At 37.9% G+C, this 72089-nt stretch overlaps 2 protein-coding genes across 2 annotated transcripts; one reads left to right on the plus strand and one right to left on the minus strand.

Annotated features, from left to right (window-relative positions):
- Positions 1–15745: 15745 nt before the first annotated feature.
- Positions 15746–37261, minus strand: LOC132555585 (protein zer-1 homolog). Its single transcript, XM_060219929.1, has 17 exons — positions 37208–37261; positions 34612–35410; positions 33909–34094; positions 33002–33119; positions 32539–32682; positions 32032–32090; positions 29279–29341; positions 28264–28318; positions 27313–27366; positions 26646–26807; positions 25883–25973; positions 25358–25428; positions 22900–22947; positions 22190–22257; positions 21342–21530; positions 21124–21221; positions 15746–20910 (listed from the first exon to the last, which is right to left on the minus strand). The coding sequence occupies exons 2-17, from the start codon at positions 35385–35387 to the stop codon at positions 20678–20680; spliced, it is 2415 nt and encodes an 804-aa protein (XP_060075912.1). The 5' UTR covers positions 35388–35410; positions 37208–37261; the 3' UTR covers positions 15746–20677.
- A 7634-nt stretch (positions 37262–44895) lies between these two features.
- LOC132555616 (mucin-2-like) lies at positions 44896–55174 on the plus strand. Its single transcript, XM_060219964.1, is given in 3 exon segments — positions 44896–53681; positions 53736–53816; positions 53818–55174. Coding segments are annotated over 3 exon segments (10224 nt in total).
- Positions 55175–72089: the final 16915 nt, after the last annotated feature.

Genomic DNA, 72089 nt, shown 5'->3' on the forward strand with positions numbered 1-72089 from the left:
TGATTTTTCGATGAAAAACCATATTTCTCTTACTGATGAGAGCTATTGCGTTCATACGATGATGAATAAGTGTTACATTTAAGAAACAGGAATGAAAATAGTTATATTTCATGTGTTACCAACAATACTCCATTTCGTTATTATAACAATTACAATTTACAATATTATGTTAATAAATGAAATAGTGTTTCAGCTAATTAAAATATTTGATAGGAATGATATTCTAATGCAGCATGCGGTGTAGTATTTATTCCTACAGAAATCAACGAAATTCATTTTCGAAATGATATGAATTTTCAGGCTTTATTCAATCTATGGACAAATAAACGTGGGCTAATTGTTGTTAGTCTCATATTTATGGGTTTCATTTTTGGCACTTTTTTTCAACATATTCCCCTTCAGTATCTATACACGTTTGCCAGCGATGGTCCTCGATGTCACTTCTTGACAGTTCAGAAAGTCTGTCACTGCATGTATGACATCATCATCGGACCAAAGTGGGTACCGGAAATGGCCTTTTCAAATTCTGGAAATAGATGAAAGTCTGATAGAGAGAGATCAGGTGAATAAGACTGATGCTCAGTCAATTCAAAGCCACAATCGTTAATGGCAGCCTTGACATTGACAGACTTGTGAACAGGGGCATTGTCCTGCCGGAACAACACACCTTTACTGAGTTTTCCGGGCGCTTTACTTTAATGTTTTCTCTTAATTACCCCCGAAGAAGCGATGCATAATATGTGCCATTGATTGATTGTCCCCTTTCCAGATAATCTAACGTCAGATAATACAAGCATTCCAGAAAACCGAGGTCATAACCTTTCCAGCTGATGCAGTCTTTGCTTTCTTTGGCGGGAGGAGCCCGGGTGCTTCCATTGTTTAGACTGATGTTTGGCCTCTGGGTTGAAATGATGGACCCACGTTGCATCCAGCCACAAACCTCTGAAGAACGTTTAAGAGATCTGCCTCTAAAAGAGTCAGATGAACACGCGACAAAATCCGCTTGCTTCTGTTCCAATGTTGGTATCCAAGGAGCTGAGAGCTTTCTAATTGCAAGATCTTTCGTAAGAATCGAATGTACTCTTTCCTGTGAAATCTCAACTGTACTGGATATATATCTAACTTACCTGTCAGTCATAACAATATCATGGACTTCATCAATATTTCTGAGGTTACAACAGTGACAGGCTTTCAAGGACGGCGCCATCACCAAGGCACTGCTTGCCACGCTTAAATTCTGCCATCCACCTTTTAACTGTGGCATATGAAAGGGTGCCATTCCCTAGTGTTGCTACCATATCAGTATGGATATCCTTAGGTGCTAGACCTTTCTTATGCAAATATTGAATCACTGCTCTTACGGCGATTTTGTCCATTTGGCAAAAGTCACTTGGCTTGTTTACTTTAGAGTGCTACCTCTTCAACATATAATTACCAAATGACACCAGTTCTCGGGTACAAAGACTTAAATTGTCAGGAAATAGTAGAGCTGAAAAAGAACATCCCTGTTTAACTTATTCAATACAAGGCTCACAACTCATCAATCAGCCCTCGTATGTTATATTCATCTGATAATAAATACGAATTACATTTCCTCAATAAAAGAACAGATTTTATGTATATGGTGATGAACAAACGAAGTCATATTCATCAAACAATGAATTATGTTGGAAATGCGGAAATTCCTCACTCGTTAAAGCCAGTAAACCGTCTATGACCAAGCCTTAGTGTAGAATGTCGCTTGTGTTAAACAGAGGCTATCACATGTCGCGAACGCAAAGCGCAAAATAGATTTAATAATTGATAGCGAATCTCAAAAAATGTTTAATGGAATGTACCAAGATCAGTTTCCGTTTTAATTCAAGCTCGTGTATCGATGTATGTTCCGCGGTCATCTAAAGCCAAGCATGCTTGTTTGTTGATAAGTGGAAAATAAACACCCACACAACAAGCACGCGAGCGTTCACTATTTACAACGCTTAATTGTCAGCATCCAATAAATTAAGCACGATAAATCGTCGACATGATCTTTGGTTATTTACAGTAATGTAAAATTTGTTAACAATAATAGAACACAGAATACGTCACATAGCGTTTTAAAGATTCTATCTTAAATGCTATGGCTTTTTAAGCATCTGTTATATCCGTATTGATCCAAAAAAGTTTATTTCATCGTCTCCCAATTCTATTTCAGAGAACAGAAAAAATATTGGTGTTAAACAAACTTACACAGATTACTACATTGGAGAACTTATTTTGTAATTTTTCATAATTGAAGAATGGACTATATAGGATTTATAAAATTCACTCAATCAAATATGAAATTCAAGATTCCTCGTGCGTCAAAGAGATTGAAAATAAATATATGATTTATGGATAATGAATCCAAAATGGTCGACCGTGGATGTTGCCATTTCAATATTTTAGATGGTGAACTCCACCAATTTTCCACTTCCTTAACCATCACAGATTCGTTTTAATGAACTTTTATAACTAGGTTCAACGTTCTCTTCGTTCAACTACCGTTGAAATATTTTAGACTAAGTTTGCATCAATGGCCTTTGCAAGAGAAACTGGCCATGTCTTGATCCAACACTTATTAAAACAGGTTAGAATGCAGAGAATACATATACACATCAACAGTTTTCCTATGCAAGAATACGAATTAAAGTAATCATCGCTATTGAGTTTAATATTCTTCGAGGAAAATAATCAAACTTTTTCACTTTAGTAGAGTCCATGAATTACCTTTTAAACATGTACAAATGACATTTCCGGTTACATCTGCGTGTCTTATAATAAGAATTCATCAGAACTCCACGTGGGAGCGGTATAAGCGTTTTACGATTTCCTCGAAATAAATTACTTGCACCATTATAGTCTCTAAACAACCACAACGGAAAGAAAGTTATACTCTCTAAAGTAACTGCTCACGTGATACTCATCCCTTTTCACAAGTCTGTCAGTCTGACGTCTTGTACACACTGTAGAGAACAGGGGGATCTGCGGTGCACTATACTAAAATACGTCCAAAAATACATCGAAAGGACAATATATTTTAATGAAGGCTGATACTCACTTGTAAACCTTCGGTGATGTCATCTTCGAAAGATATTGATACGGCAAATTAATGGGTCGAGGGGGCGTAAGCGGCCACAGACTCTTCTCGTTTAAATGATTCCCAAATCGGTTTTTAAATTACATTCAGGTACTAAAAGTGGCAAATGATCTGCCAAACGAATTGGATTTTTTAATTACAAAAATACTATGGTTAATGTTTTTTTGTAGGTGTACAAATAAGTGCATACCCCTTGGGTATTTATATATTCCTGCCAATATGTTTCGGCTGACAGGCATACACCACAGCAGGTCGCGACACAAGGCGATGTCTCCCATCGGAAAATTATACATAGTAAAGGAAAATGTGTTCTATTGTGCATTTCATACATGATAGCTATAATTTCACTGCTTTCAACCTTCACAATATTATAACATTCTGTCCATTTTCGTCGAGGTTGTTCTGTCTTTGTTAAGATTTTAGACATAGTTTTATATCGGGTTGATCGCTTCCTGACTGACATAAAGGAGGTGTGTGAGTATTTGATCTAGTGTTGGTAAAACTCACATCACAGGGCAGAGCAGGAGGAGGAAGATTAGAAACAATCTTTAAAACAGAAAAAGTTTAAAGAAATTATGATAACTCAATAAAGACATTATAATATTCAATTGACATTACGTACTTGGATTTCCAGTATTTACATGATGGATGTCCTCAATGAAGTAGAAGACATTCTGGTACATATGATCTTATCATCCTTGTTCTTTGTCAGAGGTTTCCGTGTTGCCTTTGTTCATATATGTGGCCATCATTTTACGATTATGAGTTTGAATTGTGATTCAGTTGATATTTTATTTATGTTCAAGTTCTGTTGGAGTGTACGACATCGAATGAATTATATAATATATTTACTATCTGTAACACAACTCTTCATTAATGTTTAATGTGAGAATAATCACCGTCTATCATACCTTATAGACAAGCATAAGATTAAGCACCGATTAGAAGGGATGGTCAGGTATTAATTAAACAGGCTAAGAGGAGATGGATGGTTCTGCCATTATTGTTTTCTGACTGATTAGGGTAACGTTTGCATGTTTTTATGATAAATGTGTGGAAATTGAAAATGTTTACAAATTAAAAGAAATACAAGTGTCGAAGCACGCGCGTCGGATCTTCATCTGAGGTTTCGTAAACATAAATATGAAACTTTAGTTAATTTGCAACAATTGCGAAACAAGTTTTAAGTGTTTATTAAACGCTATTGTTGGCCCGTATGGTCGTACGCGAGGGGTCTTACTGTGGGAGGAATTGGGAGTACCCGGGGAAAACCCACGTGATCCGGCAGGTGACCCCATACCTCTACACGTTCCGGGAATCGAACCCCAGATCACTAGGTGACCTACAGAATAGTAATTCAAGCATTAAAGTAGAAATAAAAGCATATCAAAGGGTTAAAAAATGAGATAGACTTGACATCATCTTGTATCAATAAAATGAAACTCGAAATGCAAAAACTTGTCCGTGAAAGAAGACTCAACCAATCAGGATGAAATCAGCCGTGATTTTCTGTTGATCTAATTTCCGGTTAAAAGCACAAGATGTATTAAAACGAATCGATACGACACACGGGACAAAATGCAGAAAAGTTATATTAAGGCTGGTAATCCAGTCCATATATGGAGCTATCATCGCTAGCGCTTGAAAGCATTACAGTGTGTCTAGCATTTAATGTGGCATCAACGTGATAAATACCGACCGATCGACTGATGTCTTTGGTTCGAGAACATAACACAGCATGGTTCACCTGTGTGTCATTTTATGACACAATGACCTTTGAACTGAAAGTGCATATTTCATATTAGTTACAACAGTTATTTTCTGTAAATTCGTTGAACATACATCGATTATCGATTCTTCTGATAAGACTCAAGGGATTGTAAGTGCACACAACATACTGACAAATGTATTTCTATCTTCGGTCACGAGAGCAACATAAGGAGGCAGAATCCAAATTAAAACGTTACACTCAAGTTAGTTAGACATAAAAAGACCACTTCCGGTTATTTTCTCCCATGTGATCTTTTGATGCAGTATTACGGCGGGACCCTTTAAAGCTCTGCCAATCCATTTATCAAAACTGAATGTAATGCTTTCTAAGCTATTCACATATTGGCGATTTTACACTTGAACAACAGAACAATACAGTTCATATACATGAATGCTCGTGCATAGCGAATTTGGACATCCGGGTTATCACTTTGACTGTTTTATTTATAGACTGAAGTTACGTATCAAATTTTGATTTCTGATTAAACCACAGGATGTGCATTCATCTGTTTAGTTTAGACATGTTAATTTTTTCTCTCAAACGAGTTCTTCCCTCGCCTGTTAAGGAAGGGCACAGTAAATCGAAAAAATGACAGTTGAAATTGATGTTACTTTCCCTCTATTGTTTAGACTTGTTATAGTATAGAGAACAGGCGAGTAATTCTATTCCAGTCAGTTGTGTTTTGTGTTCATTCAGGCATCTATTTGGCTAAGCTTTGTAGAAGTACGAGTAGAAAATATTTAAACGAATCTTTGTATAGACAATCTAATTTCAGATAAAAACTATTTGCTAAGCGATTTTATCCAAAAGATAAAAAAAGACAAAATATTTTAAGCATGTCTATCCTTATTTCAAATAAATTCAGTAGTTCAATATCGTTTAATACAATCCACTGGGTGTACTAAAACACTTTCATGACTTAGATTTGTGACACGAACTGTGCACTCGACGAGACAGCTAAATCGTGTCGGAGATTGATACAGGTTGTGATCTTGTCTGATTCAAACATGCCGGAAGATCAGATATATTACAACAATGCTTATGGTGCAATGAAACAACCAGCTCCATTTTGATAAAATGTTACGGTGAACCCGTCTTTGATACAAGCAGGCCCTACAGGTGACACTTCACTTTTTTAAAATGCCTATAACTCGTGTGCAATTGGTTAAAACTTAACATCATAATATCCTTTATTAGAAATAAAATGTTATCATTTTTTTAAATCTGAAAATAAATTATATGTAAGAACAATAAATGTAGGTTTTTAATTTCCGTTAGAAATAAAACCATGTTCTCAATATGCTACGACATACATCGGTAATGTCTGTTATCAGCGAGATCAAATAATGGGCGTGTTTGTTGTATCGGTGCGACAGGACTAGGAATTCTGCTGTAGGATCTAAAGCGTTAATAACTGATTCCATAGAGTGCAACAACCGATTTTTTTTTTTTTCGAATCTAAAGCCAATCTTTTCTGAGAATGACTCATCGCGCGCATGCCTAGCTCCTTTCATTATTGTGAAAATAGATTCATGAAGCTCCGTCAACTTCGAATTTCCACGATTCTGTTTTGTCTGCTTGGCATTGATAGATAAAATGACTGTCGTTACTTTTTAGCAAGTACCAAGCGCAGTCTAGTGTTGCCGCAACTTAATAATGTTACAAAAAAAAACCTTTTAATATGATACAGTTTTAAAAGTCACAATCACGCGACAACCTAATAAAATGAAATTTCTTTAAAAGTTAATCGACTGCCGTATGATAACCGTTCATATAAAGTATAGAAAATTTAAAGATGTACAATCAAATATCTGAATACATTTGTGAATTTAACCTTATGGTGTTTGCCTGTATAAGATTGCCTGAATATCCTTCAATAACCAAATGGTGTCAGGTACTCTACAACAGGAAACTATAACACCGTATATAACTTCTTCAAATACTCTGTGCTAAGTAATAGTACATGTTTTCCAACTCTGTCAATTTGAAATGGTTAACATGCTTTTGGCTTATCCCCCTTTTCGAACTCTTTTCAAAACATAAAACGTATCAGGTAGCATATTTCTATAATCTATCCGAAAGTAAAATATGTTTTTCTATTACATATATATATTTCATCATTAATTCTATTTAATAGACTCAGTCGTTTCTCGATTACATGTAGTTCCCTTCGCAGGAGACACATCATCTTTTAATTTCTAGAAAGTAGCAAGTCCACTCCATTAAAGAGTAAACCCAAGATTAGCAGTATGCAGAAACTTAAAAAAAACACACTTGATAGGAATTCTCTAGAAACAACTTATTTCGCTTTCATCAGACCTATTTTGGAATATTCTGACGTAGTTTGGGAAGAATAGTTACAGATGCTACTAAATTGTCGAGTGTTAATTTATTGTACAAAGATGTGGATTGGGAAAAACTTTCTAAACGACTGGAAAATCATAAAATTTTACAGTTTCATAAATTGTATCATAAAAAACTATTTATCTGTCAGATCTAATTCCAAGTAATGTATCCGCTACCCATAGGGATAATACTAGTAATACAAATAACTTACTTTTAATTAATTGCATTTTATAAAACATCATTTTAAAATTCTTCAGTTCATTTATGGAATTCGTTACCAATCGATATTCGCGAAAATCCGTCTGTCAGGATAATTAAAGGCTTTTTACAAAAAGGCAATGTAGTGATCCCTCAATATTTTAATATTGGAAGTAGAAACCTTCAAATTTTACATACAAGATTGAGGCTCAAATGTGGTCATCTTAAACAACATTTATACCTAAGAAATCTGGAGGAAAGTCCATTATGTTTATGCGGGTTTGTAGAAAGTACCCACCATTTCTTATTGTCTTGTGCTAATTATAACATAATTCGACAAAGTATTTAATTTCAGCTAGATATTACATTAACCGAAAAAAACTCTACTAAGGTGGAACGACACTTACTCAAAACAGATGTTTGAACATATATTCTTGACAGTAAAAATTATATCAAGCTTAGTAAAAGTTTTAGCTAATATTCTTGCACCTGTTGTTCTATTTATCAAATTGTACATCATGTATTGTAACATAGATTAGAAAGTAGCTCTAAAAGGTAACCTTTTTTTTACAGACCAGTAAGTTAAGGCGTCAATACTTATGATAGAAATTGCATGTTGTTATTCTATTCACCACATGTGCGTTTGTTTATAGATGTTATTGTTATGTATAAATATTACTTTTTCTTTCAATGTTGATGTCAGGTGTTCCAGATCCGAAGATTTATATTTGCCTTTGTATGTACATGGGAAAGGAATAAATATAAGCTCTAAGCTTGTTTTCCCACCCCCATGGAATTATCCGTATCTGTCAAACTGCTGATTATTGAATAAAATGTTGTTTAAACGTAGATTAGCAATGCCACTTTTTTTACGTGTGACGTATGACGTACAAACACTATGAAGCTACCCCTATGCCACGATAATACGCTACATAACTTACATCTGATATGATATTAACTCTCTCAGACCATCTCCATTCAATTAACTAAAAAAACAAAAAAGAACGAACCGTGCTTTTCACCATGTCACTTCCGGTTCATTCGACTCAACCAGACACGGATGTACTCAACGTTTCAATTTCCGATAGTTTCAGCGTTAATAATGATGTAGCCATGGAGGTTTCGGGAATCTTATTCTATTTAAGTATCACCGTATATGCCGGAAGGACTCCCAATCAGCAATTAATACAGGGAACTATCAGATAACAAACTAACAGGGGATAAATCAGCAGGTTTGTCCTCAGTAACCATGGAAACACCGATAAATAACTGGAGATAGTGACGTCAATTTCGTGGAGGGGAGAAATATCCTATTAATTCTTAAGCATGATTGACCAATCAGATACTGGCGCTGAATTTTCTTACGTTATTTTTGTTATTGCCGTCAATTTGAGATAATTCTAATAGCTTTTAGCAAATCCAGCTGATCGTTGTGGGTGTGTTGCGTAAACTGAATGCATGAAATGTCAGACAATTAAGGGTTCAACCAATTAATTAAAGGTACTAAATTGTTACATTTCGTTACTTTTTCCAATACGTTTGATTTCGGGCAAAAATTGTAACACTTAAATTCAGACTCTTCACAAAATCATAACACTCTCTAAGAGAAATTGATAAAGATTATCAGCTTCAAATTAACGCTAGCTGTTGTGTCTACCACCCATCTCTGTTTTGATCGGAGATAGCCAAGTTTATCACGTGACCTTTCGGAGCTCCGTTTAACCCGCCGTTTTGATGATTTCCTACTATGTATAATTATGTAATTAGCCAAAACATAATTTGCCAGCCATGTTTCAATTCTTTTGTTTTCAATTTCTTTGAAATATGACCTCTTGTTTCACGTTATTCAAGTGGCAGGGCGATATAAATAAATTTGAATTAATCTGAATCCAAAACTGCATGCGCAGACATTGTTTACTCCTTCCGAACGATAATAATATGAATAATAGTGGGTCGCTATTTTATTTGGACTTTTTGACGTTATTTACAAAATGTTAATACGACTTTAAAATTTCATAATGAACATAAAGTGCAACATTTGAACAGATATTTTAATGTTTTTATCAGTTAAAAAAAGAATATCTAACCATTTAGTGCCATTAAGGATTGAACAAAGACTGATTACGACAGTGCACTTTGAGAAGCAACGAATGAGAATAGTTAACAGTTGATTGCTTTCTACATCAATAGCGTAACTTTTAGTTATTTACATACTTATCTCATCATTTGTATCTGAATTAATTTTAAGGCCGGGTAAATATGAAAACTTGTGTCGTAGAAAATAGTTTTTATTCGCAGCGACAATGATATTGTTTTGAATTATATTTGGGAATTGCAAAGCTGTATGTACATGTACAATGCCGTAGTCTATCTGTTATCTTCACTCGGAATTTTGAGACCTACATATAGGAAAGCATGTTTTAAGCCGATATTGGTTCTATTCTAGAATATAATATGAGCATTTTGAATCATAGCTCAACTTATAATTTACATTATGGGGAACCTGAAACGTATTCTTTGTAACGGAACAAGCACATGATGAGACAATTAATTTTAACAATCATGCATTACAATCATAGACAGTAACTTAGTCTTTAAGTTAAAGAGGAAACAAAATCACCTCTACCATTTCTCTACAAAGCTACCTGGATTATACAAGGCCTTTTCTATAGAATATTCTTAAGGGTGAAAAAAAACTATGGTCCTCGCCCTCACTTTATCCGCATAGTGCACAGGAAATAAGAAAAACATCTTAAAGTTGAGAAAAAAGTACAGACACACCACAAGGTAAACAGGAAAAGAGGAACAAAAGCAAAAATGTTTCAATCATATCACACGTATATTCTGGGTGAATTAATGGAACCTAAACGCTTACAAAACTCTAATGTGAAAATGTAGGGAATTAGATTTCCAATCAAATCAAAGGTAAACCATCTCAACATTGTTCAGGACCCAACCAGTCATGACTTAGCGACAGACTTACTGCTATCGCCAATGGAAAGGCTGACAATGAATCCAATATCTCTGTTAGTATCATATTGCAAATAGGAAAAAGTGAGTGCCTCCAAAACCGTGACAAAGATACAAATATTGACAGTATGGAGTGTGAAATAGGATTTGGACAATTTCACTACTGTGACGGTTTCGGTCTAATAGTATTTAACAATCAAACCAAGGACCACACCCTTTCCAACCATTGTTCCCGTAGTGCTGATCTGAATTGTCTACTGTGTGTTGATCGCAGCTAATGGTACTGAAGAGACTGAACTCCAATGCCACATCACTAAAAATCGTCGAGTAGGTCACCAATATATCTGGGATGCTTATTACCCCGAAAGATAGCGAGATTAGATGTAGCAGCATCTGGGAGATGCGGGAGGCCATATGTCCCTACAAGCCCCGACCAGAATGCAAATAAAGAAGGAAAACAGGCCAAAACTGCACTTACACAGAGCAACCTCGAGAAACAGTTATCAGTATGTCAGTTCGTTAAACTCGACGACAGAAACAAAGGACAGGAATCTACATTAGGTACTTGATACAAACCAGAGAGAGACTAAAGACAATCACCATCACAATGATCCAACACCTCATACAGATGACTTTGACACTCAAAGGCCACATAGGGAATCGTTCAAATTTCTCACAGACTGAAACTAAACTAAGGAAATCCTTGACCCGAAGAAGGAAATCCAGAACCATTTTTTAATGAATGGGGCACACATACTTTGTAGGAATGCTATCACATCAGCCGACTCCTGGTTCCATCTCCACCAAAATCTCCGACCAGCTTCAGGGTGCCAAGTAATCCTTAATCAGACCCAAGTCCCATCTCAAAATGTTCGAAACATCCTAGCAACAAACATCAGTCAGCCCCTGATATGATCCAAGCTGCCCCTACAAGCATGCGCATTTATTAACAAGCACAATTAATTAAATATGTCCCAAACACTACCTCCACACTAAAAGCGTAGATGACAACAATCCTGTACCTCCTACGGAAAAAGAAAAGTAAGTGGTGGTATTGCTTTCGTGTGGAATAAAACAATCGACCATGTTGTGATGATCCTTCCGAGCGGTAGATTACAACCGATCTCCAACCCTAAATATATGTGATATGCCATAAAGTAACATACCTACCGATATCATACAAGGAATCAGACAAGGGACGAATTGATCAACTACTCTATACAAGCTCTATGCCAAGGACACGACATCCTCCTAGAAATATCACCAAGGACTTACATAGGCAACATAAACGTAGGCGCACTATCACTCGGCGACGACACTGCTCTCCTGACAAACAAGGACAACACTTCATCAACATGAGGCCAAGCAGTCTTCATGGTCACCTGAGATCAGCAATATTTAATATAAAGCTTAAAGGGTAGGCATCAAGTGTCATGAAACAGAAATTGTGACACTGATGATAGTAAGCCCGTGTCAATACATGCATACCATCAAAACTGTCATCCTATACTTATAAATCTTACAAAGTTTTTTCAAGTGGGAAATAATGTTATGCTCAAAAATGCAATTCTTCTATAAAAAATATAATAAAGTTAACCTCCTTACAAGGAAGAAATGTGAGAGCCATTTTGGTCATTAAAACACTTTAGGACGCTTATATCCTAGAAGAGCATTTGATTCGACCATACTTGGGTGTTGAGAACATTTTTTGAAATCTAAGTCAATTTGAAGTCCGTTTTTTGTCCTGCCTAACAACCCCCGTGGGTAAGTCAGCATCAATCTATTCATACCATCTAGCCGTCATCCTTCATTCATAATTCAAACCAACTTGGAAATATTTCCAATGGAAGTTTAACAAATCATACTCAAAAATCTATTTTCCTATATAAACTATCGTAAACTTTACCCCCTCCCCATTTTGATACCCTGGCGCCATGAAATTCACAAATTGGTAAACCACCTTAAGATGTTTCCATCCATGAAAAGCATTTGGTTCTGCCTTATCTGTGTGTTGTTAAGATTTTTTTTAATTTGAGTAAATTTGACCCGTTTGGCTCCGCCCCTTAGGCCCACAAGGGATGAGGAGAACATAATTCACTATTTTGTTTTATCTTAGACCAGTGAAGGTTTCTGAAGATTCATTTCTGAGAAGTAGTCGAAAATATTACATTTTCTACGGACGCACGACGCCGGATGAAGGTGATCGCAATAGGTCATCATGAGACTTTGTCTCAGGTGACCTAAAATCAGAGAACTGTTCTATTATATTGCAACAAAATAACCAGCCTATCGTTGGTAACTAGGCGAAATTATCAAAGATGAATCCAACAAAACAACTAATGCATGAATAAGACATAAATCCAACATCCAGGACAAAATACAACAAAGGCAGAAATCTTCCCTACTTTAAATAGATCTCCATGGGCGTAATTGGGTGAGGTCAACCGTATCACATCTAGGATGCTATAAATATATGGCCTAGAAGTCCTATAGCTATTCCAGTAATATATCATTGCCTTTTTAGGATTGTGAGTTAAAATCCGTGAAGATAATGTAGTTTCTACCAGATAGATGACTATCTACAGCAGTGTACACACTTGAAGGTGCACATGCTCTCCCAACTATAGACAAACACTCTAATAGTATTTGGTAACATGATCCGTTTGTATAGGAAAACTTGTTATGAAAACAGCACAGAGCGCCAGCAACTTCCATCGTCATTTGACCTGATCGATAAACCGCCAAACAATGAAGTCTTGGAAAGAGGAGTGGACAAAGCTATAACACAAATCTGGAAATAAATATCTGGACAGGGGAGATAAAGCACCATCCAGTCATCGACATCCCCATGACAAATTGGCAGGAAGGCCACACCTGGTATGGAGTTACGTCCAAGACAGATCACGTGATGTAAGAGAAGTCAAAGTGAAAACTCAACGGGTACTTAGATACTTCACAGAAACAAAATTATATTAAACCAACATTTAGTCTTGCCAAGTTGAAGAAAACACTTTTCATTACATCGCATTCTATTCAGTCCACTAGATAGAACTATTTAATATGCATTAAGCTTTTCATACAAAGCAGTTACCCTGATCTACTGACACAGCGCATATTCGACTGTTCCCCTGAAACTGCAGCACCATTACCAATCTTAAATATCATGTGTTCTAGTATTCCAGCTGCATACCAAAAGAACTGATCTACTCAGTTTCAAATGACGCTCCAATCCGAGCATCAGGGATGCTGCAGTGTGTTCCTTTCCATTCTTAACTCGTCGCAGGTAAGGAGACGGTGTATTTGCTTAGAAACTTGTTGTAATGTTGTAGAATATTGTGATGTAGTGTGCACCAATCAACACTAATCACTTCATCACGAAAATCAGTTAATCTTATCCCAGTCACCGGGGTGCTCAGATTAGGTAACAGAGGCAATTTAAAGAGGAAGAATAGCCGTCAAAAAATCATGAATACTACACAGGTCCAATTTGCTGAAAGTACCATCTGTGATAATAGACACATTACTTGAACTAATTTGTGAAAATCCTGTGACTACAGTATACAGGTTTTGGTTTCGGAAACACTGAATTGACGTGCTTTTAAGATGGTTGCCATCGGATTTCAGTAAGGTCTATATGCGGACCAAACATAAGCAGAAGTAAAGTAGTAATAAGAAACTTTATAACCTTGTAATGATAACGAGGTATTGTTTACAAATCGCCCTATACAAGGAGTATCCATGAAAACATCAAACTATATAAAATCTCAGCAATTACGAGTGAGGATTTGCTACGAAGACAGGAAACGGACTACATATAACAATTGCAAGGGCAAACACCACGGCAGCATTGCTGTTCGACATGGTCACGAAACTCCGTCAGGACGGCTACCAGTGAAATGCAAGTTTAGGACTATTACCTGTGAAATGCAGGTACGGTATTTTAAGTGCAAAATGCTTAAAGGTTAGAGTTTGGCGTCTTCGAATCAGTTCTGATCATTTGGTGACTGTCGAGACGTATTATGGTGAAAGCTTTGCCTGCACTTTGAGAGTAGCTTGAAAGTGGTGTCTTTTTCGATCATCGTCAAAAAACAATTCACGTCATGACTCGGTAACAGCATAAAATAAATTCAGTAATTGCAACCGATACGACATTCTAAATACGTCATCATGATGACGAGGATTTGATTTCTTAATGTCTGTATTTAAAGCAATTCTTTGAACACATTTTGCTGCATGCCATAACGACTTTCCGTAAAAGTCGATGCACATGAATTTATTCCAAGAGAAGTCATCTGGTATCATTTCGTCCTCATCATGTTTACATTGTCTCTGTTATTGCCTTAAGACATATTTTTTAAGAAATAAGCTCCAATACATCTAACTTCGTATTGCAGAATGAAATATGTTTGCCAATGAAATCGTGACGGCGGTGATTTCTCGTGAAGGAACGGGGGAAACAAGGAACAAGGGCTATCCGTATCTTATTGAAGGTTGTAAGAGACATCTAATTATGCAGAACCAGGGCGGGGTGTTATTGATTCTTAATTTCATCCTCAGTATGTTTTCCCAAGATTGTTTTAAGACCACTTGTATGGTTCTAGGGCTTACAGAAACGTTTCTATCTTTTCCCTATTACTATGTATCTACCCCACTATAAAACAATTTTGTTTCTTGACGACAAAGTTTATTTTATGTTAAAATAATCTTTGAGAAAACACGAAAAGTAGTAACACAAAGGAACTTTCTTTAATCTTAAACATCTATAAGTGGGTACAATGTAAAGGCGGATTCAGAGATCTAATGAATTTTATTGTAATCTTCTTTTTGACTTTCTAGCTATGAAGGAATTTCGGGTTTGGTTGAAGAGGCTATTTTCCACCTTCATTGGATAAAGCTTTCTGCCCCGGTGAAAAATGTTTCCTAACCAATTTATCTCATTCCATTTAACAGTTCTAGATAAGTGGTTTTTAATTTTTTTCTGAGGGACAGACAGTTATACAACAGAAATCATGTCACAGAACAGATATCACTGCTCTTGGTTCAAGTCAATGATAACAGTAAAGTCATCCAGGTACAACAGTATTGATGTAAATAAACTGACATGTGTTGGTTTCACTGAACAAAGAGACATAACTTCTTGTTATGGAATTACTGAGATATTTGATTTATTTATTAGTTTGTCATATAAATTTTGCGATGTGACACATGTCAAGACCACACAGCATATATATAGTTAATTGTTTAATAAGTATTAGCTTCAAACTTTGTGAGACCACTCTCTTTTCTCTTTTTTTAAACTATGATGGCATTTGTTTGAGTAAACTAAATACAGATTACATAAATGATCTTGTTTTGCTTGAGCACAAAACCAAACAAAACATTTATCAACTTCATTTAAGCCTCATAAACATGAGATACCTTGTCACAGTAGACCATAAAAAAGTGGTAAATAACTAAACTGTAAATATATAAGAGCTATATACACTGACTGTAAGCTTAACAGTTGTGGTGACCTTTAAACACTTTTGAAATGACCTTGAACATTGTAGTTTTCCTTCAATGTATAAAGCTATCCACCAAAAATAAAAACTATAAAAGAACTACTATCCAGCATCCTTACTGAATACATACAAATTCTAACAGTTATCTTATTTTAGTATTTTTCAAGCTGAACTATACTGTGCGTACTGCATTTTTTGTTGTATATGTTAATTACATAGCGATTATTGTGGACATGCTAATAAATCCTTGTGCTAAGTGTGCTAAAATTTGCACCAAATTAAGCATGTTTACAATATTCCGCAGAAGTTTGTTGGAATACTATACAACTATTTATATTGTCATATTTCCATGACTACAAAGCGTAGAATAAGATGAACTATATAATGTATGTTGTTATCCTATAGTTTAAAAACCTTAACCAATATCATCTACTATATCTATAAAACTACTTCAGATTGAACAAATTATATTCACTTTACACATAATCAATCAACATCAAACTTTAACTAGAATACAACATTTTCAAACAGGTTTACAACACTGCTCATCTCGTAACCAACTTACATTAAGATAGATTCAGAAACTTAAAACATATTATGAATTAACAACACATAATTACTTAATAGCTATATGTTCTATATGAACGTTTTTTTAAGATATGTAAATAGGTAGGAAAAATGTTGCCAGAAATATCAATCACCTTAGTAATATTTAAATATTCAAATCAACGTCACACACATTTACAGGTAAAACTTACAACATATGTTCATGTTAAAATATTAATCAGGACACCTAATATCACACAATCACCACTAACAAAACCAAACTACAAAACAGAAATATTTTTACGGTTTGTTGTCAATTGCTTGATGGGTTATTGTCCTGCAAACAGTCAGGGTTATTTTAAGGCAGAGTCTGCTTGTAATAGCTGATTGCTACCTCAATGAGCAACATACAGGCGGCCCATAGCATGCCCTCCAGAGTAATAACCATAAAGTGTATTACCCAAGGGCACAACCACATCAGCACAAACGCTTGTTTCTCAGCTTCCAAGAAACAAAAATTAACATGGGTAACCATGCACTTCAGGACTTCACCTGAGGTTATGTATTCCAGTTCTACCAACTGAGCTATTGATATTTACAATTGTATGCCTGCGTGAACGATGCATGTATTCCAGTTCTACCAACTGAGCTATTGATATTTACAATTGTATGCCTGCGTGAACGATGCATGTATTCCAGTTCTACCAACTGAGCTATTGATATTTACAATTGTATGCCTGCGTGAACGATGCATGCAGTGAAACAGCACAATATTCAATTTATTGGTAAATCTTTTTCACTTTGCAAGAAAGATACCAAAAATTATGATATGTACCATATTTATCCTGTAACAAGCCCATGCTTGATAATAAGCACATGCCTGGTAATAAGTCTTCTCATATATTGCTGTTCAGTAGGATTACAATGAAATGTTATTTCATTGTCTTTCAATCAGAGATCTTTTGAACATATTTTAACAGAATTTGTATGTTGGCACAAAGGGGTTATTGCAGAAAAGATATGGTACACATAAATCACATCAATGTTTAGTTCAAAATTAAATTTCAGGATAACTCATGTATTTGGTGATAAAAAGAAAACAGAATCAGTCAAGAACTGAAAAAAACACTGTTGATGCACTTGATTGCATTTCCCTTATAAATCTAAAAATCAAATAAAATTCTTTAATGAAAAGGTTATCTCTCAATAAACAAATAGAAGCTTTTCTACAAAGATGGCAGATAATATTTGTCAATTTAAAGTTGCAAATTCAAATAGAGTTTCAAAACGACCAAAAAATACACAAAATGTTTTACAATTTTGAAGGTGATAAGGTGGTGCAGTGCATACACTTGTCTTTCACCTAGGTGTTCATGGTTCAAATCTCAGAACAGTTGTAAAATGGTATAGGGTTACCTGCCTATCCTCGTGGGGTTTCCACTGGTTTCCTCACACCATAAGACCCTGTGTATGCTTCTAACAGAGCCAACAAGAGTGATTAGCACTGGTAATTACTATATATTGTGAAAAAATCTGAAATTGCTGTAGAATAAATCCAGTGAAAACTGAACTAATTAATTATGGGAAAGTTCATATATTTATCTTGGATCTTTTGGGGATAAGAAATTCTGTGCAATGTTCTTGGGACATAACACATGACATCATCCTTTTTAAAATACTTACATGAAATTGTTACATAGCACAAAGAAAATGTTGATCAATGATGTCAGACACCATGATGTAACACAAAAAGTGGTGATAATATGCAATATATATATGAAAATAAATTTATCTGGCAAAGAAAACTTTGAGAAGTCGGATTTACTTAACAAAAACAATGACTAATTCTCATGAATACAGAGCTTGAAAACATGAATCATTTATAGATAGAAGAAAGTTATATCCAGGGAAACAAATTTCCTCAAGTGCCTACATTGTTGAAATATAGCTTCTAACTCAAGAGTAATCACATAATTGAACAAATTCAGCTAATACACACACACCACAGTTTGTTTGAAATTATGTAAACACTTCAAATTTGATGTTTAAATAGTTCATGACAGAAAAAGACAATTGCAGCCTAAAATACATGAATAAAAAAGTGTTTATACTCCAACTTCGGCTGCCATTGTTGGAATACACTTGCGACACATGTTTTTGCTATATTCAACAGTGATGGAAAACAACTGTATTCTAGCATGTGCATTAATTCAACAGAATTACTCTCTGAATTTACTTGACAATTACGTTTAGAAATATCAACAGTTGTCATTTTTACATTTCTTAATGAACAAGTTGATTTATTAAAATTTATAAAATGTCTGTTTAGCTTTGGAACTATATTTCTGTGCCAAGGAATTATTTTGGCATATGTCACCAGGTAAAATTCAATGTAATGTCTACATCAGGTAAATACAGATTGAACAAAAAACTGTTGAAGTTTCCATAGCCTGATTCTCAATCAGTGTTGCAAGATAAATAGAATACAAGGTCAATGATTTAAAATATAAGCTACATTTTGGCTCCAGACAACTTCAACACTCCAGGGGTTACAATCACTTTTGGTCTCTGCACACCTGGAACATGTCATGGCAAAATTAATGGCACAAGAAAAGTGATTGGATTTGTTCTAGGACAAAATAACTGGCCAATCACACACTGATATGCTCTGTTTGAAGGTTACAAAGGAGCAACACATAACTTCAAAGCCATTACAATACACTGTTATTCGACTTCGAGTACCACATGGAATCCTCAGTTTTGCCATGACATGTTCCAGGGGTGCAGAGAGCAAAAGTGATTGTAACCCCTAAAGTATCAAGGTTGGGCCCTGGAAACAATGACAAAAGTGGTTCGCCATAAAAACAGCTGATATTGTAAGACCCTGACCATGTTTTCTCTATATAATTTTACAGTATCACACAGTGCTGAAAAACACCTTGTGAAGTCTGAAGCAGACAGGGTGTCCATGGATACTTGCAATTCTCATGGAAAATGGTAGTATCCTAGGAGAAAAGCAAAATTTGTTGTTTCTAGCCCTGTTTTGGATTATTTAAATTTCTATCTCAATCTGTTGACAGGACATTCATAAGCTTAGAAATTTGTGAAATTAAAGCTGTTTTATAAGTAAATGCTTGCAGTTAAATTTCCTAATTCCTTAATAATGTAGAGAGACTAAACTGTAGGGAATCTGTTAAATAGAGTATTGTTACTGTAGTTCTACAGCAATGTAATTATTAAATAAATGTTTCAAGTAGTATTTCATTTATTTTATCAAGTTGACCTGATAATTGGCTTTTATCTTCATTTCTTACTTTATAGCGCACAAAAAAGATACACCTATTAACACACACACACCCCACCCATATTTCAAAATATAAGGTGCAAGTTGTTGCAAAGAATTATATATATATTTTTTTTGTTTCATGAAATTCTGGTAGTAAACTTTGACAATGGTTAAGCTGGGCCAGAGACATCCAGTGGATTTTTTCATGTCAATAGAAAAAAAAGGATTCTTTCTGTAATTATTCAATATTTCCATGTGATAGTGAATCAAAATACCAACAATTTAATGAAGTTAATGGTGATATTATTAAACACACCGGACTTCAAGTACATACAACTGATAATCTGTATGTAATAAGGCCTTTGGCAGGTTATACAGCCTTGTGTTCCCTGTCAGGATTTAATGCATTCTGAGCTAATAGCATTGATATATCTTGGTGAATACCAAGTCTTTGTTCATATACTCTGACCAGCTTTTATATGTTTTTATATGAAAATCCTGTCCATCATGTTTACTATAGCTATATGCTTAGCTGAAGGAGGGGAGATAACCATTATTCCTCCTAAAATTATCAGCAACCAACGACAAGAAATGTGTGACTAGCATTTTAATGGTAGATATCTACATCTGCTTGTTTTCACTATCTATACTCACGCCTAATCAACTTTGATCAACTTAGACTTGAATTAAATCAAATGAAAAAGAGGCAATAACTATGTGAAATATATATTACCATGATAGAAGCTATCACTGCAATACAAGACGATAATAAAACCTCCAACTTTTAAACCAAAACTTTACAGAAACTGTAGACCAAGCTGGACAAAACACACACTATGTTTTGTTTTGAGCAATAAAGGCAGCAACTGATACATAATAATGATGATGACGACGATGATATGATGATGATGATGATGATGATGATGATGTCCATCTACAAATTAACCGTCCATGTCAACATCGCTTTCATCGTCTTGACTTTCATCCTCTGCCTCTCCTTCTCCCTCCTGTTCCAGATTATCATACATCTCCATTGCATCTGCTCCGTTCTGCACTTGCAGTAAAACTTGTTTTGCTAAATCTCGAACTGCAGTGGTTGGTCGAGGGTCATGAATCACTTGTTCCAATAAATCAATGCCCCCTTCTTTCTTCAGCAAACTGCAGTACTTACCAGCTAAAAAAACCCAATATAACATTACAAGGTGATCAAGATATTTATATATAACTTTATAACAAAAAAGCATAAGACATGCAGAGTAAGTTTCCATTTGATTAACATAGATATCAAAATTCTTCCCCCCCCCCACCCCCCTCCACCTTGTGGACAGTAAGAACATCATTTTTGCCCATTCTTATATTGCCCCTTTAAATCGTATCCTATACTTACGATAAACCAGAGTAAGATTGGCTAATGCCCAAATAGACCAGTGTTGAGCTGCAGTTGTGTCAAAGGCTTTCACCAACTTAAAGATTGGCATGAAGGATCTAAAACATATAAAATGACAAAAGTGGGTAAGTCAGTTCAGTACTGTCTGTTAACCATTGAGAACTTGAAATTATAATTTTGATCACATGACAGGGTCAACATTGATAAGTGCTACTTACCTGTAATTGATGTTACGGCTCGAGTTGATAGGCCACCTCTCTATCGCAGTTGTCAGTCTATCAATAACTTCGTCCCGAGAGGGATTACTGATTGTCCAAGCATCTGGACCATCTGACATCAGGTGTGAAAAGATTCCTGCAGCGTTATAACTCACCTCTATACCATCACTTTTGGAGTCAAGGAGATCACTGAAGAGAAGCAGAAATCATATATTACCTGTAAATACATACTGCAGTTGATTTCAATATGAACGGGTTCATTTGTAAACAGGACTGACTGTTAAACTTCCAATGTACATTTAAAACTTGAAAAGTTAGTAAGCTCAAAAGTTTCCATCTCCTGAGTTTTTTCTTTCCTCCCCAAGACACCTTTTGATCCTTTGCCCTTCAATCCTTTAATTTATATATAGAGTTTGTGATCCAAAATGATTTATTTCCAATACTCTTTCCATTTTTTCAAACAATAATGCTTAGTCAGTTTATCAAACAAAACTCCAAAAATCATTTCTGGAAAAACTCTTTTTCACTGAGTAAGGTAGTCCTTGTTTCTTTGATACTGTCATATTAAATTCTGTTTCTGCAAAGTGACAGAAAAATGCTAGGACATGAAAGCTAATAGCTGTATCTTTAATAAATCTAAAGTCACAAAGCATGAAAACAAAATCAAAACCTTTCAAACGGCAGATAGGACTGCTTTGTATCCTTTTCAATTTCAAATTTTGAATGACCTTCAACACTGATAAAACTTAAGAATGATAAACTTCTTTTATTTTCTAATCTGAAGTAAGTAGATATGCTGCATCTCCAGTTAATTTTGTCTTGATACTAGATGTCCAACATTTGCCTACCTGAACATTGTAATGTATTCCGGATCCATTAACTTCGGGCGTAGAAATTTCACCTCAGCAATATTTCCCTGTAACAGTTTATTTATTAGATAGTAAATTACAATACAACATATAGTTAAACTTTTCAGATTCCTAGTCACAAATGGGCTGTTTGATTTTGATGAAAGAAACTGAATGTGCCAGTAAGAAAATAAGATTCCTAAGAGATAAATAGTGAATAATACAATACACCAGGACTATTTTTATAGAATTTTATACCATCATGTCTTTTCTGTCCGTGATAATTCGTGCCATGTGAATTTTATGTTTAAAAGTGCATGCACTTTTCCTATCTTCCCATTCATTCTACACATTTTTCAGACAAGTCTGTTCAAAAGTGAGACCCAAGTTGTGTCCAGTGATAGCTAAACATATTGAAGTCACAGACTAAAAGAAAATTTGATTTGCAGTAAAAGACATATTTAAAAAAAAAAAAAAAAACATTTTAAGACCAGGCAGTGGAATAAGCTGTTAATTCAAATAAAAGAATATTCAAATTGCTGGTATTAAGATCCTTTGATCCCAGAAATTGAACCAGCACCAGGACATCAGGACATTACTCTAGTTCTAAGTTCCTGAATGTATTCACAACTTTACATTCTAACAGATCTACTGCACTATTTACACTACGACTTTGTACTCTATACTTATACACAGTTACATGTACTTACCATCAGACCCATCATGTTCCTTAGTAGTTCAGGTTTATCCACAAATCTCTATCAAAAGAGGTAGAAATAAAATAAGCTTTATCAGTTCAATGTTTATTTATAAAATACATAATATATTATAATCAAAACTATGTCAATTCAAAGATTGAAAAATAAATTTAAATCTTGTCTCAAAACAAGAGATCCCAGATGGATCTTGGCATCCACCATCATTTGATCTTTATTTCTTCTTTAAAAGTTGGACGTTTTCCTTTCTTTTCTCTTCTTTCCTCTGTATTTGCTATTAATTATATGAAATTAAAAAATTCTCTAAAACATTAGCAATTATCTTTAACTACCAAATCCAAGATGTTCACCTGTCAGCCACTTTAGCTTTTATAATAAGTCCTAAAATTGATAAGGTACAATAAAAGATCAAGAGGAATCTACATATGAAATTTGAGAAAGATCCATAAAGTCCTTCTCAAGATACAATGATAACAAACTTTCATAGTCAAAATCCAAGATGGCCACCTGTAAGAAATTTTATTTTTTCTGATCATTTCCAAAACCAAATGGTCACAACTTGTGACCAAGGAAAACCTACATGTGGAATTTGATAAAGATCCATCTAAGACTTCTCAAGAAATTATGATAACAAAAATTCGTTTCGGAAGGGTAGATGGATGGACAGACCACAGATGTTGTTCAATTTGAATGTGGTAGCCCACCATCTGATGATATTAAAATTAAAACAATAAACAAGGTACAATGTCATATATATTCTTTGTGTTCCCTAGATAAATTTTTGTCAGCTTAGTCTAATAAGAGAAATGGTATTTGAGAAATAATATGAAATATTCATCTACCAAACTGTGTGCCTACATCCTTTTTATTAATACTGACCTTCGACTCCATTGTCAACTCTCATTCCAATCATCATTAACACTTTACAGATACTTACTGTTAAAAACCGTTATTCAAGCATGAAAGCAAGAAACTTGTACTACTGATCTCTGTAGTTCCAAAACACATGCCACAGATGTGAGGTTCCTACTTACATGAGGCTTGATTGGAGTATCACGTCTGTAAATAGTCCTTATACACCACAAACATGAGGCTCCTAACCTCCTATCTAAATATGAGAATCTCACCTGTAAACAGTCCTTATACACCACAAACATGAGGCTTCTAACCTCCTATCTAAATTTGAGAATCTCGACTCTGTAAACAGTCCTTGAACACCACAAACATGAGGCTTCTAGCCTCCTATCTAAATTTGAAAATTTCACCTGTAAACAATCATTGAACATCACAAACATGAGGCTCCTAACCTCCTATCTAAATTTGAGAATCTCACCTGTAAACAGTCCTTGAACACCACAAACATGAGGCTCCTAACCTCCTATCTAAATTTGAGAATCTCACCTGTAAACAGTCCTTGAACACCACAAACATGAGGCTCCTAACCTCCTATCTAAATTTGAGAATCTCACCTGTAAACAGTCCTTGAACACCACAAACATGAGGCTCCTAACCTCCTATCTAAATTTGAGAATCTCACCTGTAAATAGTCCTTATACACCACAAACATGAGGCTCCTAACCTCCTATCTAAATATGAGAATCTCACCTGTAAACAGTCCTTATACACCACAAACATGAGGCTTCTAACCTCCACCTGTAAACAGTCCTTGAACACCACAAACATGAGGGCCTCCTATCTAAATTTGAAAATTTCACCTGTAAACAATCATTGAACATCACAAACATGAGGCTCCTAACCTCCTATCTAAATTTGAGAATCTCACCTGTAAACAGTCCTTGAACACCACAAACATGAGGCTCCTAACCTCCTATCTAAATTTGAGAATCTCACCTGTAAACAGTCCTTGAACACCACAAACATGAGGCTTCTAACCTCCTATCTAACTTTGAGAATCTCACCTGTAAACAGTCCTTGAACACCACAAACATGAGGCTCTTAACCTCCTATCTAAATTTGAGAATCTCACCTGTAAACAGTCCTTGAACACCACAAACATGAGGCTTCTAACCTCCTATCTAAATTTGAGAATCTCACCTGTAAACAGTCCTTGAACACCACAAACATGAGGCTCCTAACCTCCTATCTAAATTTGAGAATCTCACCTGTAAACAGTCCTTGAACACCACAAACAACAATTTTTGTAAACAGTCCTTCACAAACATGAGGTAAACTCCTTGAACCACAAACATGAGGCTCCTAACCTCCTATCTAAATTTGAGAATCTCACCTATAAACAATCATTGAACATCACAAACATGAGGCTCCTAACCTCCTATCTAAATTTGAGAATCTCACCTGTAAACAGTCCTTGAACACCACAAACATGAGGCTTCTAACCTCCTATCTAAATTTGAGAATCTCACCTGTAAACAGTCCTTGAACATCACAAACATGAGGCTTCTAACCTCCTATCTAAATTTGAGAATCTCACCTGTAAACAGTCCTTGAACAAGTCCATACCTCCATTGTTCATAAACTTCTGACAGTTGTCAGCTGTTTCATCTGTAATGATCAGGAAGATGATGTAAATAATATACATATATACAATTAATCCTGTCTTTAAGTGGCCTTCGTAGGCAAGTGAACTTTATGTAGAGGTCGAATCAATCTGTGTTTCTAAAGTTCTACAACATGTGTAATGATGCCAAAGACTAACAAAATGAATAAGAATAACCTGTTATAAAAGTACGTTAATGTACCAGTATTTAATTGAAGAGAGCATACAAGTAGCTGTGCGATTTATCTGTGACATTTTAGACAGTACTCCATGCTACCTACAATAACTCGTCACAGGTGGGACTATATCAGTGTGATTTACCTGTGACATTCAAGACAGTAACTTCATGCTACTTCATCACAGGTGTGACTATATATCTCTGTGATTTACCTGTGACATTCAAGACAGTAACTTTATGCTACTTCATCACAGGTGTGACTATATATCTCTGTGATTTACCTGTGACATTCCAGAGTGTACTCCATGCTACCTCCAACACTTCGTCACAGGTGTGATTTTGCCATTTGTTTCTTATCAAATCTAGCATCACCTAATGATTAAAAAATAGATATACACATAAGTAACATATTTTGAAAATCCTGCACATTAGCCTAATGTAACAAAATCCATGATTAGGTGGAAATCCTGGATAAAATAACAAATAAAATAACAGATATTATCTGACTATTAGGGTCTACATTTCTGAGCCTCTGGTATCACATTGTTGTCCATTTTAAGGTAAATACAGAATGTTAAATAAGTCAGAAGCATGCAGGAGGTCTCAGTGTATTAGAAAATAATCCATGTTTTCTGTCAGGTGACCCCATACCTTTAGTAGTTTTACCATTGTGAAATGGGAGCACTTGCTGATTACATTATATCAAATATGCCAAATGGCCACCATATAAAGTTTAGAGGGAAGTGTTGTCCATTAGACAGGGAAAACTCCTGTCATTATTGTCTGCATAAATATCAGAACCAGGTAATGTAAGATATAAATGCCTTCGTACCCATGTGCAGAAGTTTCTAAATGTTACTTTTGACCCCTTGACCTTGAATCAGAGAAGATGTATAACTTGATGCTATGTGGTAAATATGAACCAAATTTATAGAAAGGTTCTCAAGATATATCACTGTACCAGGTTCAGATGGGACACTAGGTAGCACTTTATGGCCACTATAAAATAGCAGGGGTATACAAAGGTATATATCTGTACTGTACCTCCACGGCACCAAGAGTTCCAACAGTCTTCTTCTCATCCCCATCAACCTGGCAAGCCAGACAGTTCAGAAGGTATATGCTGATTCTCTGAATAAATTCCTCTTGGTCAGATATCCGGAGGAGATCTATTAGAACTTTTACTAGACGTTTGTAGCAGAAAAGCTGGAGAAAAAACACAAGTAACAGTTAAATACACAACCATAGAAAAAAATTGAAGCCAAGTACAATATTTACTTCATATCTTCTGTAGCAAAGCAGATATTTCATAGTTAGCAGCAGTTATTATGGAATAATTTTTCAGGTTGGTAATGTCATTAGAAGTTCTTACAACACAACCAGATTTGAGGGTAATGTCTTGATGACTACACGGTCACCTTCATCAGACAAATGACCACTGTGAAGCATACTAACACTGAAGTATATATGTAGTGTAAGGTAAGGAAGAACTCCATACATTGATTTGCCATATATCATACTTTTCTTACCGTCCATGTGAAAGCTATATCAATGGACACTGGAATATGCAACCTGCCATTTTTGTCCACAGGGACTTGGCAAGAATTTCCGGCCCATGGACTATATGTATGTATCATATCGGCTATATTATATACCAGGTATTCATTGCCTGGGATTGTTTATAAATACTGAAAGTTGACATCAATCTTACCACATCTTGAGGAATAGACAAGTTGCAGATAGTCAAACAGCCATTTCTCAGCATCTGAAACAAAACATAAAATAAACTAACGTTTGATTGAAGCAAAACAGAAAATACACTGCCAGCAGGAAAGGAATACCTGCATTGTCAGATACAACATTATATTCAAATGTTTCTCTTCATATTAAAATATGTGTTCATATTCAGTGCATACAGTTGAGTGTAGATTAATCTTTCCACCTTGTGCACTTGTAGTGCACAAGATTAAGTTTTAGATAAGGTTTCGACTACAGGTAAACTATTTGTGCAGTAGACCTGATACAGTGATGGCGCTATCTCCCCCCAATATATAATGGAGAGTACCTACAGCTATCTGTGATTTTTACCTGCATAATGCCTGAAATTCTTATCTGTATAATATCTTAACGTTGTGTCAATGACCTTGCTTTTATTCTACTGTAAATTTTTCTGCATTTCATTATTCAAACTATAAATAAAGCAGTTAAAAACTTGCAAGAATAAATGATAATTGCAAAAACACATAGAATTAATAGAAACCAAAGATCTGTGAATGAAAGTCATCCTACATTGTTTCTGTGTACAGTGAACAAAAAAATCTGTGCTATTTTATCTTAGTGATAATTCATATTTCTTATAATGTAAAATCATATCTTCATTATCTGAAACACTTCTTGCCATCAACTGTTACACGAAGAATGTCTGAGAACTTTGTAAAATGTGAAAATGTAGTTATTTGGAAAGATTAATAGTTTACCTTTTCTGGTTCTATAATCTCAGTTCAGACAATACCTGATAGTTGTTTCTTCAAAAAAAACCCACAAAAAATTCCTCTCTTTAAGAGATATACTTCTTTGCAAATATTTACAGAAGCTGCTTTCCAATTATAAAATTACAACTTAGTACATCGTGAATTTATGTATGTATAAGTTTGATACTTACAGTCATATCGTCATGTTGTTTCTCCATAGCATCCAGCAAACAGCTGATAAGACGTCTGAAATCATGTTCATAATTTTTCAAAATTTCATTGAATTTTTTTTTTTCTTTTTTTTTTTTTTTTTGGGAGGGAGGGAAGTGGAGAGAGCGAGAATTTAGCATATGCAGAAAAATATCACCTAACAGATAAGTGTATATAAGGATACAGATCAAATCTTAAAAGTGTTCCAATTTTGGTTTCTAGTCATGCATGAGAAAAATACAATCATAAATGGTCTCTAACTATTTGATGTGTCCATGTGATAGTGAGTCAAAATACCAACAATTTCATGTGAACATTTTAGCACTCTTTTACAGTTTTTAAAACCAAACTTTTAACAACCTTCTTACTTTTAAATAAAAACGAAAAATACACAGGATTTTCTCCTGTGATTTGTTCTCTCGATATACATACAGCATTCATAATAGTTTAAATGGCATTTTTAACAGAAGGTATCCTTTTATTGGAAAAGGTCAAATAAGAGAAAGTTGCTGGAATTCTTGCAAATGGACAACAACTTTAAAGTTATTAGTATACATGACAATAACTTTGGGAAAAATTCAGAATATTCCTTATCTTAATTGGATAATTTAGAAAGTAGATGTCATTTGACCTGGGACTGGTAGGTAGATTAATGAGTGCCACTATAGCATCAATTTTCATATTCACATATTCATTTAAAGTTTTAGCCAAAATACAAAATAAACAGTCTTAGGCATAGATAAATTACTTTCTGAACATAACTGTCGTCTATAACATATACACATGTATATTGTAACAGTAATTCACAAATTTGTCAAGTATCTTTTATCATAAATCACAAATTATATCTTAATTGTATATATGAGAAAATATTCAAACTATAAATGTAATTCATATATAGTAAATACCTATTCAAATACATGTATATAAATACATGTTAATTTAGAATTCATTGGGTTTCTTATACATGAGACAAGAATCAATATCAATTCAGACCTTTTCTGTAAGTAGGTGATGTTGTCTTTGTGAGGCCCTTTGACAATGTAAAACAAAGAGGCACTGAAATAAAAGCAATCATTATGAAAAATATAACACGAATGTTTTCATTAAACATTAATGATGCAAAATCTGTTTTAATGGTTCCAAAACCGAGGGTCAATTTGAGAAGTCTTCTGACCAAATAATGAAAAAATAAAGATTAAAAAGAAAAAAAATCATTACAACAAATGAACTGAATTATTGTCATCGAAAAAATGTTTTGAAATTACTCATGTGTGAGGATAAATCTACACAAACTTATAAATCAATGTTAACATAAATCTGTATGTCACTATGTTAATTAAGAATTTACTTGTATAAATTTACATGTGAAACATCAAAAAAGATCATTAATAGTTTCCTACAGGTACACTGTATAATATTATTAAAATTTCTCAGTCTAAGATAAAGTTACTTGAAGATTGTACAAAAGACAAACAAGTGATTAGCAACTTCCAATTACAAATTTAGAATTAAGTTTGATGTAGAGCTGATGTTGTATGATTCCTTGACCCAATGGTATGCAGTGCAATTGACAATGAGAATATTGTGGGATGGAACAACAGATGCCTGTCCCATGCCACAGAAATATCTATGATTTCTTGTTTAATGATGGAAACAAATATGGAATGGTAATAATGCGTCAAGTTGTAAAGAAGGGAAAATAAGTTTCAATGATATTGCTCAACAACTTGAGATAAGCAATATTGAATATAAAAGATGAAGAGTAATGGAGCTTTCAAATGTCATGAAAAAAAACTGTGACATGGATGATAGTAATCCAGTGTCAATACATGCATATCATCAAAACTGTCATCTTAAATGAATAATTCTTACAAATTTATTTCCAGTGGGAAATAAACAATGTTACACTCAAAAAACAATTTTTCTATAAAAACAAATTACAGTAAAGTTAACCTCCCTTGGAAGGAATGTAGGACCCATTTTGGTAATTAAACCACCTAAAAATGCTTCCATCCATGAAGAACATTTGATTCTATCAGAAGTGGGTGTTGAGATGAAGATTTTTGAAATCTGTGTCAATTCAACCACTTTTGGCCCCTCCCATCAGCCCTGCGGGGTATGCTAGGATCAATATGGACATACCATCAAGCCGTCATCCTTCATTCTTAATTCTAACCAAGTTTGAAATATTTCCAATGGAAGTTAAATAAATTATACTCGAAAATCTATTTCCTATATAAACTAAAGTAAAGTTTATTCCCTCCTCAGGGGGAAATTTGATACCCTAGAGTCATGAAATTCACAATTTTGGTAAGGCACTTTAAGATGTTTCCATCCATGAAGAACATTTGATTCTACCCTATTTGGGTGTTGAGAAGAAAAATTTGGAAATTTGAGTCAATTTGACACTTTTAATATCACCCCTCAGGCCCCCGTGGGTTGGGAACTGTATAATTCACTCTTTTGGTTCATCTTAGGCCAGGGAAGTTTTCTGCAAAATTGCATTGAAATTGGTTTAGAGATTTTGGGAAAAAGTTGAAAATGTTAACAACTTTGAAGGGCAGTAACTCTTCCAAATGCAGTCAAATCAAACTGCTGTTCTTGAAATCACAACTTCGTGTCATGGTATTTAAGCCTTCCTGGCTAATGCCATAATACATTCCGTCAAGATTTTTAATGGCATACAAAACACATTACATTAGTTCATGAGGATCCATCACAAATTGCAATGGGGCAGATTACATAATATTATTTAGCCAAGCATTTTCATCCTCTCAAAAGACTTCTTGTGAACCCAGCCCTATCACCTCTTGTAATTGACCCTTGTGAACCTGGCCCCATCAGCTCTTGTGATCGACCTGCATGTAGCCAGCCCTATCACTTCTTGTGACTGACCCTTATAAAACTGGTCCCATCACCTCTTGTGATTGACCCGTATGAACCAGACCTAATCACTTCTAGTAATGGACCCTTGTAAACCGGGCCCCATCACCACCACTTGTGATCGACCCTTATGAACCTGGCCCCATCACTTCCAGTGATTGACCATTGTAAATATGTTCCAATCATCTCTTGTGATTAACCCTTGTAAATACAGTCCCTTCATCTCTTGTGATTAACCATTGTAAATACAGTCATATCACCTCCTGTGATGGACTATTGTAGATACGGCCCCATCACCTCTTGTATTTGACCCTTTTGACCGAGCCCTTTTTCTTCTTGTGACTGACCATTGTAAATCTGTCCCCATCACCACATGTCATTGACCCTTGTTAATACAATCCCATCACCTCTTTTAATTAACCCGTTTTAAATCTGTCCCCACCACCTCTTGTGATTAACCCTTGTAAATCTGTCTTCATCATCTCTCGTGAATAACCCCTTTGAACCCAGCCCTCTTGTGATTAAGCCTTATGAAGAAATTCAGAAAAAGATACAGTAGAGACAGATAATTAATTACTTCTAGTTCACATTGTTAAAGGTCTACATTTTGAAACCTAGAAGGAGACAGAGAAAAATGAAAATTGATTGAAAGAAAATGTCAAAATCTAAATGGGGAGGTGCACTGGCTGCCTCATAACTCAATAAATCTGTTTCCATGTAGATGATAATTAAAAAATATGAAGCACATATGTACCTGGTCCCTTTAACAGTGCTACTATTCAAATGTGATAAAGTTGGTTGAAATAATGTAAATTGGGATATTAGAGAGATAGTACTTTTAAATACATGTAAAAGACACATACCTGCCAGAAATTTGAACTTGTTTGTCGCCTTGATTTTCTCTCATTCCAAGCAAAATTGCCTGAAACAAAAAAAAATATAAACAAATCCATTTTCACTTTTCCATCTACCGGTATTAACATTTTTTGTTAAACTTAAAGTTTCAATATTAATATGATATATGTTCCTGTTAAATTTTTCATGAAGTTACAATATCAAATATCAATAATGAAACAAATTAAATTTTGTAGTTTTTAACTCATTATCAGTCAGTCAGTTCAGACAGAAAATCTTCAGTTCAGACAATAATACAATACCTTTTTAAAGCATTTACAATGATGAGATTTTTTTCAGCAGATGTTCAAAACATACCATATCATTATTGTTTTGATAAAATAAATTACCAGTTAATGTTACAAAATGAGCAAGACACTGAATCAAATCAAAGCACTTCATTTAATATAATAATGACTTCTTTCATTTATTTCCTTTAAAATTAAAGCAGAATAAAAATAAAACTAGATTCTTACCTCCAAAGCTGCACAATGATTTTTGACCACCGAGTAACGGAAGATTTTGAAGAGGGAATTCAGTGAGGATGTGAGAGCATTGTCCCTATCATAGTAACGCTGTATTGAGATCAAAACTTGTTCCTCAGTGGCATGACCACTCACCTGTCAAAATAAAATGAAAGAAGCAGATTACCTCCCCTGATAAAAAGATCATTCTTATTTAATCATGACAGTTGACCTTCACTCATGTAAAGTTATCAAAAGCAACTAGTCTTTGAATTATCTAAAATGTGTAATTCAGGTGATTAGAATCATGAAAGTGGTCTATGGAAAGATCAAGGTCAATTTCTATGATTATGAGCCTTACTGGTTCTGGAAGAGAAGTTATAGAAATGACAGACAAATAAGAAATCAGTATTTCACAATCTTATTTCTTTCTTTGTCAAAAAAGAGAATAATTTCCATATAAGTTTCATTGTACCTGTTTAGCAGGCAGATTTTCTTCAGTACAAGGATCATCCTGGCAGTGCAGCAGACCCAGGAACTCAAAAATACGACCATCAAGACCTGCAATGCCACACCTCTCATTGTCTGAGGTTCTGAAAATAAAATAGAAATCATGACAAAAACTGGATGTTAACTAAATCTTCTTCTCACAATACATCATTTCTGGTTCTGATCCTACCATTTTCTTTCTGATATGAAAAATTTATCTTCTCAGATATCATCTTGGTCCTATCATCCGACCATTTTCCACAAAATTTTTCTGCATGTTTGATCTACTGTATATTTTCAATTTAAACTGATGAGCCTAGTCCTGTTTCTAATTATTCCACTATAAATAGTTTTCCTCTGAACAATTGCAACAACTTTGCTAGAATCCAAACAGACTTTTTTAAGACTGATTGCTATTATGCAATAAGCCCAGGGACCAAAATACAGATTCTGACTCAAAGTCTGAGAATGGCTTAATAGGGGACTATGACATAGCAAATGTTTTTTATTCTTCTGACCACGTACAAAACAGACAAGTGTGGCACCAACACATAATGTTTCCTCTAATTTTCATCTTTATTCATGCAACTTGAACACTTTTTTATGCTATACATTATTGTTATCAGCTATAGCTCCGTAAGATATTTTCATGTACGCATCTCTGAAAATTTCCAGTTGTACTCATTAACAATGTGATGATGGAACAAGTAAAGTGCAAAATGAATTAATGATATGTTCACAATCACAACAATTTAATGGAGTAAGCAAAAATTATTTAAAAATTGTTCCATAATGAAGACCCAGAAATTAGTCTGTTTTCTAATTATATGCAATGATCTGAACATAATGAAGGCTTTTGTTTTCCTATAACTGTAAATTCAAGCCATACTTACTTTGTTGTGGTTGGCTCAAGTTTGTGAGATACTTCTTTGCGTGGAATCTTCGGAAGATCTGTACCAGAAAGATCAAGTGATGTCAAATAAGGGAGAGAACTCATGAGCTTTCTAAGGCATTCCTCTCCATTGTAGTAATGACTCACAGTAAGGTGTTCCATGGAATCACATGAAATATCTAAGTGCCTAAAAAAACAGAAAAATTCATGCTTAAAAAGTGCAATGAATTAAGATCTGATCCACACGGAGGTTGCAAACATTTTCAACAACTATGCAATTTTATTATATTATACATGTACAAGAAAAGAAACCATAACTCTATGAAAGTGAATATTTTTGGAAATATATATGCAGGGAAGTAAGTTTTTCATTTCCTAATTAATCTTTCAAACATTCTTATTTCACTTTCATTTGAATGTACCAAATACATTATACTATACATATAACTTGGAACTCTCCACACCAACATCATGCATCTGATCTTTATATTGAAACATAAAATTCTGTACAGTGATCAATTAATTCTAATAGTATTTCTTCCAATGCCCCGTATTTATTGAAATTTAGCATATCGAACAATTATATTCTCATCAAATAGTGTTATTTTTTTGTTAAAGTTTTCCAGTTAAGAATTGTTACACAACTACATGAATTTTTTAAGCATTTGCCTGAATGGCAGCCAGCATCATCAAATATATCTCACCTCAAATTTTTGCATTTGCAAACATGATCTATAGCATGTTCCAAGTCATCAGACTTAAACATAATCTGGCTTAAATTAAGCCACATGAGGTTATGAAGGTTTTCCAAACACTTTAAGTGAGCTCCATCTAGGACACTTCTGGACAGATCAAGGTGTGTTAACCTAGTTAGAGGGTTCAAAAGAATGTTAAGACAACAGCTTTGATAAGAATCCTTAAAATAACAATCACGTAAAGAGAGAATCCGTAGGTTGGGAGTATTTACAAAAAAATCTTTTCCAAACTGTTTTTCTCCAACAATGTTGATTTGTAGATTTTCCAACATCTCTGCGATAACACCTGTAAACGTTAAATCTGTCATTGACTCCTGTGGGTTGTTCTCGTATTTTAGAATTCTTAATGTCCGAGAAAGTTTGTTTACACATTCGATTGTATTTTTTGACAACACAGTATCTGTGAGAATCAGCTCCTGGAGTGGATGATCTGTGACAATGTTCATTTCTGTGTCCTTGACAATGCATCTTGACAGATCAATTCGAGTCAGCCTGGTAGAAGAAGTGTCTCTGAATAAGTTTATCCATTTTAAATCCAATATGCCATCCTTTTGAAGAGCTGTCACAAGTCTGTCGACCACCCCAGGAAGAATGTCCACTCCAGGTTTGATGGATAATTTTCCATCTGGATCTTCAACACAGAAAGTTTCTTGGTTCTGGGCACACACATTGAGACATATATTCTCTAATGTGTCCGGCTTGTTATCCGGCCAAGCATTAGTCATGCTTGCTCAGGCAGAACACACCCCTGGAAATTAGAAAACAAACTTTATGTCTCGTGTCTTATTTATCAATACCTATTAGTATGCTGTCTCGTGTACTGCCCTCCAATAGGTTACTGGTATATATAGTAACCTGTAGGAAGATCAACAGACACACACCCAGAACACTGACATTTGTTAGCAAGAAAATGTCTAGAAATGAATGAGCTGAGGAGATGGAAAACCTGTAAGCAACTAACCAACCCAAGATCAGCATTACACTGTACACTACCAGTCCCTGTGTGTTCAACCTACCAAAACCATTCTTTATTTTCAAGATAGATTATGACTCAAGACAGAGCCAACATTTGTCTCACATTATTTTAGTAATACATACATGTACATTTTCATACTTTACCTCTTACCAAATAATTACAATAAGTAATGACAACAAAATGTAAACAATAAAATAACTTCTTAAGAATCTCTACAATATAGAACAGGAGTAGAGATGAATAGTAGTTTCCACAGACAGTGTATGGTGTTTTTTACTTCACTGATACTATCAGTAAAGCCCATGGAATAGTTATCATAAAATACTTAAGTCACCATGCCATATCAAATTAATTTGTTTTCTAGTTAAATTAATCAAACAAGATCAATGATCCCACACTATACCTGATATGATAGAAGATTTAAGCTCATGTCATAAAAATATTATAAGACAAGTTAAGTTTAATTTCATATCCATATGAAATGAACACAAGTTTAAGATTTTATTGATAAAATAACTAATTGTCAGTCTACAGAAAATACAGGAAAATCTTTATTTGTTTCTGTACATTAAGTCCATGATTTACTACATGTATTTTCATTTGGTAATGTTTTGCACTCTTGCTACTCTTGGTTTTTTTCATATTATGCATTCTAATATGCAATTAACATCTAGTAAACCTTATGAATTCTGTTCTCAATACACTTTTGCAATTACTTTTGGTAATTTTCATAATGCTGATATGTGATATTCAATTCTTAACAGTAAGTCATATATAGCTGTGATTCATAAGATACATTGCAGTGGATACATTGTGAAATTGCTTTATTTCTAAATGAATAAATAAAATTATTTATACAGTACTTATCATCAAAGTGTATCATTGTACATTTGCCTTATTTTCACACGAACAAATAACATTATAAAAAATTGCACTCGTTGTAAAAGCGTATCAATGGCCAATGACTTTCATGACAATATCTGACATTGAGATAGGTTGCTGAACCCAGTTATATGCGCATCATTGACGTAACATTCATATCTGGCTATATTTTGACAGCAGTGTTACATAGCAATATATCCATGTTTACCTCCAGTGACAGCCTTTGTAACCATTAGTCTATGTTAACCCATGACTAACAGCTAGTGTGATATATTGAGAACAGTGAGACATATTTTTGCAAAAGTATTTGGTAAAATACTTATCTGACATTGAAATGTATTAAACGTTCGACAGACATTAAGTACAAATGAATTATTACCCGTTGTTATTTTCCCCGTTTCCCAAAATGACTCAGTTTTTGGAAACAGTTAAATTATTTCTTAATATGAATGGCATCTGCATTATTAAAGATTAATAAAAATTTCATGATACGCTTCAAAATCAGGTATGTATCAACCAGTGGCACCGGCAATGGTGTCAAGCTGTCAGTGGTAGTAGTATATCAGTTATCGCCCTTTTCGAAATCGTGAAAAGAGAGATAGTGGAATTATTGTGAGCAAATTAACGGGATCGTTTGATCAATAATAGTTTACCGAATAACATATAATAATAAAGTGCGTAAAACACCTTCGTCTTCAAAGTTCAACAACGAACCGGAAGAAATCTTGTTGTGTCCGAAAACGGAAATGACCTGGTCCTTACTAAATACAGGAACTGGCCTGAAACGGATGCGCGAGTTTCTGTCTGTACAGACCGGATATTCTGTCTATAAACAGTGACGAGATTACCTATTGACACTGAAATGCAGTTGGGTTGAGTGCAAATCAATTTTCAAAAAGACAAATGAAAACAAAAAGAAAATATAAATGAAAGCAGAATAATAAACGGAAAAATTTAACTTGATTTTCAGTTTCGTTTGGATTATAATTGACCAACCATTTCATCGATTGTTCATGGACTTTTCAATATCATAATTTAAAAAGTCTGCACTCTTCCACAGGTGCAAATGATAGCATAAACAGAAGTGTCTCCTGTAAATAACTCATTATTATAATTTAATATCTGTTTATAATGTCATTAATGAATATGAGAAAGAAATGAGCACCAAGTACGAAACCACGTGGGACAATATCATCAATGTTAGACCAATTTTTGTTGTTTTTTTCATTAACAACATTTCTTTGTTTCCTGTTATAAAGAAAATCTCTATACACAGAAGTACAGAATCGCGAATACCAAAGGATACAATAGTTCAACAATTACAATAATGAATTTTTAATATTAGGTGTGAAGTTAGAAAGAACCGGGACGATAATACTCACTCCTTTATATTTCCTGGAAATTATAAAACCTTAGCGTGTCTATTAGCAATTTGACAACAAATAAATTTACAACTAACAAAAAAATTAATAAATAAAAGGCAAAGTACAATCATCAGTTCATGATGATAAGAAAATGACAATTAAGTAGGTATATCGTAAAATGTAAATGGATGTTTTATATAATCTCGGCCAAAATTAAAACACTATTCACAAACACCAGAGAGAGGTTGATGTTTCATAATGGTACGTGTCATGTAAGATTTCTACGTTAGCATTAGTCTATGAACTTTCTGTTATTTCATATGTAAAGGAGGATAAAAGGACGAATATCAATTTCCGCCCAACATTATAAAATACTTGGGTGTGACTAGATACATTTATGTATGAATTATACATCTTTCAGTATGTTAATACACAGAAAACCTAACCATCTAAAATATCTGGTACGACATGAAACACGACATCAACCCTCAATTTCCCGAATAACTTTACGCACATTCATATTCAGTGCGGTTGTTAAAAAAAGGTACCTTAAAATTAAATAAATTTCAAACTGTAAAATAAATAAAGGATTTACTAATTGATAGTATTGTAAAATAGTACAAGGCGTGGTTTAATAAGTCAATGGGCCTTAGCCGGTAAGAGCGTTGGTGCACGTAACGTCGGTCAGATCCGACAAGGACCGTGGTTCGACACTCCCTAACCGTGGTAGTGTGGTGTGTTTCTCGTGAAATTGTGAAACGGTCCGGTCTGTGACGTAGAAGTGCCCTTCAGCAAAACAAATACCAGAATAGCATGTAACGGGTCTCCCGTATGTTGTTCGGTGAGGTAGCCCTATCTACTTCAAGGAGCCTCAAGTTTCTAATTAAAAGTCTGTTTATTGCTATCCATCGCTGCTCTAAAAATACAAAACTTCAATTCGAATATCGACTGAAAGCTTATAGTATTTAGATATCCCTTTTTAATGCCAGTACAAGTCTCCTCCTTATTTAAAATTCACTCCTCCTGGACATTAGAGTAAGTCAATCAGCTCGTATTCAATGTCCACAGGTAGACAAAGTTTCCCACACAAACTTTTAAACTGTACTTCTTTCCAGATTAGCTCGACATTTACATTTTATTAAATGCTGACAATGAATTGAAGTATCATTTACTCCAAGCAGGCCATTATACGTCACGTGACCTGGTACTACGCCTAGTAATAGATTTCCGCGCTTTTATACCAGGAAAATTCATTTGACTGGAAAGAAAATTTTGGTCGTTCTGCATTTGATGTTAGCAAATTATTGCTGGCATACAAGCAAAATTAAAAAATTGGAAACACACTCCTTTCCAGAAATCGATAAAAAGGTAATTGATTACACAAAATTTAACTTATGAACTTCTGAAAACATTAATGGTACAAACACTTATTTACGAGTTTAAATACTGTAAATACTTATAATATTTTACAAGGATTAAGTAAAGCATGATACTGGCACTCCGTCTAGATAATTAAGGAAATCAGAGGTACCCAATGATCTAAAGGATCACACTACTTCACATTTGTCTGTATTTGGCCTACTAAGATATCAGCACAGACTTTAAGATCATATTATATTCATATCATTGCAGCCCAAATATCAATTCATAAAAATAACGAGAAAAATCCGATAAGTGCTGAATAAGGAGAAACAATCATTTATATGAAAAGTACAAAGAGAAAAATAAGAAAATACACGAGACAAAGAGGTATAAACGATATTTTGTACGATAGAAGAGAGGTGGATAAGCACAGCATCGTTCATATACACAGCATCCATTCACGTAATTGTTTCATCGTATCTCTGCAGTCGATACTCTGAATACAGGGACAAATAGGGACCAGGTGAAATGTAATATTACCGACACAAAATATATCACATATATGGCCTAAATAGTTGTTATTGTCAAGAAGATTTAAAATAAACGGTTACCTGTCAAATAAGGAAACTTGTTATAGTGAAATGTGCGACGCCTGATAAATTAGCAATTAGATACAAACATTATTTCAAAACTATTATTTGTTGGAAAGTATTTAGGTACACAACAGCAAACCTTACAACATATTATGACATTGTTGTATGGTTTGTATGATTACATGACAGGAGAAAGTTTTCGTGATATGAAGATTAGATAACATGGCCATATGTACAGGAACAGTAAGAAAAACGTGATAAAATCTAGCAGGGAATGTACATAAGATGCAATAGAATCCTAAGGAGTCGTATACATCCCCTCTCTGTCTGTCTCTATGGTCCATACTAACTATACGTAGGAGTGTCATCTCCGGTATTACCATTACAATGCGTTATCATGCGGACATTCCAGCCAGTGAACTATCACTACGTTGGAAACGTGAAAATAAAACGTAGTGACCTTATGTTTTCACTTTTTCATTATTAAAGTTTAAGTATTTAAAGTTATTTTCTTATCTAAATATAATTATTTTTATCTTTATTTCTTTCGAAATATACTAAATATATGTACATTTGTCGTCTTCATGCCAAGCTAACAATGCTTTGTGTAATAGCTGAAAACAAATATTTCATGGAACTATGTCATTCACTCGTTTTCCGCCTTCCCATTAACTATTGGTTTTCTTGTACAAACTGTCATAAGTTTTAATCAATTTATAAATGTTCATCATTATTAATCTAGCAACTTATGAAGATATTAGCGGTTTTGATGAAACTCGTGCAAGAATATCATCAATAGATTGATAAAAAGTTGAAATCATATTTTATAAATTTGCAACTGTGAATAATGCAACAAAATTATACTATAGAGAAGTAAATGATAAATGTTTTAGAACCTGTTGACCAGTTTCAGTCATCACGGTTGAGTGAACAGCATTTTTAGCAGCTATAAATATTTTCTCCTACTGAATACATATTGACTCCCGGGCGTGCCTCAGAGGTCGTACACAAATCATCAAGTTTCGTTCAATTCTGAAAACAAAAATATCAAATTAACATATTTCAGGGATTGAAAAAATGGATTATGGATAATTCTGTTGACGACTTCGTTTCGCGGAGGAAAACAAAAGTTTTCAAGTTTTCGAGAACACAGCACATTTTGTTATTTAGAATGGTACGCCAAACTGTTCCGTGCGGAAGTGTTGGTTAATTAATACATTTCAAAGTTAATGTGAGAAAAAAAGTAATCTATAAAATTTGTGTTATTCAAAGTGACTTGATCTGGAATGAACAAACAATTGATGTTCTGTGAGAAACCAAACAGCTGGATCGTCTGTAAGGAGGTTCATATTTGTAATTAGTTGTCAAGGCAAGTATATACAAAATATGGTGTAAATACGCTCTGTCCTTAAAAAGGTTTAATCTGAAAACTATCTACATGAATATATACATCTATATAGATAGAAAACTTACTTATAAAACTCACAGGGAATATTCAGTCGTCTCAATCTTCACGTTAAGGTTCCATGGCGATTTTTTTTCATTTCCCATGACAAGTAAAATGACCAAATAAGGTATGCTTTGTTTTCATATCAAAACGTGCTTACATATTTATGATATAGGTATTGGAACACGTCCAAATGAAACTGACTTTTCATAAGCGTTCAAACGTTAGTATTTTAAGTTTGTTTTGTGATCTTGAGCATAAATCGTATATTTGATAGAAAGCGGTGTAAAACTGTTCTTGACCTTTTTATTATGCTTACATGATACGAAATGCCAAATGAATTGAATGTAGAGTTATTATACGTTATTATACGACGTTATATCATATACTTAATTGTCGTTCTGTCGTAAACTCGGATGTCTGTTTAGCATACTTAATATTTTAGTATTGTTAATATCAATAAACTGAATTCGCTTGGCCAAAGAACTTACATCTACGTCAACTGACCATTTCATTGTATATTGTCAACGAAAAACTTTAAAAGAGATTTTAAAAAAACAAGTAAATGAAGCAACCAAATTTGTCCAAAAGTCTAAAGCGACCCACCGACGTTTGGGTCCGTGTGACTTTTGTTATAGATAAAACGCCAGGAGGCTAGTCACACAGTTTGTGTGGAGAGATCTGTAAGGATGTGATGGACTTGTGTAGTAAAATGTACATAACTGGCCCTGTTCCTTAGTTGATTATAGAGTGACATTTAGTAAAAGGATCGTAAAATATCGGGAACAGACATTCGTGAGATAGAGAGACGAATACATTCATGGTCACGCCCATACAGTGCACTGGTTACCGAGATCATTTTATACTTAGGCTGTTTTTTTAAATCTTTTGTTGTATCTCTTCTGGCGAGTGCCAACTCTGTCATCGACCTTTTTATACCTATGGCTTACGGTTTGTAAATGATCAGAAGGAAATCTAGTTTAGAAAATCTGAGAAAAATATATAACATAATCAAACAACCAAGGCGGGTCAGAGGATGTTGTTGTCGAAAATATTTTCTGGGAAAAAATATTATCGAAGTATAGGTAAAGAGAGTAGAATTATGTGTTAGAAGACGCTAAGATGAACTTAATAACGACAATGGGAAAGTGTATGGCCATCTTTATTTTTCAATTGTGAAGATATAAAGATTTTATATTCTAGACATTTTCACCGCGGCCTCAAGTTTAAATATTTAAGATTAAGACTGGCGGTTTGTCTCTTCGCCGGTGCAGAAACCTGTTCCAACTTTCTTGTACCTTTTAAATTTTTCTCAGTGTAACTTTCTCTTTTCACATATAACACCTTTTTTCGACTTTGGGTAAGCATTACTGTTCCTCCTCAGTATTTTGTTGGTGGCTGTGTTCTATTGACGACACCTGTGATTTAAACTATCGTATAGGGCTGTAAGGACGATGGCGTCTATTAAACTAGCTCATACAGTAATCAATTTCACTGTTTTGGAAAAAAGGAAGATGCAGGAAAGTTAACAAATCTTAATTCGTGCTAAAAAACTAAATAAAGATCTACATGGAGAATCAAGTGAGTTCCAAGGACGTAATATGACCAAGTGTTTCGGAAGAGTAAGCGTCCTTTACTTTATAAACGCCACCAGCCATGTTAATCTCGATCAATCCAGGTAATGTCACAATCTCAAAACGAGGTGCGGGCAAACTATATAGCTTCTTATCGCAATTAAGTTCGCCTGCCAGCTATTACACTTGTTACTGAACACTTTTGCAGTGTAGACTAACTACACTGACTTCATAAATTAATTCAGCAAGATGGGATGTATCTGCTATAGAAAAGCTACTAAAACGCACAGAGGACCACAGAAACAAAAGGAAGAGATGTCATTTTTCTATAAAATGTACTGTTTACTGATCGAATGAAGTTAAAGGTTGTGCAATAATATACTTGTGTACAAGACAGTGTATGGTATCAATTTGACCATTTGTTTCACAATTAAATCAAAGTAGGCAAATTATAGTTGTGCGGCAGGCAATATTTCAAACGCTAAGCTCATTTCTTTTAGTAATACTTAATACATATCTAAATTGAATTCCAATCATTAGCTATAATTAGTTGCTGCAAATATGAAAAATAATATAAAAACATTTCCAACACAATACCTTCTTTTGTTTAAATGTTTCAGATTCCGTATAGAATCGGTTCAAAGATTTGTTTTCTTAAGTCATTCCTCTTTCTGTAATTGTTTTCCAATGACAAATTTCCTTATCAACGATGTAGTCGTTCAGCTAACAGTAAAATGGAAAAGTTTATAGATTGGATTGTTTAACAGTCTTAAACAATGTACAGGCTCAGTATACATACGTGAACGACATGACCTTTAAAGCAGATAAGCATGAACAGGCTAGTGTCTTTTCTGTAATATTGGTAAGGTATATGATAGTATTTGGCTTATATGCTTCACGAGTTTACATATATACTTTAAGATCATTAGATTTCGAGGTAGTTTTAATTTTGTTGAATCCACGAATTTATATATCTATAAAATGATAAACACATAAGAATTGTCACGAATGGAAGGACTAGAGGGGAGATCTATTTACAAAGTAATGTCTCAACGAAAATGCATATTTTAAAAAACCGCGAAATTTGTGTCCAAAAATATATGATTACACAGTATATAGTATCTAGCTTTCATTTCATTTACGTTGATAATTAGATACAGGTAGTAGTGTGTGGTCTTAAAATCTAAAAGTGAAACACTGATGTCATGGTTACTACAAAGGTTAGTTTAAAACCTATCAGCTTTCCGCTGATTTCGGTGATGGTGTGTATTAAAGGTAAAACGTAAATGGAGTTCCCAATTTAGTACAAGCGGTTGCTTATAACGTATTTCTGAAACAGGTCTAGTGTTTTGATCCAAGGTCCACTGTTGGCGGTATATCAGTTTTTAAACGGAACTGAGGTCAGCTTCACAGTTCCGTTTTTCTAAAGTGAAGCTAGGGTCTGGTCCCTAGATTAATTTTTTTAAAAACGGAATTGGGGTTTGATTTCAAGTTCCGTTTTTCTTGAACGAAACTAGGAATCAATGTATGGCTTCCTAAAACATTAACTTTCTGTAGACGACATATCGTTGTAGACACCCATTGTTATACTGGTGGACGACTGAAGAAGAAAAAAACAGTTAGGATGAAATTAAAAAAACTATTTTCATTTATTTTTATCCTCAAGGCGATTATTTGTTATTTTTAGATATCAAAGTTATACGCGTCTTATAACCTATATGAACAAACAATTAAAAAAACCCCAGAGAAGTTCGCTACGGCATCAGTCTACATCAGTCAGAACATTGTCACCCAAACTGCAGATTTCCCGTCGAAATTACGTACGTCGAAAACCCAAAAGTGTCATAGGCAAAAGAATATATTTATATGAGAAATGAGACACAGAACAAGTGGAGTAAGAAAGAAACAATGCTGAATCCGAATGCCATCTCCCAAAATATGTCGCTTCGCCAGTAAATTAACACATGGGTTCCGTTAATTTTAAAAATGTTCTTTGCCGTTTAGATTTGCAGGTGTTACCAATCACTTTGACGCCATGAGGAGTCTTGGGCTGCTTCTTTTGTTTCCGTGTACCTTCCTCATTGTTCGAGCGAAGCCAACTACGCATTCCATGGGTGACATGAAGCCTCAAACTCTCGCTACATCAACGACAGACGAAACAACGCATGGTTCTGCAACACATCCTATGGGTGGAATGATGCACCAGAATCTCGCAACGACATCAAAAACTGATACCACAAAACCTGACACCGGTCCAACAACACATTCAATGGGTGGCATGATGCCTCAAACTCTCGCTACATCAACGACAGACGAAACAACGCATGGTTCTGCAACACATCCTATGGGTGAAATGATGCCGCAGAGTCTCGCAACAACATCAAAGACTGATACCACAAAACCCGACACCGGTCCAACAACACATTCAATAGGTGGCATGATGCCTCAAACTCTCGCTACATCAACGACAGACGAAACAACGCATGGTTCTGCAACACATCCTATGGGTGAAATGATGCCGCAGAGTCTCGCAACAACATCAAAGACTGATACCACAAAACCCGACACCGGTCCAACAACACATTCAATGGGTGGCATGATGCCTCAAACTCTCGCTACATCAACGACAGACGAAACAACGCATGGTTCTGCAACACATCCTATGGGTGAAATGATGCCGCAGAGTCTCGCAACAACATCAAAAACTGATACCACAAAACCTGACATTGGTCCAACAACGCATTTAATGGGTGGCATGATGCCTCAAACTCTCGCTACATCAACGACAGACGAAACAACGCATGGTTCTGCAACACATCCTATGGGTGGAATGATGCCCCAGAATCTCGCAACAACATCAAAAACTGATACCACAAAACCCGACACCGGTCCAACAACACATTCAATGGGTGGCATGATGCCTCAAACTCTCGTTACATCAACGACAGACAAAACAACGCATGGTTCTGCAACACATCCAATGGGTGGAATGATGCCCCAGAATCTCGCAACAACATCAAAAACTGATACCACAAAACCTGACATTGGTCTAACAATACATTCAATGGGTGGCATGATGCCTCAAACTCTTGCTACATCAACGACAGACGAAATAACGCATGGTTCTGCAACACATTCCATGGGTGGCATAATGCTTCTAACTCTCGCTACATCAACGACAGACGAAACAACGCGTGGTTCTGCAACACATCTTATGGATGGAATGATGCCACAGAATATCGCATCGACATCAACAACAGATGCCTCAACGCATGGCATCGGTCGAACAACACATTCAATGGGTGGCATGATGCCTCAAACTCTTGCTACATTAACCACAGACGAAACAACGCATGGTTCTGCAACACATTCCATGGGTGGCATGATGCCTCAAACTCTCGCTTCATCAACGACAGACGAAACAACGCATGGTTCTACGACACATTCTATGGGTGGCATGATGCCTCAAACACTCGCTACATTAACGACAGATGAAACAACGCATGGTCCAACAACACATTCAATGGGTGGCATGATGCCTCAAACTCTCGCTACATCAACGACAGACGAAACAACGCATGGTTCTGCAACACATCCTATGGGTGAAATGATGCCGCAGAGTCTCGCAACAACATCAAAAACTGATACCACAATACCTGCCATTGGTCCAACAACACATTCAATGGGTGGCATGATGCCTCAAACTCTCGCTACATCAACGACAGACGAAACAACGCATGGTTCTGCAACACATCCTATGGGTGAAATGATGCCGCAGAGTCTCGCAACAACATCAAAAACTGATACCACAATACCTGCCATTGGTCCAACAACACATTCAATAGGTGGCATGATGCCTCAAACTCTCGCTACATCAACGACAGACGAAACAACGCATGGTTCTGCAACACATCCTATGGGTGAAATGATGCCCCAGAATCTCGCAACGACATCAAAAACTGATACCACAAAACCTGACATTGGTCTAACAATACATTCAATGGGTGGCATGATGCCTCAAACTCTCGCTACATCAACGACAGACGAAACAACGCATGGTTCTGCAACACATCCTATGGGTGAAATGATGCCTCAAACACTCGCTACATTAACGACAGATGAAACAACGCATGGTCCAACAACACATTCAATGGGTGGCATGATGCCTCAAACTCTCGCTACATCAACGACAGACGAAACAACGCATGGTTCTGCAACACATCCTATGGGTGAAATGATGCCGCAGAGTCTCGCAACAACATCAAAAACTGATACCACAATACCTGCCATTGGTCCAACAACACATTCAATGGGTGGCATGATGCCTCAAACTCTCGCTACATCAACGACAGACGAAACAACGCATGGTTCTGCAACACATCCTATGGGTGAAATGATGCCGCAGAGTCTCGCAACAACATCAAAAACTGATACCACAATACCTGCCATTGGTCCAACAACACATTCAATAGGTGGCATGATGCCTCAAACTCTCGCTACATCAACGACAGACGAAACAACGCATGGTTCTGCAACACATCCTATGGGTGAAATGATGCCCCAGAATCTCGCAACGACATCAAAAACTGATACCACAAAACTCGACACCGGTCCAACAACACATTCAATGGGTGGCATGATGCCTCAAACTCTCGCTACATCAACGACAGACGAAACAACGCATGGTTCTGCAACACATCCTATGGGTGAAATGATGCCGCAGAGTCTCGCAACAACATCAAAGACTGATACCACAAAACCCGACACCGGTCCAACAACACATTCAATGGGTGGCATGATGCCTCAAACTCTCGCTACATCAACAACAGACGAAACAACGCATGGTTCTGCAACACATCCTATGGGTGGAATGATGCCCCAGAATCTCGCAACGACATCAAAAACTGATACCACAAAACTCGACACCGGTCCAACAACACATTCAATGGGTGGCATGATGCCTCAAACTCTCGCTACATCAACGACAGACGAAACAACGCATGGTTCTGCAACACATCCTATGGGTGAAATGATGCCGCAGAGTCTCGCAACAACATCAAAAACTGATACCACAATACCTGCCATTGGTCCAACAACACATTCAATGGGTGGCATGATGCCTCAAACTCTCGCTACATCAACGACAGACGAAACAACGCATGGTTCTGCAACACATCCTATGGGTGAAATGATGCCGCAGAGTCTCGCAACAACATCAAAGACTGATACCACAAAACCCGACACCGGTCCAACAACACATTCAATGGGTGGCATGAAGCCTCAAACTCTCGCTACATCAACGACAGACGAAACAACGCATGGTTCTGCAACACATCCTATGGGTGAAATGATGCCGCAGAGTCTCGCAACAACATCAAAAACTGATACCACAATACCTGCCATTGGTCCAACAACACATTCAATGGGTGGCATGATGCCTCAAACTCTCGCTACATCAACGACAGACGAAACAACGCATGGTTCTGCAACACATCCTATGGGTGAAATGATGCCGCAGAGTCTCGCAACAACATCAAAAACTGATACCACAATACCTGCCATTGGTCCAACAACACATTCAATAGGTGGCATGATGCCTCAAACTCTCGCTACATCAACGACAGACGAAACAACGCATGGTTCTGCAACACATCCTATGGGTGAAATGATGCCCCAGAATCTCGCAACGACATCAAAAACTGATACCACAAAACTCGACACCGGTCCAACAACACATTCAATGGGTGGCATGATGCCTCAAACTCTCGCTACATCAACGACAGACGAAACAACGCATGGTTCTGCAACTCATCCTATGGGTGAAATGATGCCGCAGAGTCTCGCAACAACATCAAAGACTGATACCACAAAACCTGACACCGGTCCAACAACACATTCAATGGGTGGCATGATGCCTCAAACTCTCGCTACATCAACAACAGACGAAACAACGCATGGTTCTGCAACACATCCTATGGGTGGAATGATGCCCCAGAATCTCGCAACGACATCAAAAACTGATACCACAAAACTCGACACCGGTCCAACAACACATTCAATGGGTGGCATGATGCCTCAAACTCTCGCTACATCAACGACAGACGAAACAACGCATGGTTCTGCAACACATCCTATGGGTGGAATGATGCCGCAAAGTCTCGCAACGACATCAAAAACTGATACCACAAAACCTGACATTGGTCCAACAACGCATTCCATAGGTGGTATGATGACTCAAACTCTCGCGACGACATCATCAACTCATCCCACAAGACCTGACATCGGTCCAACTACACGTTCCATAGGTGGTATGATGACTCAAACTCTCGCGACGACATCATCAACTCATCCCACAACGCCTGACCTCGGTCCAACAACACATTCAGTAGATGGCATGAACTCTCAAACGATACGTCATAATCTCGCAGTGACATCATCAATTGATACCACAACACCTGATTTCGGTCCAACTATGCATTCATTGGGTGGCATGGTGCCTAAATCTATCGCGACATCAACAGCTGACGCTACAACACTTGACATCGGTTCAACAACACATTCAATGGGTGGAATGATGCCTCAGAATCTCGCATCGACACCAACAACGGATGCCGAAAGGCATGTCACCGGTCGAACAACACATTCAATGAGTGGCATGATGCCTCAAACTCTCGCTACATTAACCACAGACGAAACAACGCATGGTTCTCCAACACATTCCATGGGTGGCATGATGCCTCAAACTCTCGCTACATTAACCACAGACGAAACAACGCATGGTTCTCCAACACATTCCATGGGTGGCATGATGCCTCAAACTCTCGCTACATTAACGACAGACGAAACAACACATGGTCCAACAACACATTCAATGGGTGGCATAATGCCTCAAAATCTCGCTACATCAACGACAGGCGAAACAACGCGTGGTTCTGCAACACATTCTATGGGTGGAATGATGCCTCAGAAGCTCGCATCAACACCAACAACGGATGCCAAAAGGCATGACACCGGTCCAACAACATATTCAATGGGTGGCATGATGCCTCAAACTCTCGCTTCATCAACGACAGACGAAACAATGCGTGGTTCTGCAACACATTCCATGGGTGGAATAATGCAGCAGAATCTCGCAACCACATCACAAATTGATGCCACAAAGTCTGACATAGGTCCAACAACACATTCAATGGGTGGCATGATACCTCAAACTCACGCTACATCAACGACAGGCGAAACAACGCATGGTTCTGCAACACATTCTATGGGTGGAATGATGCCACAGAATCTCGCAACGACATCAACAACTGATACCACAAAATCTGACATAGGACCAACTACACATTCAATGGATAGAATGATACCTCAACCTATCGCAACATCAACAACAGACGAAACAACGTATGGTCCAACAACACAATCCATGGGAGGCATGCTGCCTCCAACTCCCGCTACTACATCAACAGCAGATGCTACATCACCTAACATCGGTCCACAAACACATTCCATTGAATCTACAACCTCTACTGAAGATATGCCTGCTACCAATGAAGAGCCATTAGCTGCTACCGGTTCTTCATTACTCACCAAAGACACTTCATTACCGACAACTGAACCTTCATCATTCACCAATGAAGGTACGTCATCCTCATCTATCAATGAAACTTCATTATCTACAAATGAAGTCACGTTTACCGATGACGCTTCATTATCTACCATCACCGTTACTTCGACTAGCAATGAAGATTCTTCAACCGATGTCTCTTCATCTTTAACATCTGATTCATCATCTACAAATGAAGACATCACATTAGATTCTGCTAATTTTTCAACCTACTCCACAATTTCTAAAATGCATGACACAACCTCTAATACAGTGGGATCTACACATTCCATGTTTAGCATGATGTCTCCAACTACCACCACTGCACATTCGATGGGCGGCTTGCTATTTTCGCCAACCATTGATGCCAAAACTTCTTCCATGACAGCGGCTGCACATCCAATGAAAAACATGATGCCACTGACTCAAGGTGAGATGTCAACATTAGATAACAGGCCTGAAGCTGCAGTATTTCTGTCTGCTACTGGAGCTATATCTACCTCTGAAGTTTTAACAACCGCAAGCGCTACATTATCTGCCCCTGATTCTACCTATACAACTGCTTCGACATACGCAACTGCAGTAACTTCTGCCAATACCATTGATGTACCAACTTCCACGACTAATGTCTCAACATCTAAGTCTGACGTCCCTACATCCATCACTGATGTCTCTAACACAAATTTCTCAACATCACTCACAAATGTCTCAACATCGACCAGTGATGTCGCCATACCGACCACAGATATTTCCGAATCGACAACAAATGTCTTTACATCAACCCCTTATGTCACCACATCGACCGCTGATAACATCACATCGACCGGTGATGTCACCACATCCACTACATATGTCTCCACTTCGACCGATGATGTCACCACATCTACCACAGATGTCTCCACATCGACCCCTGCTGGCTCCATATCATCCAACGATATCACCGCATCGACCACTGATATCTCCACACCGATGACTGATATCTCAACATCGACCTCAGATATCTCTAAATCTACCGATGATGTCACCACATCGACCACTGATGTCTCCACATCTACCGTTGATGTCACTAGAATTACCACTGATTTATCCATATCGAAAGCCCCTGTCACCACATCCATCACAGATGTCTCCACATCGACCACTGATATCTCCACACCGATGACTGATATCTCAACATCGACCTCAGATATCTCCAAATCTACCGCTGTTGTCACCACATCGACCACTGATGTCACCACATCGACCACTGATGTCTCCACATCTACCGTTGATGTCACTAGAATTACCACTGATTTATCGACATCAAAAGCCCCTGTCACCACATCTACCAAAGATGTCTCCACATCGACCACTAATATATCCACATCGACCGACGATGTCACCACATCTACCACAGATGTCTCCACATCGACCACTGATCTATCCACATCGACCGTTGATGTCACCACATCTACCACTGATGTCTCCACATCGACCACTGATGTATCCACATCTACCACTGATGTCTCCACATCGACCACTGATGTATCCACATCTACCACTGATGTCTCCACATCGACCACTGATGTATCCACATCTACCGTTGATGTAATTAGAATTACCACTGATTTATCCACATCGAAAGCCCCTGTCACCACATCTACCAAAGATGTCTCCACATTAACCACTGATGTCTCTACATCGACCACTGATGTGCCAACATCTACCACAGATGTCTCCACATCGACCACTAATATATCCACATCGACCGGTTATGTCACCACATCTACCACTGATGTATCCCCATCTACCACTGATGTGTCCAAATCTACCGCTGATATCACCACATCGACCACTGATGTTTCCACATCTACCACTGATGTCTCCACATCGACCACTAATATATCCACATCGACCGGTGATGTCACCACATCTACCACTGATATATCCACATCTACAACTGATGTCTCCACATCGACCACTGATGTATCCACATCTACAACTGATGTCTCCAAATCTACCGGTGATGTCACCACATCGAGCAGTGATGTATCCACATCGACCACTGACTTCACCACATCTACCGTTGATGTCACCACATCGACCACTGATGTCTCCACATCGACCACTGATGTCACTACATCGACTACTGATGTGTCCACATCTATAACTGTTGTACCTGCTTCGACCACCGATGTCTCTACATCTATCACTTATGTTTCCAGAACATCTACAACTCAGTCACTGTCATCAACCTCTGAGGCAGCAACATCTACAACTCAGTCACCGACGTCAACATCTGAAGCAGCAACATCTACCACTCAGTCACCGACGTCAACTTCTGAGGCAGCAACATCTACAACTCAGTCACCGACGTCAAATTTCGAGGCAGCAACATCTACAATTCAGTCACCGACGACAAGTTCTGAGGCAACAACATCTACAACAAAATCAGCGTCGTCAACATCTGAGGCAGCAACATCTACAACTCTGTCACCGACGTCAAATTTCGAGGCAGCAACATCTACAATTCAGTCACCGACGACAACTTCTGAAGCAGCAACATCTACAACTCTGTCACCAACGTCAACGTCTAAGACAACAACATCTACAACTCAGTCACCGACGTCAACATCTGAGGCAGCAACATCTACAACTCATTCACCGACGTCAACTTTTGAGACAGCAACATCTACAACTCAGTCACCGACGTCAACTTCTGAAGCAGCAACATCTACAACTCAGTCACCGACGTCAACTTCTGAGGCAGCAACATCTACCACTCAGTCACCGACGTCAACTTCTGAAGCAGCAACATCTACAACTCAGTCACCGACGTCAACATCTGAGGCAGCAACATCTACCACTCAGTCACCGACGTCAACTTCTGAAGCAGCAACATCTACCATCCAGTCTTCGACGTCAACATCTGAGGCAGCAACATCTACCATTCAATCACCGACGTCAACATCTGAGGCAGCAACATCTACCACTCTGTCACCAACGTCAACATCTGAGGCAGCAACATCTACCATTCAATCACCGACGTCAACATCTGAGGCAGCAACATCTACCACTGAAGCAGCAACATCTACAACTCAGTCACTGACGTCAACTTCTGAAGCAGCAACATCTACAATTCAGTTACCAACATCAACTTCTGAACAACTCAGTTCTCTGAGGCATCTACAACTCATTCAGCGACTGTCAACATCTGAGGCAGCAACATCTACCACTCAGTCAGCGACGTCAACATCTGAAGCAGCAACATCTACAACTCAGTCAGTCACCTGAACGTCAACTTCTGTCAACATCTGAGGCAGCAAATCTACCACTCAGTCACCGACATCAACATCTCACTCAGTCACCGACGTCAACATCTGAAACAGCAACATCTACCACTCAGTCAGCGACGTCAACTTCTGAAGCAGCAACATCTACAACTCAGTCACCGACGTCAACTTCTGAAGCAGCAACATCTACCACTCAGTCACCGACGTCAACTTCTGAAGCAGCAACATCTACCACTCAGTCACCGACGTCAACTTCTGAAGCTGCAACATCTACCACTCATTCACCGACGTCAACATCTGAGGCAGCAATATCTACCACTCAGTCACCGACGTCAGCTTCTGAAGCAGCAACATCTACCACTCAGTCACCGACGTCAACTTCTGAAGCAGCAACATCTACCACTCAGTCACCGACGTCAACTTCTGAGGCAGCAACATCTACCACTCAGTCACCGACGTCAACATCTGAAGCAGCAACATCTACAACTCAGTCACCGACGTCAACTTCTGTAGCAGCAACATCTACCACTCAGTCACCGACGTCAACATCTGAGGCAGCAACATCTACCACTCAGTCACCGACGTCAACATCTGAAGCAGCAACATCTTCAACTCAGTCACCAACGTCAACTTCTGAGGCAGTAACTTCTACCACTCAGTCACCGACATCAACTTCTGAATCACCAACATCTACCACTCAGTCACCGACGTCAACTTCTGAAGCAGCAACATCTACCATCCAGTCTTCGACGTCAACATCTGAGGCAGCAACATCTACAACTCAGTCACCGACGTCAACATCTGAGGCAGCAACATCTACCACTCAGTCACCGACGTCAACATCTGAGGCAGCAATATCTACCACTCAGTCACCGACGTCAGCTTATGAAGCAGCAACATCTACCATCCAGTCTTCGACGTCAACATCTGAGGCAGCAACATCTACAACTCAGTCACCGACGTCAACATCTGAAGCAGCAACATCTACCAACCAGTCTTCGACGGCGACGTCAACATATGAGGCAGCAACATCTACAACTCAGTCACCGACGTCAACTTCTGAAGCAGCAACATCTACAACTCAGTCACCGACGTCAACTTCTGAAGCAGCAACATCTACAACTCAGTCACCGACGTCAACTTCTGAGGCAGCAACATCTACAACTCAGTCACCGACGTCAACATCTGAAACAGCAACATCTACCACTCAGTCAGCGACGTCAACTTCTGAAGCAGCAACATCTACAACTCAGTCACCGACGTCAACATCTGAGGCAGCAACATCTACAGCTCAGTCACCGACGTCAACTTCTGAAGCAGCAACATCTACCATCCAGTCACCGACGTCAACTTCTGAAGCAATTGATACCAATATGGTTCCTGTTACTCCAATTGGAGGATCCACATTCACTACACTATCAATCTCATCTGGTGAGTAGAACTTTTCTATTAATTCATAGACTATGATTATCTACGCTAGATTGACTATTCAAACGTTTCTTTCAAATGGCTATCTGTTCTGTGTACTATGAAAACGATTCCTAAATGTTCAATAAATTTCAAACTATATATTTTACTAAATTTGAAATCTTTATCATAAATTTCAACAAATAGGTATTATAACTTTATACACGTCATAAATTATTTTCATTAAACGTTATACGTTCGATAATCCACTGTTATCACAGTTATAAAATTGGCTTCAATTGAATTCAAATTAATGTTTTTAATTTGTCATTAATTGATAATCGCAATATCAACTAAAGCAGCAGCCACGCCTACATCAAAGGTTTTCACATCCATACCAACAGCCACACCTATATCGAAGGTTACCACGCCCATACCAACGGCCACACCTACATCGAAGGTTACCACGCCCATGACAACAACAAACTCTCCAATATTGTATACTTCTAAATCATCGTCATCAGGTAAGAATAAACCAGTATGTGGTTTTTTTCAGTAATGAAAATAACAACAGTACCTTTTCCCTGTATATTTTGTTAATCAAACGTGACTAATTCACACACTACTTATGATGTTCTTATGTGTTAAGTCGACTTATTTAAATACTACATATGTCTATAGGTATGTGCACATAATAATGTTATATTCACAAAGACTTTGACCTTTTCAACTCCAAATTAAGTAATAACATTGTTTCCAGTTATCATTTGGATGTTGACTAATGCATTATCACATTATACTTAACCGAAACAAGGTAATATTAACTTGTGTATAATCTCCATATAAATTTGTTGGAACAAAACTAAACAAAATTTCTACTAAATCAATTTTGCAAACAAGATCAAAATATGAAAATGCAGCATTAGTCCAGGTGTTCCAAAAGGGTAAAAGTCTTCTGCAACATCAAGGACACCCATACATATAAATCTTGATTAAAACAACAAGTAATATATCACATTCCCAAATGCAAACAAAATGATCATGAAATTTTATCCTCCAATCCTTACGTTTCTATAAGTGACCTGATAGGATGCCCTTTTACTAGAATAAATAAGTAGAGCAATAATGTTCATGGCATAGTCCGCGCAACATACGTGACATGTCATTCGAATAATTTTTCAACCTGAGTTCCCTATATAAATATAGACTCGTCTGTTATGACGTCAATGAAAGATGAATGCGACAGGTCACTCTGATCAATCTACCATAACTGTCACACCTCTAACTCTCGCGTATGTTTTATTAACCGATAAATTAATTCTAAAGTAAAAACAAGCCTTTCAAATCGATTTAAAATCATTTGAGACTAATAGTAGCTAGACCTTATTCGATGACCTTTGCTATACAAACCTGTAAACGAGTTTATTTTCATATATTATGACATTAAACTGATAAAGCTATGCTTTATGCAAATTCAGATATCAAATCTACGTCACTTGAATCGCCAACGATGTCCAAAACACATTCACCTGGTACTAATATGTCTATAACACCGGGAACTCTATCGACTTCACATCCAAAAGATGAGAAAACAAAGCAAATAGAAACGACCATTTCTTCTACAGCTACAACTGCGGCAACTACACCTCTGAAAGGAGCGGCAACACCCACATCCATGTCCAAAACACAAACATTACACGTAACGTCTACTCCAAAGTTTATAACGAGTATGTCACACACGACTTCTTCCACCACAGAGGCAGAATTGTTAACGTCACATATGACTACCGCTCCCCCAAAATTCACATCGTTCAAGTTACAAACGATGACTTCTACTCTACAGTCCACAAAGCCTACTCCACACATGACGATTTCGATAACGCAGGTCACAGCGCCGCTGTCACAAACAGCTACGTCTGCATCACAGGCCACAACGGCAACGTCACACTTGACCACGTCGACATTACAGACTACAAAGCCAACATCACCAACTACGATGTCTTCCCCGCGTTTCAAAACGACGATGTCACACATGACTGCCTCTACATCCCAGGCCCCAACGCCGTCGTCAGGCATAACTACTTCTATTACGAAAGCCACATCGCTATCGTCACACATGGCTATTAATGCCATGCAGGCCACATCGCCAACGTTGCAAACGACTATGTCTAGTACGAAATCAAAAACAACAAAAACACAAACGACTACTTCTACATTACAGGCAACACCTCCAACATCACAAACGACTAGTTCTACATCACACCTCACATCACCAACATCACAAACTACTACTTCTACATCACAGTCAACATCGCCAACATCACAAACGACTACTTCTACATCACAGTCAACATCACCAATAACACAAACGACTACTTCATCAAACGCCACATCGCCAACATCACAAACGACTACTTCTACATCACAGTCAACATCGCCAACATCACAAACGACTACTTCTACATCACAGTCAACATCGCCAACATCACAAACGACTACTTCTACATCACGGTCAACATCGCCAACATCACAAACGACTACTTTTACATCACAGGCCATGTCGCCGTCGACACACATGACTACTTCTGTACCGAAAGCCACATCGCTATCGTCACACATGGCTATTGATACCATGCAGGCTACATCGCCAATGTTGCAAACGTCTATGTCTAGTACGAAATCACATACCACAGTACCACCATCACAACCGACAACTTCTTCATCACAGGCCACATCATCAACATCACAAACGACTACTTCTACATCACGGTCAACATCGCCAACATCACACACGACTACTTCTACATCACAGACAACATCACCAATATCACAAACGACTTCTACATCAAACGCCACATCGCCAACATCACAAACGACTACTTCTACTTCACAGGCCACATCACCAACATCACAAACGACTACTTCTACTTCACATGCCAAATTACCAAGATCACAAACGACTACTTCTACTTCACAGACCCCATCATTAACATCACAAACGACTACTTCTACTTCACATGCCACATCGCCAACATCACAAACGACTACTTTTACATCACAGTCAACATCGCCAACATCACAAACGACTACTTCTACATCACGGTCAACATCGCCAACATCACAAACGACTACTTTTACATCACAGGCCATGTCGCCGTCGACACACATGACTACTTCTGTACCGAAAGCCACATCGCTATCGTCACACATGGCTATTGATACCATGCAGGCTACATCGCCAATGTTGCAAACGTCTATGTCTAGTACGAAATCACATACCACAGTGCCACCATCACAACCGACAACTTCTTCATTACAGGCCACATCATCAAAATCACAAACGACTACTTCTACATCACAGGTAACATCAACAACATCACAAACGACTTCTACATCAAACGCCACATCGCCAACATCACAAACGACTTCTTCTGCATCAGAGTCAACATCACCAACATCAAAAACGACTGCTTCTACATCACAGACCACATCAATATCACAGGTAACATCGCCATCATTGCAAACGACTTCTTCTACATCACACGCAACGTCACCAACATCACAAACGACTACTTCTACATCACAGGCCATATCACTAACATCACAAACGACTTCTACATCAAACGCCACATCGCCAACATCACAAACGACTACTTTTACTTCACAGGCCACATCATCAACATTACAAACGACTACTTTTACATCACAAGCGACGTCACCAATATTAAAAACGAATAAATCTACATCACAGGCCATATCACCAACAGTGCAAACGTCTATGTCTAGTACGAAATCAAAGACCACAGTACCACCATCACAACCGACAACTTCTTCATCACAGGCCACATCATCAACATCACAAACGACTACTTCTACATCACGGTCAACATCGCCAACATCACACACGACTACTTCTACATCACAGACAACATCACCAATATCACAAACGACTTCTACATCAAACGCCACATCACCAACATCACAAACGACTACTTCTACTTCACAGGCCACATCACCAACATCACAAACGACTACTTCTACTTCACATAACATCACAAACGACTACTTCTACCACAGATCACAAACGACTACTTCAACATCACAAACGACTACTTCTACATCACAGTCAACATCGCCAACATCACAAACGACTACTTCTACATCACAGTCAACATCGCTAACATCACAAATGACTACTTCTACATCACGGTCAACATCGCCAACATCACAAACGACTACTTCTACATCACAGGACACATCACCAACATCACAAACGACTACTTCTACATCACATGCCACATCACCAAAATCACAAACGACTACTTCTACATCACAGTCAACATCGCCAACATCACAAACGACTACTTCTACATCACAGGACACATCACCAACATCACAAACGACTACTTCTACATCAGACGCCACATCGCCAACATCAAAAACGACTACTTCTACATCACAGTCAACATCGCCAACATTACAAACGACTACTTCTACTTCACGGTCAACATCGCCAACGTCACAAACGACTACTTCTACATCACAGGCCACATCACCAACATCACAAACGACTACTTCTACATCACAGGCCACATCACCAACATCACAAACGACTAAATCTACATCACAGGCCATGTCGCCGTCGACACGCATGACTACTTCTGCTCCGAAAGCCACATCGCTATCGTCACACATGGCTATTGATACCATGCAGGCTACATCGCCAATGATGCAAACGTCTATATCTAGTACGATATCAAAGACCACAGTGCCACCTTCACAACCGACAACTTCTTTATCACGGGCCACGTCACCAACATCACAAACGACTACTTCTACATCACAGGTAACATCAACAACATCACAAACGACTTCTTCTGCATCAGAGTCAACATCACCAAAATCACAAGCGACTGTTTCTATATCACAGGTAACATCGCCATCATTACAAACGACTTCTTCTACATCACACGCCACGTCACCAATATTAAAAACGAATAAATCTACATCACAGGCCATATCACCAACAGTGCAAACGTCTATGTCTAGTACGAAATCACAGACCACAGTGCCACCATCACAACCGACAACTTCTTCATCACGGTCAACATCACACACGACTACTTCTACATCACAGACAACATCACCAATATCACAAACGACTTCTACATCAAACGCCACATCGCCAACATCACAAACGACTACTTCTACTTTACATGCCACATCACCAACATCACAAACGACTACTTCTACTTCACATGCCAAATTACCAAGATCACAAACGACTACTTCTACTTCACAGACCCCATCATTAACATCACAAACGACTACTTCTACTTCACATGCCACATCACCAACATCACAAACGACTACTTCTACATCACAGTCAACATCACCAACATCACAAACGAATGCTTCTACATCACAGGCCACATCGCCAACATCACAAACGACTACTTCTACATCACAGTCAACATCACCAACATCACAAACGAATGCTTCTACATCACAGGCCACATCGACAACATCACAAACGACAAAATCTACATCACAGTCCATATCGCCGTCGACAGGCATGACTACTTCTCCTCCGAAAGCCACATCGCTATCGTCACACATGGCTATTGATACCATGCAGGCCATATCGCCAATGATGCAAACGTCTATGTCTAGTACGAAATCACAGACCACAGTGCCAAAATCACAACCGTCAACTTCTTCATCACGGGCCACATCATCAACATCACAGGCGACTACTTCTACATCACAGGTAACATCACCAACATCACAAACAACTACTTCTACATCACAGGCCACATCGCCGACATCACAAACGACTACTTCTACTTCACAGTCAATATCGCCAACATCACAATCGACTTCTTCTACATCACGGTCAGCATCGTCAACATCACAAACGACTACTTCTACATCACACGCCACATCGCCAACATCACAAACGACTACTTCTACACCTCAGTCAACATCGCTAACATCAAAAATGACTACTTCTACGTCACGGTCAACATCGCTAACATCACAAACGACTACTTCTACATCACACGCCACATCGCCAACATCACAAACGACTACTTCTACATCACGGTCAACATCGCCAACATCACAAACGACTACTTCTACATCACAGGCCACATCACCAACATCACGAACGACTACTTCTAAATCACACGCAACATCAACAACATCAAAAACCACTAAATCAACATCACAGGCCATGTCGCCGTCGACACGCATGACTACTTCTGCTCCGAAAGCCACATCGCTATCGTCACACATGGCTATTGATACCATGCAAGCTACATCGCCAACGTTGCAAACGTCTATGTCTAGTACGATATCACAGACCACAGTGCCACCATCACAACCGACAACTTCTTCATCACAGGCCACATCACCAACATCACAAACGACTACTTCTACTTCACAGGCCACATCACCAACATCACAAACGACTACTTCTACATCACAGTCAACATCACCAACATCACAAACGACTACTTCTACTTCACAGACCCCATCATTAACATCACAAACGACTACTTCTACTTCACATGCCACATCACCAACATCACAAACGACTACTTCTGCTTTACATGCCACATCACCAACATCACAAACGAATGCTTCTATATCACAGGCCACATCGACAACATCACAAACGACTAAATCTACATCACACGCCATATCGCCATCGACAGGCATGACTACTTCTGCTCCGAAAGCCACATCGCTATCTTCACACATGGCTGTTGATACCATGCAGGCCACATCGCCAATGATGCATACGTCAATGTCTAGTACGAAATTAAAGACCACAGTGCCACCATCACAACCGTCGACTTCTTCATCACGGACCACATCATCAACATCACAGGCGACTACTTCTACATCACAGGTAACATCATCAACATCACAAACGAAAACTTCTACATCACAGTCAACATCGCCAACATCAAAAATGACTACTTCTACGTCACGGTCAACATCGCTAACATCACAAACGACTACTTCTACATCACACGCCACATCGCCAACATCACAAACGACTACTTCTACATCACGGTCAACATCGCCAACATCACAAACGACTACTTCTACATCACAGGCCACATCACCAACATCACGAACGACTACTTCTAAATCACACGCAACATCAACAACATCAAAAACCACTAAATCAACATCACAGGCCATGTCGCCGTCGACACGCATGACTACTTCTGCTCCGAAAGCCACATCGCTATCGTCACACATGGCTATTGATACCATGCAAGCTACATCGCCAACGTTGCAAACGTCTATGTCTAGTACGAAATCACAGACCACAGTGCCACCATCACAACCGACAACTTCTTCATCACAGGCCACATCACCAACATCACAAACGACTACTTCTACTTCACAGGCCACATCACCAACATCACAAACGACTACTTCTACATCACAGTCAACATCACCAACATCACAAACGACTACTTCTACTTCACAGACCCCATCATTAACATCACAAACGACTACTTCTACTTCACATGCCACATCACCAACATCACAAACGACTACTTCTGCTTTACATGCCACATCACCAACATCACAAACGAATGCTTCTATATCACAGGCCACATCGACAACATCACAAACGACTAAATCTACATCACACGCCATATCGCCATCGACAGGCATGACTACTTCTGCTCCGAAAGCCACATCGCTATCTTCACACATGGCTGTTGATACCATGCAGGCCACATCGCCAATGATGCATACGTCAATGTCTAGTACGAAATTAAAGACCACAGTGCCACCATCACAACCGTCGACTTCTTCATCACGGACCACATCATCAACATCACAGGCGACTACTTCTACATCACAGGTAACATCATCAACATCACAAACGAAAACTTCTACATCACAGTCAACATCGCCAACATCACAAACGACTACTTCTACGTCATGGTCAACATTGCCAACATCACAAACGACTACTTCTACATCACAGGTAACATCGCCAACATCACAAACGACTACTTCTACATCACAGACAACATCACCAATATCACAAACGACTTCTACATCAAACGCCACATCGCCAAAATCACAAACGACTACTTCTGCTTCACAGGCCACATCACCAACATCACAAACGACTACTTCTACTTCACATGCCACATTACCAAGATCACAAACGACTACTTCTACATCACAGGCCATATCGCCGTCGACAGGCATGACTACATCTGCTCCGAACGCCACATCGCTATCGTCACACATGGCTATTGATACCATACAGGCCACATCGCCAATGATGCAAGTGTCAATGTCTAGTACGAAATCAAAGACCACAGTGCCACCTTCACAACCGTCAACTTCATCACGGACATCACAGGTAACATCACCAACATCACAGGGGACTACTTCTACATCACAGGTAACATCACCAACATCACAAAAGACTTCTACCACAATGCCTACAAAAGCACAGACACAAACCACTGCTACTACTTCCACAATGCCTACGACACCAACGACACAAACCACTTCTTCTCCTTCCACAATGCCTACGATACCTACGACACAAACCACTTCTACTACCACAATGCTTACGACACCAAAGAAACAAACCACTACTTCTACTTCCACAATGCCTACGACACCAAAGACACAAACCACTTCTACTTCCACACACCAAAAAGACACAAACCACTTCTACTTCCACAATGTCTACGACACCAAAGACACAAACCACTTCTACAACCACAATGTCTACGAAACCAAAGACACAAACCACTTCTACAACGACAATGTCTACGACACCAAAGACACAAACCACTACTGCTACTTTCACAATGCCTACGACACCAAAGACACAAACCACTTCTACTACCACAATGCCTACGACATCAAAGACACAAACCACTTACACTACTTCCACAATGCCTACAACACCAAAGACACAAACCACTACTTCTACTTCTACTCTACGACACCAAAGACAATGTCTACTACACACCAAAGACACAAAGACACAAACCACTACTCTACTTCCACAATGCCTACGACACCAAAGACACAAACCACTACTTCTACTTCCACAATGCCTACTACACCAAAGACACAAACCACTACTTCTACTTCCAAAATGTCTACGACACCAAAGACACAAACCACAACTTCTACTTCAACAATGCCTACGACACCAAAGACACAAACCACTAGTACTACTTCCACAACACCTACGACACCAAAGATACATACCACTACTTCTACTTCCACAATGCCTACGACACCAAAGATACATACTACTACTTCTACTTCCACAATGTCTACGACACCAAATACACAAACAACTACTGCTACTTTCACAATGCCTACGACACCAAAGACACAAACCACAACTTCTACTTCAACAATGCCTCCGACACCAAAGACACAAACCACTAGTACTACTTCCACAACACCTACGACACCAAAGACACAAACCACTACTACTACCACAATGCCTACGACACCAAAGACACAAACCACTTCTACTTCCACAATGCCTACGACACCAAAGACACAAACCACTTCTACTACCACAATGCTTACGACACCAAAGACACAAACCACTACTGCTACTTCCACAATGCCTACGACATCAAAGACACAAAGAACTACTACTACTTCCACAATGCCTACGACACCAAAGACACAAACCACTAGTACTACTTCCACAACACCTACGACACCAAAGACACAAACCACTAGTACTACTTCCACAACACCTACGACACCAAAGATACATACTACTACTTCTACTTCCACAATGCCTACGACACCAAAGATACATACCACTACTACTACTATCACAATGCTTACGACACCAAACACACAAACCACTACTGCTACCTCAATAATGCCTACGAAACCAAAGACACAACTCACTTCTACTTCCACAATGTCTACGACACCAAAGACACAAACCACTACTACTACTACCACAATGTCTACGACACCAAAGACACAAACCACAACTTCTACTTCAACAATGCCTCCGACACCAAAGACACAAACCACTACTTCTACTTCCACAATGCCTGGGACAACAAAAACACAAACCACTACTACTACTACCACAATGTCTACGACACCAAAGACACAAACCACAACTTCTACTTCAACAATGCCTCCGACACCAAAGACACAAACCACTACTACCAATTCCAAAATGCCTACGACACCAAAGACACAAACCACTAGTACTACTTCCACAACACCTACGACACCAAAGATACATACCACTACTTCTACTTCCACAATGCCTACGACACCAAAGACACAAACCGCTACTGCTACTTTCACAATGCTTACAACACCAAAGACACAAACCACTACTGCTACTTCCACAATGTCTACGACACCAAAGACACAAACCACTTCTACTTCCACAATGCCTACGACACCAAAGACACAAACCACTTCTTCTTCAACAATGTCTACGACACCAACGACACAAACCACTACTTCCACTGCCACAATTGCTAGGACAACAAAAACACAAACCACTAGTACTATTTCCACAATGCCTACGACACCAAAGACACAAACCACTACTTCTACTTCCACAATGCCTACGACACCAAAGACACAAACCACTACGACACAAAGACACAAAATGCTACTTCCACAATGCCTGGGACAACAAAGACACAAACCACTACTTCTACTTCCACAATGCCTACGACACCAAAGACACAAACACTACTCTACTATCACAATGCCTACAAAGACACAAACCACACTACTGCTATGCACTACGACACCAAAGATACATACTACTACTTCTACTTCCACAATGCCTGGGACAACAAAAACACAAACCACTACTGCTACTTCCACAATGTCTACGACACCAAAGACACAAACCACATCTACTATCACAATGCTTACAACACCAAAGACACAAACCACTACTGATACTTCCACAATGCGTATGACACCAAAGACAAAAACCACAACTGCTACTTCCACAATGTCTACGACACCAAAGACACAAACCACTACTGCTACTTCCACAATGCCTACGACACCAAAGACACAAACCACTTCTACTTCCACAATGTCTACGACACCAAAGACACAAGCAACCACTTCTACTTCCACAATGTCTACGACACCAAAGACACAAACCACTACTTCTACTTCCACAATGCCTACGACACCAAAGACACAAATCACTTCTTCTTCAACAATGTCTACGACACCAACGACACAAACCACTACTTCTACTTCCACAATGCCTACGACATCAAGGTTACAAACCACTACTTCTCCTTCTTCAATGCCTACGACATTAACGATACAAACCACTACTTCTACTTTCACAATGCCTACGACACCACATACACAAACCACTACTACTACTTCCAAAATGTCTACGACACCAAAGAAACATACCACTACTACTACTTTCAAAATGCCTACGACACCAAAGACACAAACCACTTCTACTTCCACAATATCTACGACACCAAAGAAACATACCACTACTTCTACTTCCACAATGCCTAGGACAACAAAAACACAAACCACTTCTACTACCATAATGCTTACGACACCACAGACACAAACAACTACTGCTACCTCCACAATGCCTACGACACCAAAGACACAAATCACTTCTTCTTCAACAATGTCTACGACACCAACGACACAAACCACTACTTCTACTTCCACAATGCCTACGACACCAAAGACACAAACCACTACTTCTACTTCCACAATGCCTACGACACCAAAGACACAAACCACTACTGCTACTTCCACAATGCCTACGACACCAAAGACACAAACCACTACTGCTACTTCCACAATGCGTACGACACCAAAGACACAAACCACAACTGCTACTTCCACAATGTCTACGACACCAAAGACACAAACCACCTTTACTATCACAATGCTTACAACACCAAAGACACAAACCACTACTGCTACTTCCTCAATGCGAACGACACCAAAGACACAAACCACTACTGCTACTTCCACAGTCCCTACGACATCAAAGATACATACCTCTACGTCTACTTCAACAATGCCTACGACACGAAAGATACAAACGACTACTACCATTTCCACAATGCCAACGACATCAAAGACACAAACCACTTCTACTTCCACAATGCCTACGACATCAAAGACACAAACCACTTACACTACTTCCACAATGCCTACAACACCAAAGACACAAACCACTTTTACAACCACAATGCTTACGACACCAAAGACACAAACCACTACTTCTACCTCAAGAATGTCTACGATATTAAAGACACAAACCACTACTGCTACTTCCACAATGTCTACGACACCAAAGACACAAACCACTACTGCTACTTCCACAATGCTTACGACACCAAAGACACAAACCACTACTGCTACTTCCACAATGCCTACGACACAAAAGACACAAACAACTACTGCTACTTCCACAATGTCTACGACACCAAAGACACAAACCACTACTGCTACTTCCACAATGCCTACGACACCAAAGACACAAACCACTACTGCTACTTCCACAATGTCTACGACACCAAAGACACAAACCACTACTGCTACTTCCACAATGCCTACGACATCAAAGACACAAAGAACTACTACTACTTCCACAATGCCTACGACATCAAAGACACAAACCACTACTGCTACTTCCACAATGTCTACGACACCAAAGACACAAACAACTACTGCTACTTTCACAATGCCTACGACACAAAAGACACTAAGCTACACCACAATGACACAAGACACAAACCACTTCTACTACCACAATGCTTACGACACCAAAGACACAAACCACTACTGCTACTTCCACAATGTCTACGACACCAAAGACACAAACCACTTCTACTACCATAATGCTTACGACACCACAGACACAAACAACTACTGCTACCTCCACAATGCCTACGACACCAAAGACACAAACCACTACTTCTACCTCAAGAATGCCTACTACACCAACGACACAAACCACTTCTACTTCCACAATGCCTACGACACCAAAAACACAAATTACTACTTCTTCTGCCACAATACTTACGACATCAAAGACACAAACCACTTCTACTACCACAATGCCTACGACACCAAAGACACAAACCACTACTTCTACTTCCACAATGCCTACGACATCAAGGTTACAAATCACTACTTCTCCTTCTTCAATGCCTACGACATTAACGATACAAACCACTACTTCTACTACCACAATGCTTACGACACCAAAGACACAAACCACTACTGCTACTTCCACAATGCCTACGACACAAAAGACACAAACAACTACTGCTACTTCCACAATGTCTACGACACCAAAGACACAAACCACTTCTACTACCACAATGCCTACTACACCAACGACACAAACCACTTCTACTACCACAATGTCTACGACACCAAAGATACATACCACTACGTCTACTTCAACAATGCCTACGACACGAAAGATACAAACTACTAGTACCATTTCTACAAAGCCTACTACACCAAAGACACAAACCACTACTACTACTTCCACAATGCCTACGACACCAAAGACACAAACGACTACTACTACTTCCACAATGCCTACGACACCAAAGACACAAACCACTTCTACTACTTCCACAATGCATACAGCACAAAATATACAAACGACTGATACTATCACAACCCAGACGACACCAAGGACACAAACCACATTTACTGCTGCAACGCCTACGACACCAAAAACACAAATTAGTGCCACAACGCCCACTACAACATCACATAATGGACTCCCTTCTACTACCACAACACCTACAAGTTCAAAGTTAGAAATCAGTACCTCAATCACTAAACCAACAGTACAAAAGATGCAAACAACTGCAAGAAAAGCAACGCATGAAACACAGACGACAGAAATTACTACAGCACCGACGATAGACAAATCGACTACCACAGAAACTACAACACTAGAGATACAACCCATTACATATTTAGAAGTACCTACAACACCGACGATAGAAAGCTCTACTACTACCACAGCAACTACAAGATCAACGAAAGAAACCTCTACTTCTACCACAGAAACTACAACACCAAAGATACAACCCATTACATATATAGAAGTACCTACAACACCGACGATAGAAAGCTCTACTACTACCACAGCAACTACAAGATCAACGAAAGAAACCTCTACTTCTACCACAGAAACTACAACACCAAAGATACAACCCATTACATATATAGAAGTACCTACAACACCGACGATAGAAAAATCTACTTCTACCATAGTAACTACAACACCAAAGATAGTGAAAATATTTTCAAAAGAAGTACCTACAACACCGACGATGGAAAAATCTACTACCACCACAGCAACTACAACACCATCGAAAGAAAACTCTACTTCTACCACAGAAACTACAACACCAAAGACACAACCCCTTATTTCTATGGAAGTACCAACAACACTGACGATAGAAAAATCTACTTCTACCACAGCAACTACAACATCAAATGAAGAACCAAGTACTACAACATTTACAACACCAAAGACAGACAGCTCTACTACTACCGCATCACCGGTAACGGGAACAACTACAGTTATCACAAAGCCTACAGCCCGAATGAAACAAACCAATATTTTTACCGCAACACCTAGACCACCAAATACAGAATATTTTACTACTGCTACAATACCTTTAACACCGAAGGTAGAAACAATGACTACCATAACCCCCACAACAACATCGATGCAAACCACTACTAATGCTACAACAAAGACTACAACAGCAATGTTGGAAACAACTACCACTACCCCAACGCTTATAACAACCAAAATAAAAAACACTGCTACGACATCTACAACACCGAAAATAGCAACAATTACTACAGTAAATACAACACCAAAGATAGAATCAACTACTACTACCGCAACTCAAATAACACCAAAGATAGAATCAACTACTACTACCGCAACTCAAACAACACAAAAGATAAAAACAACCACTACTACCGAAACTCAAACAACACAAAAGATAAAAACAACCACTACTACCGCAACTCAAACAACACCAAAGATAAAAACAACCACCACTACCGCAACTCAAACAACACCAAAGATAAAAACAACCACCACTACCGCAACTCAAACAACACCAAATATAAAAACAACAACTACTACCGCAACTCAAACAACACCAAAGATAAAAACAACCACTACTACCGCAACTCAAACAACACCAAAGATAAAAACAACCACCACTACCGAAACTCAAACAACACCAAAGATAAAAACAACCACAACGCCGTCAATACCAAGGATAGAAGGCACTTCAACTGCCTCAACAATTGCAAAACCGAAAATACAAACAACTACTAGCACAATGTCGTCAGCACCACAGATACATCCTATCACTTCTGTGACAATTCCTACAACACAGAAGATAGAATCTTCTACCCTTACCACAAAACCTTCAACCTCAAAGATACAAACAACTACTACTACAATGGCCACTACACCAAAGGTTCATACGGCAACGGCCACTACACCAACTATCCAAACCACAAGAGTCACTACACCAACTATCCGAAAGACAACGGTCACTACACCAAAGCTGCAAACGACAACCACCACTACACCAAAGATTCAAACTACAAGAGCCACTACACCAAATATTCAAAAGACAACTGCCAGTACACCGAAGATGGAAACTGCAAGTGCCACTACACCAAAGATTCAAACCACAAGTGCCACAACACTTAATACCCAAAGAACAACGGTCACTACACCAAAGATACAAACCACAAGTGCCATTACACCAAATGTCCATATTACAACGGCCTCTACACCAATTATCCAAATCAAAACAGCTACTATATCAAGTATCCAAACGACAAACGCCACTTCACCAAATATTCAAAAGACAACTGCCACTACACCGAAGATGGAAACTACAAGTGCCACTACACCAAAGATTCAAACCACAAGAGTCACTACACCAAATATCCAAAAGACAACGGTCACTATGCCAAAGATGCAAACGACAAGTGCCACTGCACCGAAGATGAGATTAACAACGGCCACTACACTACAGATTCAAACCACAATTGCCACTTCACTTGAGATGCGAAAGACGGCTGCGACTACAACAAAGATGCGAAGGAGAAGTACAACGATACCAAAGAATCAAACCATAACAGCCACTACACCAAAGATCCAAACGAAAATGGTCACTACACCAAAGTTGCAAACGACAACCACCACTACACCAAATATTCAAACCACAATAGCCACTACACCAAATATCCAAAAGACAACTGCCACTACACCAAAGACCCAAACGAAAATGGTCACTACACCAAAGTTGCAAACGACAACCACCACTACACCAAATATCCAAACGACAATCGCCACTACACCAAATATTCAAAAGTCAACTGCCACTACACCAAAGATCCAAACGACAACGGCCACTACACCAAAGATCCAAACGACAACGGCCACTACACCAAAGATCCAAACCACAAGAGCCACAACACGAAAGATTCAAACCACAAGAGCCACAACACGAAAGATTCAAACCACAACAGCCAGTATACCAAAGATCCAAACGAAAACGGTCACTGCACAAAAGATGCAAACGACAATGGCCACTACAACGTCCATAACACCAACAGTGAAAACAACGGCCATTACCCCAAAAGTACAAACAACTAAGGTTTCATCAAATGCACAATTGTCTACTACAGCATCAAATAAATTAGTCACAACAGAAGCGGACACAACAAAGAGAATACATAGGGTCACTTTTGTTAAAAAGATCAAAATGGCAAGCACACCTACGACTACGGCTAAAACAGAGGCAACAATATCAAATTTCACCATGGATACCTCGACACCGAATTCAACAGTGG

This window comes from Ylistrum balloti, unplaced genomic scaffold, assembly GCF_031769215.1.
Source record: "Ylistrum balloti isolate Yb309-2 unplaced genomic scaffold, AGI_CSIRO_Ybal_v1 Utg370508, whole genome shotgun sequence".
In the NCBI taxonomy this organism is placed as follows: Eukaryota; Metazoa; Mollusca; class Bivalvia; order Pectinida; family Pectinidae; genus Ylistrum; species Ylistrum balloti.

Excerpts from the sequence above, each read along its gene's own strand:
- LOC132555585 (XM_060219929.1), bottom strand. The coding sequence starts at position 35,387 with ATGACTAATGCTTGGCCGGATAACAAGCCGGACACATTAGAGAATATA. Across the intron at positions 25,429-25,882 it reads TACACTCTGGAATGTCACAG|ATGAAACAGCTGACAACTGT; the intron begins GTAAATCACAGA and ends TGATCATTACAG. Across the intron at positions 22,258-22,899 it reads GGAACATGATGGGTCTGATG|GGAAATATTGCTGAGGTGAA; the intron begins GTAAGTACATGT and ends AAACTGTTACAG.